Raw genomic sequence first — 61,299 nt, forward strand, 5'->3', positions numbered from 1 at the left:
GTGCAAAGAAGTGCAAACAGAACCTGACACAACTTTTAACACCCACACACCCTCAACTTACAGGACCTGTCACTCAGGGGCTTGGCCTATATATATTCTTTATGTGTGACTTTATGTTTACTTGCTATCTTATATGTGCCTATATGTACTTGTGCTGTGTATGACTGTTACTACTGTGTTTTGTACCATGGTCCTGGAGGAATGCGGTTTCGTTTGGCTGCATTCATGCATCATTGAAAGATAATTAAATATGATGATTAAATATGAATTCTCAGTCACTGAGAATTTCCGAGAGAAATCAATAGATTTTTAGAAACGGTGGGATTCAAGAATCCAAAATATTTCATAAAAGGTGTGCTTTGCACAAAAGCATATCAGTACTTGCTATTTAAAATGAGCGCCTTTAAAGATTTTGATTTTGCCGGCTTTAACAGTAGCTCCTCTAATGTGTGGGCAGAATCTTTTGCCTGTTTCATGTGATCACAGACCCCGGTTTGCTTCCAATACTAGTTGTTTTTCTTTAACTGGCTACTGTAACATACCCCTTAAGGCAATAAAGTAACAAAAACAGAATCAGAAGGATGTGAACTGATACAGTACGTAGAAAGTAACTACCAGGGGAATGTACGTAGAGGAAAATGCAACATATGCCAGTTCTCTGGTTTGAGCAGCCTTAGACCAGAATGGCATTTGTGTGGTAAGCCTGTCTGAAAGGTGACTGCCGGGGAATTTTTCATGCTCTAACAGCTTCTGCGGTTGCAGTCACAAATGTTCACTAACGCCGAAAAAGAGCCAATTGGCACTCCCTCTTAGCAACGCTTGCCTGATTTAAAAATATTACATCTAAAGTCTTGACATTCTCTATTCCAATGAACTAGTCTCATTTCCAAATTTCAAACAGAAATTCATTTGTTTTAGCCCGGGATGGGTGGATATGCGCTGTCCTCTCTCACATTGCGAAAACTCCCCGTTCGCAGTCGAGGGGATTGTCACCATTGTTAACGAGGCGTTCTTTGGACTGCGTGCTGGAGCGGGCTTTAAACCAACGTGTTTGAGTTTTACTTCGGGTCTGCTATGAGAGTTCCCGGGGGCTTTGGTAACCTGGAAATGATAACGACAATGTTATCTGTTTCGCTGCGACTCGGCTGTGAATGGATAGCTGTTCTAACCCACCTAGTTCCTTCGTTACAGAGCATTCGAAGCAAAAAGGCGGTTCAGAATACATCATTGGAAAACATAATTCTCCGATTTTCTGTAGATGCCGCATCTCAGGGAGGACAACCATTACACAATTTAAAGAAAACGTTGTTCAACCAGGCAGCATGCGAGTAAAGAAAATAACAGAAAATAATATTAAACTGCAGTAAATACATTGGCCTGAGGGAGGTTTTCTTCTTGAAATTGCAAACTTCCCGTCTGCCAACTTTGCAGAATTCCTTCCTGTTGCAATCAGCTGACTTCCTTGCTGCGTCATTGCGGTAATGGCGAGCGGGGTTGTGGCATGTGACAAGAGCCCATAAATCGCGGCAGCGGGAGGGGATTCGCTTGTCACTGGGCAGAGAGTCGACGAGGATAACCATGGCCGCTAAGGGCGTTTGTTGTGGCGGGATCAGTGAGGGGAAGCCTGTCACCCAGGAGGTTCAGCAGCTTGCCGATTCAGTGAGTGCACTTCATGTACAGCGTCATGTCTCTAATGGAGAGTTACCGTATACACGTCCTCCCCAATGCTTTGAGCATAAGGAAACTTTTGAAAGTAGGTCGCGGAGATTGTTTGAACTCGGGAAAAGGTTCCGAATAGTGGACAGTAAAGGTGGAGTTCGTGGTGGAGCTTAAGGTGACTTGGGTGTGAAGGAACAGATTCAGAACTCACTCCCTGACCACCCGGCTCAACTGTGATTTTTTTCTCTGCACGGTTAGACAGTTGTGGTTTTGGTAATGGGTTTGCCTTGATCGCACAAAGTGTGAAGTTGAACTTGGGAAACTTGTGTAATAATGCTGAAGGCGGGGAGGGGGGGGATCATGGGTGGCGAGGATAGCGGTGTTACAAGGATGAAGACCTTCTGTCATTCAGATGAGAGGTGTTGAGCTGGGAGGAGAGGTTTTTAAAAAGAGGATAGTGAACTCAAGCTTTGAGATACAAGCTTCGTTGGAATCGAGGTTGCAATCATTGCTGGCAGGTGGTAAGAGTGGGCTCCCTCACCTCTGACCCTGAACATGGGTGCCCCTCAGGCTGTGTCCTAAGCCCCCTCCTTACTCTCTACAGAGAGCAACTAAAAACCTCATTAGAAGGGAGAAGATGAAATATGAGAGCGAGCTAGCGAACAATATCAAAGTGGATAGTAAAAGTGTTTTCAAGTATGTTTAAAAATAAAAGAAATGAAAGTGGATATAGAACTGCTAGATAATAAGGCAGGAGAAATAATAACAAGGGACAAGGAGATGGCTGATGAATTAAATGAGTATTTTGCATCAGTCTTCACTGTGGACAACACGAGCAGTATGCTGATCTTGTAGTGTGTGAAGGAAGAGAAGTGGATATAGTTACTATTACAAGACAGAAGATGCTCAAAAAGCTGAAAGACCTAAAGGTACATAAGTTACTCAGACCAGAGGAACTGACCCCTAGGGTTCTGAAAGAGGTAGTGTAGAGATTATGGTGGCATTAGAAATGATTTTTCAAAAATCATTGGACTCTGGCATAGTCTGCCAGAAGACTGGAAAATAGGAAATGTCACTCCACTCTTTAAGAAAGGAGGAAGGCAGCAGAAAGGAAATTATAGACCAGTTAGCCTGACCTCAGTGGTTGGGAAGATGTTGGAGTCAATTGTTAAGGATGAGGTGATGGAGTACTTGGTGACACAGGACAAGATAGAACAAAGTCAGCATGGTTTCCTTCAGGGAAAATCCTGCCTGACAAACCTGTTGGAATTCTTTGATGAGATTACAAGTAGGATAGATAAAGGGGATGCAGTGGATGTTGTATATTTGGACTTTCAGAAGGCCTTTGACAAGGTGTCACACGAGGCTGCTTACCAAATTAAGAGCCCATGTTATTACAGGAAAGTTACTAACATGTTTAGAGCATTGGCTGATTGGTAGGAGGCAGTGAGTGAGAATAAAAGGATCCTTTTGTGGTTGGCTGCCAGTGACTAGTGGTGTTCTGCAGGGGTCGGTGCTGAGACCACTTTGTTTTATGCTGTGTATAAATGATTTAGATGATGGAATAGATGACTTTGTTGCCAAGTGAAGATTGGTGAAGGGGCAGGTAGTGTTGAGGAAGTGTAGTAGGATACAGGACTTAGATTAGGAGAATGGGCAAGAAAGTGGCAAATGAAATGTGTTGTTGGAAAGTGCATGGTCATGCACTTTGGTAGTAGAAATAAATGTGCAGATTATTTTCTAAACAGGAATCTGAGATGCAGAGGGACTTAGAGTTCCTGTGCAGAACACCCTGAAAGTTAACTTGCAGGTTGAGTGGGTGATGAGGAAGGCAAATGCATGTGAGCATTCATTTCAAGAGGTCTAGAATACAAGAGCAAGGATGTGATGCTGAGGCTTTATAAGGCACTGGTGAGGACTCACCTTGAGTACGGTGAACAGTTATGGGCCCCTTATCTTAGAAAAGATGTGCTGGCATTGGAGAGGGTCCAGAGGAGGTATACAAGGATGATTCCAGGAGTGAAAGGATTATCATATGAGGAACATTTGATGGCTCTGGGTCTGTACTCACTGGAATTCAGAAGGATGGGGGGTGGAAATCTTATTGAAGCTTTTCAAATGTTGAAAGGATGTTTCCCTTGGTGGGAGAGTCTAGGACAAGAGGGCACAGCCTTGGGATAGAGGGGTGCCCTTTCAAAACAGATGCAGAGAAATTTCTTTAGACAAAAGGGTGGTGAATTTGTTGCCACATGCAGCTGTGGAAGCCAGCTGTTGGATGTATTTAAGGCAGAGATTGATAGGTTCCTGATTGGACAAAGGTTATGGGGAGAAGGCTGGAAACTGGGGTTGAGGAGAAGAAAAAAAGAATCAGCCATGATTGAATGATGGAGCAGACGCGATGGGCCAGATGGCCTAATTCTGCTCCTATGTCTTATGGTCTGTTTCAGTTAAGGCATGATGGCTGCAACGAGATGTTCAGGGTGGTAATGTGTTTTAACATGTATACCTGAGCAAATTGTCGACCCATTTCTGGCCCACGAAGAAAATCCACGTCATTGCTGAGTTAGAAAGCAAATTAGAGAATAGATGGGCAATAGAAACATTATTTAGGTCTAGTCACTTCCAAGTTATTAATGCAGGCATATCCTAGGAGTGAACTATGGAAAAGAGGACAAGAAAGTCATGTTCCATATTAAAATAGTTTGGATGTATAGGTAGAGTACCAGTAGTGTATCAGCTTCAAAGAACAAACTGTATTCACATAATCTCCAAATACGGTGAGGGGCTGGAAATTATTTGGAGGTAGAGAAGGCATACTGTTGGAATGATTTCTATTGGCTTTAGAACTAAGTTTTGCAGAAATGTGTGGAGTGAAGAACAAAAAAGTGGCAAAGACAAAAAGCCCAGAGTTATGAAACTTTGTACTAGTACTCTGTACATGGATGGGAAGGACTGAGGGATATGGTCTGTGTGCTGGAGATTAGATTAGGCAGATCAAGTCAGCATGAGCTGGATGCTGGAAGAGCCAGTCTTTGTGCTGTAGTACTCCATGGACTTAATCTGGAAACCAGACTTAACTGATAGGAATTGGAAGAACAAGAACTATAGATACTAGAAATGGGTTGGAATGCTTATTGTTGGAGAAATGAATGTAAAGTACATTGACCTGAAACAGTTTAAGTTTCTCTTTCAACCATACTCCCTGAATTTGTCAGTATTCCCATAATTCCTAAATTATTCCTGTTTCAACTGACCTAACTTCCCCCTCACCTGGCTTCACCTATCAGCTTGTACTTATTCCTTTCCCCTCCATCATATTCTGGAATCTTTATCCTCCCATCCAGTCCTGATGAAGGGCCTTGGCCCAAAACATAGACTATTTATTCCCCTCCATAGATGCTGTTTGACCTGCTGTGTTCCTGCAGCAATTTATATGTGCTGCTCTGGATTTTCAGCACCTGCAGAATCTCCTGTTTATGATTCCAAAGGTATGTCCAGTTTTATAGCCACAAGCTTAACAATTTATCAGTAAGCTAATAGGAATTTGCCTTTTTAAAAAAAAAATTAGGTTTTAAGAACAAGAAATTTAAGTGTAAATTAAATGCCCAGATATCCTAGAATGTGGCATCTAAAATTGACAATTAAAATTGCTAATGGAGTAAAGTTACAGTGACTGGCTCATGGGGCAGAGTTCTGTAATTCTAAAGTAAAAATATGAAGTCTCATTTGAATTAAGTCCCTTCAGTTATTTCTGTGCTTCCTATAGTGCTAGCTTTCTGCTCCGTACAAAGTGCAAATGACATCCTATTTGATCATTACCCATCTATTCCTCCTTTAATCGGCAGAGTTGTAGAACACAGGCAGCTATGGTTATTCGTCCTACACTTGGAGGACTCTAACATGGACTTGTGGAATCCATGTCCTAGCCCTTGGCAGTAACATGCAAAACTGTTGGTTGTCAAGAACATTGACTGCATTTAGCTTTACCTAATCGCATTCTCTCTGGTATGACTTCTGTTATTCAGTTTCAGATCATCATTCCGATTGTTGTCTTTAATGTGCCCAATTTTGCCCTTGCTCTGGATCTAACTAGTGCACTAGGCAATGAGTATATTTAATTCAGCTCCCTCTTAAGTGATTGCATTTAAACTATTTTTCATGGTCTTAATCTCCTAATCACAATCTCCTTCAACCCAAAAAAAAGAACAGAACTTTTCCATCTCACTAAATTTACACTCATCCCTTCTCGTTTGGTAACATGGCTTTCACTGGTCAATATTTTTAACATGTGCCTTTTCCAGGATGTTTCCTAAACCCTTCTAGAACATTTAATATATAATACCGACCAGGGAAAGGCCATTCAGCCCACAAATCAAAAACACCCAAACCCTAATCCTGCCTATCTACAGCATGTCCATACCCCTCCATCCTCCTTGTATCCATGTGCCTATCCAAACATCTCTTAAAACCCTCTAATGTATTTGCCTCTCCCACCATAGCAGGCAGGGCAGTCCAAGTATGCACTAGCCTGTGGCACAGGAAGTAATCCAGAGATTCCACCTTTAATTTCCCCTTGGAAGCGTGGCATTGTTCAATAATGGTCTTGTTAAGGGTCGTAGAACATTTCCAACAGTGAAAATGCAAATAAATGTTTTGATTATAAAGGATATTTGGGGTAACTTGAGTTTGTGAACACACATGAGCTAAAACTCAATTTGCCCTTGTTTCCTGAATACCTCAGGTTGTGGGATGCTTTTCCTAATTAAAGATGTACAGATGAAAGTAATTCAGTATCAAATCCTTGTTTCTCAGGTGAAGTCTCAGGTTGAAGACAAAGCTGGAAAAACATTTGATGTATTTGTTGTCAAAGCCTACAAAACACAACTTGTATCTGGGACCAACCACTATCTTAAAGTAAGTAGGCCTTAGTTATTTCAAAAAAATTTGTCTGTTTCTAATTAATTTACATTGTACATTACTAAACTCATGCATGATAACTTAAGTAGCTGCTTAAATTTGATAATGGCATTCATATTTATTGAGAGTGCAGAATAAGCCCTTCGAGCTATGCTCCCCAGCAGTCCCGATTTAGTCCTAGCTTGATCATAGTTCACTTTACAATGACCAATTAACCTATCAACTGGTACACCCTTGGACTGTGGGAGGAAACCACAGCACCCAGAGGAAACCCACACAGTCATGAGAACGGACAAACTCCTTGCACGTACTTCTACTTACAAAGCTATTGAAATGTTACTTTGGCAGTGAGGAAAGGCAAATTTCCAAGCTGACCATTTTTACCCCGGCTCCTAGATGCATTTTGTGTGTAAGAAATAGAAGATAGAAGTGGGTCACGTGGCCCACTCTGCTACTCAAGCTCAGGCATAGTTTACATTAATACCTTTCTCCTGCCATATCCCTAGACCCTCTATAAATAGATTTTAGATCTGAATGCACTTTGCCTGCACAGTTCTTCAGGCCAGGAAGTTCCAAACATTACTAGGTGAAGAACAATCTTATTTCTGATCTGGATCACCTACCCCTTGTGTATCTGATGCCCAGTCCTAGACTCCTCAGCTTAAGTACATCTATCTACAGTTTTGACCCTCAAGTATTGCATTGTTCAGGGAGATTGCCTCTTTCTTTAAACTGCAAAGTGAGTCTCGGCCTTCTCAATATCCTGTCATACGATAGAGCTAGCCTGACTCTTTACTCCACTCTACAAGAATAGGAAAACCCGAACATAGTATTCCAGATGTAGACTCATCAAACGTCTATATAATAGGAGTGATGTATTTATATTTGTACTCAGGCCCTCTTAGTTTGACTTCTTGCCTGCTTGCTGCGGTGTATGGTGCCTTTTAGTGACTAGTGTACAAGGGTGCCCAGTCTTTTTAAACACTAGCACTTCCCAATATTTTTTTCATTGGTCAGAAACAGCAGATACTTCAGGTTTTTTTTATTACAAAGTGGATTGCCTCTTGGTTGTGAAAGATGTACAGTATGCCACTGAGTTTTGAGAAAAGTAAAAATGTCTTATAGGAACTTGGTAATCTGCACTACTAGAATACTATAATTTTTGCTTGCCATTTTGCAACTAGGCTATCCCTTTGTTGTTCACTATTATTATTAACCCCTATGTTGTCGCATGCCACTAACCTCTTTTGCAATTTAACTTTTTCTGCTTTCTACAATATCAGAGCTTCCACTTGTCATCTAACCCAATATCTCTGCATTTGTTTAGTGCTGATAAGTGTTTTAACCCATTAACTCTCCATAAATGCAGTTTTTGATTTTTTTATTGTACTAATTGTACCAGTAAGACTTATTAGTACAATAGGTTGAGATGCTAGCTTGAACAATTTTATTTTATTTTGTTAGATCCATGTTGGTGGCATTGACTACATTCACGTCAAAGTATATGAAAAGCTTCCTTGTCATGGAAGTACAAAGGAGATACTGAGCATCCAGGACAACAAGTCAAAGGATGAAGAAATAAATTTCTTTTGAATAGAAAATATCTTGCTGTCAGTGCTCTAGGCTTGTGCAAAAGTAGTTTGTTTTATATTTTTAAGCTTCTCTCTTTTGGCTTTATCAAAACTGGAGACATACTTATTTTGCATCAACTTCTAGCCATATAAACCATATTTTGTGGTTGGGAGAAGAGTGCAGAGGTTCAAGAGGTTTGATTATGTATACCATCCTTGAACTAACATTAAAGATTTTTGTAATCAAAGGTTATTGTGATGAATTTAATTTGTGTAATGAAAGGAATGGGCACAATTTTTGAACTAAATTGTTTTTGTTGAGATTAGGTATACCGGTACTTTATTGTACTCTGCAGTTTACTTTAAGAAATAAATGCACTTGCTACTGCTTGTCAAAGGATTTTATTGCTTTAATACAACATTATGGAAATAATGACTTTTCAACCTGGTGTTTAAAAGACATCTTCCTAATCAATTAGAATTATTATTTCATCTTCCAGTCAGTATATTGCCTCTTTTGTAGAACTTCTGACAATCTTAAGTACTTTCAGATATCAATTAATTTTTACCAAGTGATTGAAAATACTATCAAATAAAGATGTCATTCTTGCCACTATGTTACAGTTGGGGAACACTGAAAGTGCAGGAAGCTTGAATCTGTTAATTTTATTACATCAGTGGTCTTGAACAAGTACTGCAACCATTAAATCAATACATTAGGAGATCCTGCTTTACTTAGCAATTATCACTATTCATTTGAATAAAGACTTGTCAGACCTTCGAGAGGAAGAAACAATTCTGCACTCTGACCAATTGTTTCTGCTACTCATTAAAGAGATGGTAAGTATGTGTTGCTACAGTGTTGGACTTGAATTCACTATGAATATTTAGTAAATTTTAGCAGAAAGCTAGTAGTTCTCAAAATTAATCCTAAAATTCTGTTGTGTGAAAAAGGTAAAGTTCCCAGGTTTTACCTTTTGTGTGTAAGGTTGGGTCTTGTAGATTAGGAAAATTCTTCCAATATATGGGTAATCTTGTTCCCTGCTGCTTAGAGACCTACATAGGGTTTATGCCAAATTGGACCTTCATTCAACCCTTTGAAGGCTACATTTGATGTTATGGATAAATGTCAATGTATTACAATTAGATTTGAATAACTTTGGCAATACTAAATTTATACTGGCACATTTAGTACAGTTCATTAAGGTAAAAATACATGTACAGTCTAACTATACACAAGCTGTTCCACTGCATGCTCAAACTTTGAAATGCCAGGTACAATTAAAATGAGAAAAATTTCAAAGACAAGTGAGGAAAATGTACTGCAATAGATTACTCCTAAGAGTTCAAACTTTCACAGCAGGCTCTGACAGTATTAAAATGGAATTTTAATGAACTTAGACATTAAAATAATCAGTAAAAGCAGAATTCTTTGTTGCTTTTAATGAGGGGAGGTCCAGCTCTTTCGAAGGAGTACATTTCACACTATCTACACTTACACCAAGCATAAAAGCACCAGTGGATATTAATACATATGACATACTCTAGATATAAAGTATTGTTTCATTCATTGTGATTTCAAGAACATGAATTATATGTTATACAAAATTGAAATGTCAAGCTTTCACCATATGAAGAGACAGACCTTTTTAAATCTTAAAATGTATTTCAAGTTTCATAAAGATAATGGAACTCATGACATTTATGATTCAGTAGAATCCTCTTGTATATGAACACAAAAGCAGACAGTAGCAATATCACTTCACCCATTTCAATGATTATTTTTCATGTATCATTGCCTGTATCTGTTTATTCCACAGGGTAATACTTGTTGGAAGCAGCTTCTGGGCAACTTGGTTATGTGCAGTGGGAAAAAGGGAAGAATTACTTTATTCCCCACCTCCAGATTGTGTTTTTATTTAATGGAGAGAGTACATTATATAGCACACAAAAGGTAAAAGCCAGGAATAACTGAAAGGCCAAATAAATACTTTGGTATCTTTGCCACTTTGAGTACATCTCCCATTAAACATGCAAGAAAACTGAAAGATGGTAGAAATTGAGTCCTGTAGTAAGGGGTGTGAGGCCCTTTCATCTTGTTCCATCTTATATGGAATAGGCAAGCAAATCACATTTTAAAAAAATTTTATAAAATGGATACAGAATAAATGCACAGGACAAATGATAATTCTGTTTCAAAATGAAGATGAGCCTGAGGAAAGGGTTCTAATTTTATAAACTCTGTTGTTAATCTGCAATTTACAACTGTTACTGGCCTTAATTCCTTGCCTGAACACCACAGGTGACAATAGTCTGTCAAAATCTAATGTCTCAATTTAGTCTTCAGAATTTGTTACGATGTGCATAGCTTAATCATGATTTTATTCTGTACACTTAGCTAACGAAATGCACTATGTTGATTGGGAGATGAATCAATACTTGCATTTCAAGTTATCAAGTGAAATTGATAGGTAACACTTTAAAAATCCAATTTTTTTTCAACTTAAAGCCCTGACTATTCATTCCAAGTGAGATAATCTTGAAAAATTGCAATACTGTCCAGTAATTATGCACAGGACAAATGGGAAAATCAATGTAATAAAAACAGACATTTCCAGATATATTCCCTGGCATAAACTGAACTGTTCCATTATGAAATTTTAAAAAAATTATGAAAGATTTCTTATGATATTCAAAATGATTTTTTTGAAAAGCTTGCAGCATAAGAAATTGGTGAAAACCAATTTTACAGGCTGGCTTAGGTAATTACCAGAACTACACTTTTCTCTCAATGATAAAAGGCCTGTCCTAAAAACTCTTGGCTTATACCCATAATCGGTCCCTGTGATGGTCCACTGTGCTTTAACCTGAATAACATCAATTTAATTCATTCTTTTCAAGCCATGGGTAGGCAGAGTCTGGCCTGTCTTCAATGCTTCAGGTTCACAGGTTGTTTGAAGGCTTGTAATGAATTCTGCAGCGTTCCTTGAAGACCTTTGTAAAGTTTAAAGAAAAAAAAATCAATTCCTGATATTGTAATTTGCTTTAATCCTCAATTCCAATTGCAGGTCAAAGATTGTTTAATACATCACATAAAAGCTTTGATCAGCGTGACTTTGTCTTGAACTGAGAAACACATTTTATGTCCTGTTCTTTACCAGTTTAAAACCAGCTTGCATGATTAAAATGATGGGGGAAAATCTGCCTCCAAGCCCAAAATTTTGAGTGGAATATGTCAAAAGCATACAGCGCAGAAACAGGTCGTTTGTCCAACTGGACAGTAAAGACCCTCATCTGGACTTGTCCCATATTCCTCGAAAGATTTCCTTTCCGATTATCCTTTAAATCTTGTTAATGTTCCCTGCCTCAACAAATTCATCTAGCTATTCATTCCACATATGGATCAACCTCTGGGTGGCCCCTCAGATTCCTTTAAGCCTAAACCCCTTTTCTCCAGTTTCTGATTTGCCAACCTTGGGAAAAAAGGCTGTGCATATTCGCCCTACCTATGCCCCTCATTCTCCTACACTCCAATGAAGACCCTCGTAAATCTCCTCTGCACTCTTTCCAACTCAATCGTATTTTTTCCCTATAGCAGCGTCAACACAATATTCCAAATGTGGCCTCATCAATAACTACAACATAACATCCCGACTCCTATGCTTAGTGCCACGGCTGACGAAGCCCAGCATGCCAAAAGCTGCTTTTGTGACCCTACTTTCAGGAAAGGATGTATTTGTCCTCCTAGGTTCCTCTATCCTACCATGCACCCCAGAGTCCTGCCATTCAATGTGGAAGTCCTAAGCTCAGTTGTCCTCCCAAAATGCAACACCTTGCAATCATCCACATTTTCCTTTCCTCAGCCTTTTTCCCTATCTGATTACAATCCCTCTTTGTATCCTGACAACTGTCTTCACCATCTACAATAACTATTTTAGTATTTGCAAACTTACGAACTAGGCATTGTACACTTCATCCAAGTCATTGGTGTAATATAGATGACACATAGGAATGGGCTTAACACTGAGTCCTAGGGAAAACTGCTAGTCACAGGGCTCTAGTCCAAAAACCAAATTTCCACCCTCTACTGCTCCCTACTGTCAAGCAACTTGTATATCCTATATAAAAGCAGAGTAAAAGTGGATTCAATCTGGCTAGATCATGCACCATAATCAAGAAAGATACATCAACTCAAAGTACAAGCTCTTGAGGAATTACAAAATTGGATGAACTGTTAAATGGAAGACTAGAGTCAGTCGATAACAACAAGATGATCATTCCTTGTGAGAGGCCAAGCATGGCTCAGCTACTTCAGAATGCCCGAGCCTTTGTCATAAAGGTGAGGAGTGGATCTTGTACTGATGATTTGGAAGTATTTGTCTACACTACTCAAAAGCACAGAAGCAGCACAGGCTGAATATCCAAACGTGTGATCACAGACGATAAGGAACAAATGCCAAACCGTGGACATGCAGTTAGGGTAGCCCGGATGGACTGTGGACACATTAGGCTTCAATCACTGCTACTGCTCGAATGGACTTACCATTACCAATACTACATTACAACCAAGGGAAAGACTAAGCATTCTACAACGACAGGCTCTCCTCCCATCTGTATAAACAACTTCATCAGGCTCAAGTCAAGAGATAAAGCAATATTTAGAAAATTTAATACAACCCATGGCAAAGGTATTAATTTGATTGATATATTTATCATTAAACTCAGGATTGATTCCAACCACAACTGAAGCAGTGTAGTTAAGGTAAGATGCATCTTAACAGCTCCAGGTTTTAGAACCATTAAGGTTAAGAGCAGACACAGCATCACTTGAGTTATCCTGACTCAGAAATATGCCATCAATTCATTATTGCTGGTACACTGAATACCCCAGGTAAAACCATATGCAATTGCAAAAGTGAGTCACTTAGCTAATCATTGTTACTCTGTCATTCATCAGATTCATCCCTAATCTGGTACCTTGTCACCTGCTTCCCATGTAAACTCCCTAAGCTCTTGATCCCCTTCATATCAAAAAAAATCTGATGGTAAATATGCTAAGCCACCACAGTTTCCCTGGGTAATGGATTTCCAAGGTTTACTGCAATTCTCACCTTAGATCCTAATGTCTGACTCATTCGGAGAATGTGACCCTGGATTCTCAACACTCCATATAGTCCACACCATCCCATTTCCTGCAGTCACGTGCCAGTCTAAGAGCCTCTTCAACATCTCTATTGTACTCTCGCCCACCACCATCCGAGGCAGTGAGTTCCAGGCACTCACCACTCTATGTAAAAAAGAAACTTGCCCACACCTCTCCTTTGAACTTACCCTGTATCACCTTAAGTAGTTGCCCCCAAGCAGCTGACATTTCAACTATTTCAAAAAAGATACTAAGCTGTTTATCTATGCATCTCAAAATCTTATAAACCTCTATCTGATCTATCCTCAGGCTCGCTGCTCCAGAGAAAACAACTCCAGTTTGTCCAACCTCTCCTTACAGTAATCTAGGCAGCATCCTGGTAAACCTGCAAAGCCTTGACATTCTTCCTGTAGTGGGACAACCTGAAATGAATGCAGTACTCCAGATGCAGCCTAACTAGAGTTTTATAAAGCTGCAACATAACTTCCTGACTCTTGAACTCAGTTCCTACACTAATAAAAGCAAGCATGCCATCTGCCCTCTTTACCACCCTATCAATCCATGTAGCCAATTTCAGGGAGGTATTGGCTTGGACACCAGGACCCCTCTGCACATTCTTGCTATTAACAGTGTATTCTCCTCCTCTTACATGTAATCTTCCAAAGTATAACACTTCACATTTGACCAGGTTAAATTCCATCAGCCATTTCTCCACCCATATCTGTAATATGATTCATATTGTCTATATTACTATGATCCATATCTCACTGTAACATTTGCCATTCTTCTATGCTATTCACAGCACCAACAATCTTCATATTGTCTACAAACTTACTAACCCATGCCCCTATAATTTCATTTGATTCCAGTACAGATCCCTGCAGAACATGACAACTTACATATCTCCAGATAGAATACGTCCCGTTGACCACTGTCATGTCTTTTCTGCTTTCTACCACAGATATCTTCTTTCATAGACTGTAGACCAAAGCAGTGCACAACATTCCAACTGTAGCTTCATCAGTGCCCTGCATAGATGAAGATACCTTTACCCTGGCACACAAATCCTCAACTTTTTATTTGACTTGCTCATTGCTTGCTGCAGTTTCTGAAATTTGTGTACAAGATCGCCCATATTCCACCAAACAACAGCACCTAGAGAACCATCTGGACTGTGACATTACATACAGAAAATCCAGCACCACCTTCTGAATAACCAGAGCAAGACAAACATACAGCCCTGGCAAAGTAATTTACATGCAAAGAACATGTTTTCAAAAATATCTTGCTCAATACATAACCAAATAAAATGCCATTTCTCATGTGATGTCTAACTACAGTATTAAGGCGAAGGCATACTATACATTATTAAATAAATTGTAGAGGTACCGTTCTAACATTTAATATCCTATTCCTTCAAATAACTTTGTAAATGTTAAAATGACCACTTTGAACTCCTTTTATAGTATTTTCCCCCTAGCTGAAGTATATTTGATTACTGTTAACAATAGAGGAATCTGCTAATTTATAATCTCTGCTGAATATGTAATCTCAAAAACCAAAAGTGACTGGTTTAGACAGGCTATGGGATCTTTTGGATGTGCAATGCCCTGGTTAAGATTTTTACTGCTATGCTGTAGGAATTTAATTTTAGCAGTTCTGTAAGAATAGTCTGTTTCACTTTCAGCACGTTTGGTTTCAAGCTGAAGATAAGGGGTTGTGATGTTCACATTTAGGAATGTAGTGTCATCCAATCAGGATGGTGGAATCGGGAGAAGGTTCTAGAGAATGCTGGGCTGAGAGGTTTTTGTGATGGATACTGGTGTGGTTTGAGGTCTTATTGGAGCTGGGAGAAGACAGGAGAGAAGATGGCTGAGGATGCCATCCCTGTTGCACAAGGTGCTTTGTGCAGATGAATAGCTTCAAGGATCGATACTTTTGTGGGAGAGCCTGTTTGAGATGGATTACAAGCGACATTTGGAAGGTGGTGTGTCCTTTCATGCAGACCGTGGGTCCAGTGCATGAGTTAAAGACAGCTTCAAGATGAGCTCCAACTTGTGTGTACATTTGGTCTGGGCTAGCTGTAATGGGCCTTTTTTTGTTGTTGTTCTTTTTCTTTTCCTACTAACTATTCAATAAAGCCGAAATTTGTAAATATACTTTCTTTATCATTGTATGCAGTGTACGATCTGATGGGTAATTGCAAGAGGGCAGCATTTACACAGTATTCGCTCAGATTGTGGTTCAGGTGGGTTAGACATTCCAACCTCCCGGGTTTGAGAGAAGTAATATCGACCTGACCTTAGATGTACGGAGTCTGAGAGAAGTGGTTTTCTCACCGCTGTCCGGCGGCTGTTAGCGAGGGGCTAACGAGCCACATCACTAGAGACACCCAGTAAAAAGAGGTTTCAGATGCAAATAAGCTTCCATATTATTTGTACATATAGAAAGGCCCGGATACAGTAGACGTGGAGAGCATGTTCATATAGTCGCAGAGTCTAGGATCAAAGGCACAGCCTCAGAATAGAAGGATGTCTATTTAGATTAGAGATGAAGAGGAATTTCTTTAGCCTGAGGGCTGTGAATCTATATCATTTTTTAAAAAGGCTTTCAGGCCCATTCAGCAACGGGAGCAGGCCACAGCAACGAGGCTTCTCCCAAGTCAGCGACGCTTGTTTAAAAGTACAGAAGGGACAAGCGAGGCGGCCGTCGCTGGGAGTAGGCCAGTGGTGAGAGTAGGAGTGTCAGGCTTTAGCTCAAAGGAGGCTTCGGCTCGAAAGAGGTGTTGGCTGTGGGTAAGGTTCTGTTAAGGTTCTCTTTTTTTGCTCTTACTGTACCTAGTGTAGTAAATGGCTATTGTGTGTTCTTAAATGCCAGATCTTCCAGAGAACTACATCTGCGTGAAGTGCATCCTGCTGCAGCTTCTTGAAGATTATGTTAGGGATCTGAAACAGCAGCTGAATGACTTTCAGCTTTTACGGGAGAGTGAGGAGGTTATTGATCAGAGTTGCGGGGAGGTAGCCACCCCTAAGCTGCAGGAGGCGAGTGGCTGGGTGACTGTTACGAGGAATGGAAACGTGAATGGGCAGTTAGCGCAGAGCATCACTGTGGCCCTTCCTCTCAATAGTAAGTGCAGGTAGTCCCCGACTTACGGACAACTCGTACTTACGAACCAAGGAAGAAGAACGCCGTCTGCCATTTTAAGTCGGATCGTGATGCCATCCACCATTTTAAGTCGTTGCTGTTGACACTGTGTTGAGTGTTTAACTTTGTATTTGGCTTAAATTTTTCTTAGTAAGATTCACCCTGACGCCGCCACAACCCCCCACCCCAACCCCCCCCCCCGTTCAGGTCGGCTGGAGGCGCAGTGAGGTCAGTGTCGGGCTGGAGAACGGAGGTTCCCGAGTTCGGTCTAGTGACAGAACGCTCCCGTGCCGGGTTAATGTCGAGCTTGCAACTTGACCTCGTAAAAAAAAACACTGCCACCTTCAGTTTAAATTCCCATGCGGAATATTGTGAAGGATCAAATACCCAAACCCAGCACAGCCCCCACTCGTCCCATTTAACCTGTCTCAGTGCATACCCGGGGAATTCAGTGTGGTGGTCCTTAGGACCCAGCCGGCGGAGCTCGGAACTCGCTACCTGAAGTGTTTCTGATCCATTGACGGGAAGCAATTGCAATTGAAATTAAAGTGGAAATAATAAAGCATTTGGAAAGAGGTGAAACGCCATCGGTCATTGGAAAATCGTTGGGCTATAGTCAGTCAACGATCGGAACAATTTTAAAGGATAATGGATAAAGTGAGAATAATGGAGCATGTGAAATACCCTGCCCCGATGAAAGCTACAATTATTACTAATCAACGCAGTGGTTTAATTATTGGAATACATACGTTTCTTAAGTGTTTTATATGCACAGAAAGGTAAAATATATACTATATACTAAGACAAACGTTTGACTAACTAACGCTAAATAATACCGGATGTACTTGTTCCGACTTAAGTACAAATCTGTCTTAAAGACAGTCTCAGGAACGGAACTCGTACATGACCCAGGGGAATGCCACAGGGATCAGGTTACTGGCACTGAGCATGGGTCTGTGGAACAGAAGGGAAAGAGAGAGAAGGAAGCAGTAGAGATAGGGGACTCAACAGTGAGGGGAACAGACAGGAGATTCTACGGATGTGAATGGGACACTTGGATGGTATGTTGCCTCCCAGGTGCCCTGGTCAGGGATGTCTCAGTTTGCATCCACAGCATTTTGGAGAGGGAGGGAGAGCAGCTTGATGACTTGGTACTCATTGGTAACAATGCCATAGGAAGGAAAAGCAAGGAGATCCTGAAATGAGAATTTAGAGAGCTAGGTAGAAAGCTAAGAAGCAGGACCTCCAGGGTAGTAATTTTTGGATTGCTGTCTGTGCCACATGCCAGAGAGGATAGAAACAGGATGATTTTGCAGGTAAATGCGTGGCTGAGAAGCTGGTGCAGAGGGAAGGCTTCTGGTTCTTAGATCCTTGGAACTTCTTCTGGGGGAGGTACGACCTGTTCAAAAGTGACGGGCTGCACCTGAATCCAAGGGGGGACCAATATTCTTGCGGGCAGGTTTGTTAGAGCTGTGGGGGAGAGTTTAAACTAATTTGGAGGAAACTGGAGTGAAGAGACTCAGGATAGGACGGATGGTAAAAAAGCAAAGATAATGTGCAGTCAGATTGTCAGGAAGGGCAGGCAGGTGATAGGATGTAATTGCAACCAGCAGGGTGAGTATCAGTGCATTAGTATTGCAGAATCACAAAGGGTAGCAAATTCAGCACACAAAGTGCTCTACCTCAATGTGCAAAGTACAAGAAGTAAGATGGATGATCTTGTTGCACTTTTACAGATTGTCAGGTATGATGTTGTGGCCATCAATGAAGTGTGGCTGAAGGATGGTTGTAGTTAGGAGCTGAATGTCCCAGTTTACACATTGCATTGGAGGGATAGGGAGGTCGGCAGAGGGGGTGGCATCAAATCAGTAGAAAGATGTGACACAAGATCAGAAGATGTTGAATCCTTGTTACAAAACTGGAAGGGTAAAAATCACCCTGATGGCAGTTATATACAGGCCTCCCAACAGTAGCTGGGATGTGAACCACAGATTAAAACGGAAAAAGGGCAACGAGTCATGAGAAATTTCAACATGCAGGTCAGTTGGGAAAGTCAGGTTGGTAATGGATCTCAAGAGAGTGAGTGTGATGAATGCCAATGAGATACATTTTTAGAGCAATTTGTCACTGAGCCTACTAGGGGATCAGCTATATTGGATTCCACATTATATAATGAACCGAAGTGATTAGCAAGCTTAAGGCAAAAGAATCCTTAGGAGAGTGATCACAATATGGTTGAGTTCAACTAAAAATGTGAAAGGGAGAAAGTAAAGTCTGATGTAGCAGTATTTCAGTGGAGTAAAGGAAATTACAGTGGTCTGAGAGAGGAATTGGCCAAAGTAAATTGGATGGAGATGCTGGCAGAGATGACAGCAGAGCAGCAGCGGCCTGAGTTTCTGGAAAAATGAGGAAGGTGCAGGACAGATGTATTGCAAAAACAAAGAAATACTCAAATGGAAAATTAGTGCAAGACAAGATAAAGTCAGCATGGTTTCCTTAAGGAAAAATCTTGCCCGTCAAACCTGTTGGAATTCTTCGAGGAGATTACAAGTAGGATAGATAAAGGGGATGCAGTAGGTGTTGTCTATTCGGGCTTAAAGAAAGCCTTTGACAAGGTGCCACACCTGAGGCTGCCTTCCAAGTTAAGGGCCTATATTACAGCAAAGTTACTGGCATGGTTAGAGCATTGGCTGATAGGTAGGAGGCAGTAAGTGGAAATAAAAGGATCCTTTAGTGGTTGGCTGCCAGTGACTAGTGGTGTTCCGCAGGGGTTGGTGTTGGGACCGCTTCTTTTTATGCTGTATATCTATAATTTAGATGATGGCTTTGTTGCCAAGTTTGGGGGTGATATGAAGATTGGTGGAGGGGCAGATAGTGTTGAGGAAACAGGAAGGCTGCAGAAGGACTTGAACAGATTAGGAGAATGGGCAAGAAAGTGACAAATGAAATACAATGTTGGATGCACTTTGGTAGAAGAATTAAATGTGTAGACTATTTTCTAAATGGGAAGAAAATCCAAAAATCTGTCATGCAAACGGACTTGGGAGTCTTTGTGCAGAACAACCTAAAGCTTAACTTGAAGGTTGAGCTGGTAGTGAGGAAGGCAAATCCAATGTTAGCATTCATTTCAGGAGGTCCAGAATACAAGAGCAAGGATGTGATACTGAGGTTTTATAAGACACTGGTGAGGCCCCACCTTGAGTACTGTGAACAGCTTTGAGCTTGTCATCTAAGAAAAGTTGTGTCGGCATTGGAGAGGGTCCAGAAGAGGTTCACAAAGATGATTCGGGGAACATAAGGGTTATCATACGAGGAACATTTGATAGCTCTGAGTCTGTACTCACTGGAATTTAGAAGGATAGGAGATCTCATTGAAACCTTTTAAATGTTGAAAGGCCTGGACAGAGTAGATATGGAAAGGATGTTTCCCATTGTGGGAGAGTCTAGGTCAAGAGGGCACAACCTCAGGATAGATGGGCACCCATCTAAAACAGATGAAGAGAAATTTCCTTAGCTAGAGGATGGTGAATTTGTGGAATTTATTACCACAGACAGCTTTGGAGGCTGGGTCATTGGGTGTATTTAAGGGAGAGCTTGATAAGTTCTTGATTTGACACAGCATCCAAGGTTACGGGGAGAAGACTGGGGAGTGGGACACAGGAGGGAAAAAAGGATCAGCCATGATTGAACGGTGGAGCAGACCCAGGCTAAATGGTTTAATTCTGCTCCTATGTCTTATGGATTTCATTGACTCAGATGGCCATGGAGGCCAAGTCATTGGGTATATTTAAAATGGAAGTTGATAGGTTCTTGATAAGTCAGAGTGACAATGGTTACGGGGAGAAGGCAGGAGATTGTGGTTGAGAGGAATAGTAAATCAGACACGAGTAGACTTGATGGGTTGAATGGCCTAATTCTACTCCTATTTTTCATGGTATTTCATAAATCCTGTTCTCTAATACGTGCATAAAAAGAAACAGTTTCTACCTTCCAACTTCTGTCATTGATAACCTCTTCAACATTTAATTCAGACTGCATTAGTTTCAACTGAAACAAAGAAAAAAGAACAGAACATTTGGAATGAATATTAATATTTACAGCATATTTTAACTGTAATAAATAATACATAAGATGTCAAGTGTTCACATACTGAAAAAGCATTAATCTACAGATTTGCTGAATTTTTCATAGAACCTCTTCCCTCTACCTATTCCTTTCTAGTTAATAGTCAACAATTAAGAACAGCTTACAATATGATCACAGAAAACAACAAAGTCCCCAATCTAATCAAAACAATGGAAATAACACTAACTTTTTATTCTTTTTAAACTTTTCTCGAAAAAAACCTGAAAAGTCTTTTTTTTAATTATAATCTCAACTTGGGTTGTGTTGAAGCTACAAATGAGGAGGGAAGTAAAAATTTCTGACCCAGTCCAGTGATGTTTACCAAAAATATACACATTAATGGAGCATCTTATAACAGTTAGGATTATCAATCACATACAAACAACTTGTAAACTGGCACTATTGAACTACAGATGATCCTTTTACTGTCAACAATCTCATTTCATTGTGCTCGTTTGCTTAAAATACAGTTTCTGAAACTATGTTTGATGCTTCAATGGAACTGAAGCTTGCAAAAGAACTATTGCACCAACTGCAGCTTATAATGCTTCTTTGAAATACAAACCATCTCTACTATTTTCAATTTACAACAACTTGCTTGAGTTAATATTCTAATTTTGTACTATTTGTTATCATTTCTGAATCCCAGGTTTCCTCCTGACTTCGAGTTTATCGACTTCCTCATTTACTGTGAAAATTCACATTTATTTTACATACTACTTGACTGCCCAGTTTTTGTGTTTTAATTCTGTTTACCATATTTGATGCCAAACATTAATCTTGACAATTTGTTCCATTAAATAACATTTATATCATTAAAATTTGTAAAAACCAGTGGGCCACCGATGACTCCTGGGGAACACTACTGTCTGTTGCCCTACATGTCTGAAAGGTATCCAACACCCTGCTTTCTATCATGAGTTAACATTCCAGACCCACACTGCTATTTCATTTTACGCACTTCAATTTTGCTAACCAGTTTTCATCTACAAGTTTGTCAAACACCTTGTGAAAATCTGTATTTACAACATCCACTGCACTCCCTTCATCAATATTTACTAATATACTGGAGATTATTTCCTCTCATGGCATGCCTCAATTTCCCAGATCAGATTCCTTTGCAAATATCTGCAGGATAGCTTTGGATCCCACCAAAGGACAAGAAACAAAATTAGTACTGGCAGTACACATATTAATATTACATTGAGTTGGCGACGCAAAGTAGCCATGCAGTTTACACTCTAGTTACTAGATGCAAATTAATCATGCATCACAATTCCTAGATTTACTTTTTAAAAAAATCTATCATTATATGAATCACCAGCTTAATAAAAGGTTACTCGGCATTGGGCACTGTGCAACAGATGTAAGTACTCAACACTGTGCATAGTGATCTTTATGAGAAGTGGAAGGAGAACGAAAGGCCAGCAGAACTGCAGCAACTGCTGCTGCAGGAGAAGTGGACAGGAGAACAAAATGGCATCCTCCTCATCCACTTGGACAAGATAGTCTCTTGCTCGGAGAAGAAGTACAAGATATCCTCCTCTACTAGGTCTCCCAGGGTCAAATCCAAGTAATCAATTACTATGTGCAGGTATTATACCCTGCATCTTCAGTAGTGTTTGATCTAAAGGTAACCATGTTCACTGCTTCATAAAACAGTGTGCCAATCTGCAAATCACTGGTCTTGCACCTCCACGACAAATCAAATTAAGATAATAAACAAATGGAATAAAATTCTGAATTAAATCCTGATTGTCAAAGAAGAGGTTGTCTTACAGATAATGCACTGATATAACATCAGTTTTCACACTCGACCCAAGCTATCTGTTTTGATTTCTTAAAGGTTACAATTTAAAAATATTTTGGATTTATTTTTGGTAATTACTGAAAAATGACATGAAACTGAACACTAAACTTAGAATTTTCAACAGAAATAAGATTAAGATGTGAACTCCCTTTATCGATCTGAACCTTAAAGAGACGCTTGCTAGCAACTTATCTACAATAATGGTGGGAACATTTAGCCGAACAGTCACTCAGGCAGCTGTGCATCTATCTCAGCTTGCTTTAAAACACTGAGCAAGAGGACCTCAGTGAACCTTAGTGCAACTTCAGTCCATTCCTTTATCAGCAAAGTATCTAGAGGTTCTTTCAAATTAACATTAAAATCTAAAGTTGCCAGATTAAGAATAATTACAAACATTACCAACAGAACAATATTATTATTGAAGGAACTTCTTGTTGGAACACTTGAGCAGCAGAGCAAAGTCATTACTTACAAATTAATAGCACCATTGGAATAATGAACTCAAGCATTACTTCAGCAACAAAATAGAACTGTACCATGTCTTTTAAGTTTGTGTTGCATGTTGATATATTTTCTTAGAGGGGAGCTTACGTTAGTTTGTTCCTTTCGGAGTCGTTTTATTAGTGTTAAATTATCCTTGTCTTTATTCCTCTCTTCTCGTAATTTGTTCACCATACTGGAGGACTGGTTTATGCAGGTCTTTATGGCTTTTTCTCTACTGGCATGAGCTTCCTGTAACTAAAACAAACAAAAGAGAAACAAGAATACACAAAATTTGCAATTATTATATGGTTGCATCAATAAATTCAACAAAGATGACAGAAAATGGTTTGGTTTACAGCTTAGTTTCATCACCCAGAGTAAAGTTAAAAGAAACAAATAAGCATATAAAAACTAAAATAGAGAATAAGTACTTTAGAGTATTTTAAAAATTAAAATCTGGCTTTGAAGTGAGTCTTGCACGTTATATATATTCCTTAATGTACTCTTTTTCAATTCTGTTTGGATTACTTTTTGGGTGAATCTTACGGTAAGTCAATAGGTTTGCAGGGGAAATGGCACTCAATATTTCCACACTAGATGTGATAATTACTCCTAGTTTCATAACTGTCCCTCCTCATTCATGTGAGAGATTGTGTTCGGATTTCCCAAAATCCATGAAGAAATGTTGGATTGATTGTGGGATTTTACAAAAGTTGGCTGCCAATAAACAAGCATTTATTTGACCTGAAATGGTTTGTTACTGATTGTACCCACAGAAAGTGTCATTGAATGACTATGTATGGCCTGGACCATCTTGATGGCCTGGCCTTTCAGAACCTGATTGCTGTTAAAGTACAGACAATGCAAACTTCCTCCTATAGTAACTGCAAAATAAAAGTACATTCACAGAAGAAGTGCACCTCCTCTAGCACAGACATTAACTTTCCAATTTTTACAGGAGTTATCTCTATGCTGAGCAACTCTGCCACGTTGTGAACCATGAACTTGTCATGGTAAAATATTATTTTAATTAATCTAAACTTCTTTCACCCAAAGTCTGCAAACATATAGAGTTGTTTCTTAATTGCCTGATTTATATCTTTCTGGAATGAAGTTGAATGCAATTACAATGAGGTCAAATGATTCGCAGATTTACCACTATTAAAATATAACAAACAAGGGCCATGTCTTCCAGCTTTCACGGCATCATTCAGATAACAATGTAAAACTTAGCTTATATATCTAAATTTTAATTCAATTATGCTTCTTTGATCCAGTTCATATATAGCATTTGCTAAGCAGAAAAATGTCAATTAATACCAACCATAAAGATCAACTGACATTTATCAACTAATAAAAGAAACTCAAGTGAACCATCCTGGAGGATCCCCAAAAATAGACACTCAAAAATAAAATCAAACACTTAGTTTGAATTTCAGACAAACATCCAAACCACACATCTCAGCTGAAGTCACATGTGCCATGAATCAACTATTAATGATTCTAAATCATTAACTACAGCTGGTTAGTACAGCCTGATAGTCAATCAGAGCTTTGATCTTCCATCTGAAAAGGGAAAAAATTGGGGGTGAGACAAAATGTACTAAAATGGAGGCTAGCAGACATTAAGGGTTCCTGCAGTAGTTGAGTAGTAGGCATGTTGGTTCCATTGCCGTATTTGAATTAAAAGCACTTCTGAAGTAATTGCATTACTTCTCCCTTCATTTATAAACAGCAGGATGACCTCGAATTCCTCAGAATTTGTCAACAGTGCAGGTGGATCTCACTCAGTCAAATTCAACAATGGCCACTGATATCCTTATCTTCAAGCAAAAGAATAACAGAAACCCAGAATGACAGGAGTGAACACAAGGGTGCGTGAGAGAATTGATAGTCTCTCACAAGTAGTAAAATTATAACAGGAAAATCTCTGTAAAAAGCAACATTACTTACTGAATGGTAAAGCTCTTCGCATCTTGCACTTGCATCAATCTTCCCAGCAAAGGATGCTGTAGGGAGACTAGTATTTAATTCATGGATTATCCTATCATCAATTTGTCGCATCACCCGTAATATTTCCTATTATTGAGATAGAAAACAAAATGGTTAAATGGAGTTCAAGCACCAATAATTGCAAGAAAAAGTTTGTGAACCCTTTGCAATTACCTGGTTTTCTGCATTACTTACCCATAAAATGTGGCCTGATCATCATCTAAGTGAGAGGAATTGATCACGTGGATAGTCAGAGGCTTCCCCCAGGGCTGAAATGACTAACATGAACAGGCACAGTTTTAAGGTGCTTGGAAGTACGTACAGAGGAGATGTCGGGTTAAATTTATTTATTTTTTACACAGAGAGTGGTGAGTGTGTGGAATGGGCTGCCAGCAACAGTGGTGGAGGCAATTATGATAGGGTCTTTAAGGAGACTCCTGGATAGGTACGTGGAGCTTAGAAAAATAGAAGGCTATGGGTATCCCTAGATAATTTCTATAGTAGGACACATTCGGCACAGCTTTGTGGGCCAAAGGGCCTGTATTGTGCTGTAGGTTTTCTATGTTTCCAAAATCACAATAATAGACAAACACAATCTGCCTAAACTAATAACACAAAAAGAACTGTACTTTGCACATCTTTATTGAACACATTGTTCAATCATTTACAGTCCAAGTTGGAAAAAGTATGTGAACCTTTGCATTTAATAAGTTGTATTGAATAACTTTTGTATTTAAGAACCTCCTTTAGCAGCAATAACCTTACCAAATGTTTCCTGTAGCTGCTGATCAGACTTGCACAACAGCGAAGAGGAATTTTAGATCATTCTTCCATGCAAAACTGTTTCAGTTCATCAATATTTCTGGGATACCTTGTGTGAACAGACCTCTTCAGGTCATGCCACAGCATTTCAATTGGGTTAAGGTCTGGACTCTGACTTGACCATTCCAAATCATAAATTTTCTTCTTTTTAAACCATTTTTGCTCTTGTGTTTTGGAGCATTGCCTTGTTGCATCATGCAACTTCTATTAAGCTTCAGGTGACAGACCACCACCCTGACATTCTCCTGTAAAATGTCTTGATTTAATTTTGAATTCATTGTTCCTTCAACGATTGTAAGCTGTCCAGGCCCTGGGGCAACAAAGCCTCAAACCATGATGCTCTTTCCACCATGCTTTACATTTGGGATGAGGTTTTGGTGCTGGTGTGCAGTGCCCTTTTCCCTCCAAACACAGCAATGTGCATTTCTGCCTAAAAGTTCAACTTTTGTCTCATCTGTCCATAGAACAATGTCCCTGAAGCACTGTGGAACAATTAGGTGGTCTTTTGCAACCTGAGATGTGCATCAATGATTTTTTAGGAGAGAAGATCATCGGGGTCTCTCTTCCCACCATCACTGACATTTACATTGCACGCTGCATCCGCAAAGGAAACAGCATTATGAAGGACCCCATGCACCCCTCATACAATCTCTTTTCCCTCCTGCCGTCTGGGAAAAGGCTCCGAAGCATTCGGGCTTTCACGACCAGACTACGTAACAGTTTCTTCCCCCAAGCTAGCAGACTCCTCAATACCCAAAACCTGGACCGACACCTTGCCCTATCGTCCTGTTTATTATTTATTGTAATGCCTGCACTGTTTTTGTGCACTTTATGCAGTCCTGCGTAGGTCTGTAGTCTAGTGTAGCTTTCTCTGTGTTTTTTTTTTACGTAGTTCAGTCTAGTTTTTGTACTGTGTCATGTAACACCATGGTCCTGAAAAACGTCTCATTTTTACCATGTACTGTACCAGCAGTTATGGTCGAAATGACAATAAAAGTGACTTGGCTTGACCTGAAGTGGTTTCCTCAGTGGTATCTTTCTATGAACACCATTCTTGTTCAGTGTTTTTCTTATAGCGGACACACGAAAAGAGACTTTAGCAAGTTCTGGAGATTTCTGCAGGTCTTTTGCTGTTCCTTGGGTTCTTTTTCACCTCCTTCAGCATTGTATGTTGTGCTCTTTGGTGTGATCTTTACAGGACATCCACTCCTAGGGAGAGTAGCAACAGTACTGAATTTCCTCCATTTGTAAACAATTTCTCTTCCCATGGACTAATGAAAACTCAGATCTTTAAAAATGCTTTGTAGCCTTTTCCAGCTTCATGTGTCTCTACGATTCTTCTAAGGTTCTCTGAAAGTTGTTTTGATCGAGGAATGATCCACATAGACAGATATTTTTTGAAAAGAGCAGACTCAGTCAGTAACCTGACTTTGTGTGTCTTGTTTATAGGGCAGGGCACCTCTACAACCCACATTTCCAACCTCATCTCATTGATTGGGACATCTGACACCAAACAGCTTTTGTAGAATGCATTACCCCAGAGGCTCACATACTTTTTAGACCTTAGACTGTGATTGCTTAAATGGTGCACTCTGTATTGATGAGAAGTATAATTGTTTGTGTTTTATTAGTTAACGCAGATTGTGTTTGTCTATTATTGTGTCTTAGATGAAGATCAGACAACATTTTGAGTACGGTAATTAATGCAGGAAACCAGATAACTGCGAAGAGTTAACTTGCAACTGTATGTAACAACCTGTCATGATCCACCAGTCACAAAATGCATCAGTATCTAACAGAGAAATGATGACCTCATTGGAGTATCTGCAACACTGGGCATCTTAACTGAGGAAAGATGTCAAGGTCTTGGGGAAGGTGCATGGTATAGAATGGTACCAAAGATGAGAGATTAGAATTACATAGACTAAAAATGTTAGGATTGTTCTTCGAACATTTAGAAAATGGAGGGAGAGAGAGTCAAAATAAGCTTGATTAAATAAAAAATGATAAATAATTTCCAGTGGCCTGCTTAGAGTAACCAAAGAATACACATTTAAAACAGAATGGGACACTTGTGAAGATAAATTCTGTGCTGTTCTGGTGATACAGCATGTAGAGCCCTAATTGGATAACGCAGGTGGAACCAGTGTAAGCATCTGGAGCTAGAAAGAATGGTTTTGCAAGGAACATAGTTTAAGGAAAAAAAATCATATCTAAGTTGTGACTAGCTTGACAGTTATTCCAGGCAGAGGCCTACCAATTAAAGTAACACCAAACCTCATCACTAACGTGCACCATCTTCATTTTCCTCCACCTTACATAAATGATGGTAGGATGTGGAACTAGATAGTGACCTTTAGGTAACATGAGCGTCTTTTTGTAGTGCAGATGGTCATCATCAAATAGCCAGTGAAGTGTTGTCTTTGACCATTGATGGTTAATAATATGAAATGGTCCAATGAAGGAAAAGCAGGGCCAGATCTGGGCCCCCGGACGCTGTTTGCAAACATATTCCATTGCACTCTCGCAAGCCCACGCGTATGACAATTTACAATCAATTCTTCCCTAACTACTTCCTGTTCACTGCCCACCAGATCTGTAAACTTTACCCATCCTATTCAGACCACTGTCATTGGATTGAACTATTCTACCAAAATGGTGTTGCACCACACCAGGCTACTCAATTTAGGCTCGCTTTTCTAAATTTGAGATTCCTTTCAAGTAAGAGTTTTATCTTAAATTATTTTATTACCTCTTCAGACCTCAATTTTATGTTCTTAACTGAGACCTGCTTAAAGCCAAATGAATACAGCCAGTTATCTGAATGGTGTCTCCCCAACTATGACAATTTCAGTGTACCAAGGCCCATTGGCTGAGGTGGCAAGATTGCCACCACGTTCAAAGAGCATTTTAGTTGCAATCTACCGTCTGTCAGTGATTTTTCAAGTTTTAAGGTACATATGTTTAAAATTTGTAGTATGGATACTGTCATCTGCATTATCATTTATCGCTGTCCTAAATTCAACACTAGTTGACTACAACAGGATTCTCATCTCTGGTGATTTCAATACATATTAATTATCTCTCAAATGTGAACACTATGGTAATTGAGGAACTCACTAGATAACTCAGATCCTTCCCAGCAGGTCACTGAGCGCAGCCATTGATTTGGAAATACACTTGACTCGGTAATGACAAAGGGATTAAATATTATCAGTGTCTGATACCAGTATCTCATCATTTTTGTGTGCTTTTTGATGCCTCCTGTCTGTAACCAATGAAAGAATTGCAGTTTAAAAAATGGTTTCTTGATGCTGCGATGCAATTTAAATTTTCTGAGCTGGCTAGTTTATCTGACCCATGCGACCCCAACTGCTCAGTAAATAAAATGGTTGATTCTTTTAACAGTAACTTTGCAAATATATTAAACATGCTGACCCCACATAGGGTTAAAAAGAAATCACTGAATGAAACGTTGTCATGGTTAAACAATTCTGTCCGCAAGTTCAGGAGGTCATGCAGACAAGCCAAGAGAAAAGGGAGGAAAACTGGGCTAGAAGTCCACTGTAATATTTTCAAGGAAGAACTAGCCTCCTATAATGCTGCTATACACTCTGCAAGAAGAGCCCATTTTTCCAAGATATGTACTCAGAAGCATCTGCCACAAAATGTGAGGAATTCACAATATTTTGTATTTTTTTCACAATATGGCTACAGATACTGGTAACCTCTATAGTCAACCGTGTAAAAAGATGTCAACTAGGTCAAAATTTACATCTACTTCCAATTCAGAATATTGTATTATAATGAAGAGTAAACTTGCTGGCTCGACCCTGTCCCTCCCACAGACAGCCAGACAGACATACTTTGTTGATGCCAAGGGAAATTGGGTTTCATTACAACACTTAAAAAAAATTATTAACATTCTCGGCATCCATTGTTAAGGACCCCCATCACCCAGGACATGCCCTCTTCTCATTGTTACTGTCAGGAAGGAGATACAGAAGACACACACTCTGCAACTCAGGAACAGCTCCTTACACTCTGCCATTCGATTCCTAAATGAACAATGAATACCCTCACTTTTTAAAAATTATTTCTGTTTTGCACTATTTTTAATCTAACTACTTAATATACATATATACACTTGTGGTAATTGATTTACTTAGCTATATTTTCTATATTGTCATGTATCGTATTGTACTGCTGCTGCTAAGTTAACTATTTTCATGACATACGCAGGTAATATTAAACCTGATTCTGAAACTGGAGTTTTTCCAGATGCCTTCAAAAATTGTGACTGTAAAACTCCAGCTTATAAAGCCAAACCTTGATATTGAGGTGCTAGCTAACTACAGGCCTATATCAAATCTTCCCTTCCTAGGCAAGATTCTTGAGAAAGTTATTTTCAACCAACTCAACAATTTTCTTTTTTTTTTAATTTTTATTTTTTTAAATTTTATTTATTTATTAAATTTTAGAAATTACAAAGAATAATGTGATAATAAAATAGTAGGAAAAATAATGTTAACCCTCCCCCTCCCCTTAACCCTCCCCCCCTTAACTCTTATCTAAAGAAAGGAAAAAAAAAGAAAGAAAGAAGAAAACGATTGCCTGGAAATCGGAGGACCCCCACATGCTCCATGGAGTTCAAAATAATTTTAATATTTATTTTTACTTTCCCTAATTACTATGATTTTATCTTCAAAGGACCTGTGTATTTAATCCTATCTTTTGTAAGTATGGGAGCCAAATTTTCAAAAATATATCATATTCATTTCTTAGATTATACGTAATTTTTTCAAATGGAATACAACTATGTATTTCATTATTCCAATGATCCATAGTTAAATATAAATCAGATTTCCAACTAACTGCGATAACTTTTTTGGCTACTGCCAATGCAATTTTTATAATTTTTTTCTGATACTTGTTCAATTTAAGTTGGGTTATATATCAGGTTATAAAGTAAATTGGGATAAAAGTGAAATTTTGCCCCTCACCAAAGGAAATTATAATCAATGTCCATTAGCAACTCAATTTTGATGGTCAATGAACGGGATAAAATATTTAGGTATTAGAGTTGATAACGATGTTAAAAATTTATATAAACAAAATTATTTGCCATTATTAAAAAAAATAAAAGAGGATCTTGATAAATGGATGATGTTACCAATAACATTAATAGGTAGAGTTAATGCTGTAAAAATGAATATATTTCCTAGATTGCAATATTTATTTCAAAATTTACCAATACAATTACCTCAGAAGTTTTTTCAAGAACTGAATAAATATGTAAGGAAATTTCTTTGGAAAGGTAAGATGTCAAGAATATCATTGGAAAAATTGACATGTAAATTTGATTTAGGGGGGTTACAACTTCCAAATTTTAAGAATTATTATAAAGCAAATCAACTTACATTTATTGCGTCTTTTTTTGATGAAGAAAAATCGGCATGAATTAAAATAGAATTAGATAAGATAGGAGAAAATATACCAGAGGATTTTATATATAAATGGGAATCCAAATGGATATGGGAAAAAAAAGAATCTCCTATATTAAGACACTTGATTGATTTATGGAATAAGGTAAATATGGACGATGAGATAAAGAAATCTTTATTAGCAAAAAGAACTTTAATTCAAAATAGGCTTATTCCTTTTACAATGGATAATAAACTTTTACATAATTGGTTCCAAAAGGGGATTAAATATATAGGTGATTGTTTTGAAGGAGGTATATTGATGTCGTTTGATTAATTAAAAAATAAATATAAAATATCAAATAATACTCTTTTTTGTTATTTTCAATTAAAAGCCTATTTACGAGAAAAGCTGGGACAAACAATGTTGATGCCAAAACCTAGTGAAGTAGAAATATTAATTCAGAAAGGAAAAATTAAAAAATTTATATCTTGTATGTATAACTTGATTCAAAAGCAAACAATTAAGTTAGGAATTCATAAATCAAGACAAAAATGGGAATCTGATCTGAATGTTAAAATTGATGGAAAAAATTGGTCAAGACTATGTTTTGATAGTATGAGAAATACAATAAATGTTCGACTTAGATTAATACAATATAATTTTTTACATCAATTATATATAACACCACAGAAAATAAATAGATTTAATTTAAATATGTCTGACCAATGTTTTCGATGTGGTCAAGAAATTGGTACTTTTTTACATTCTACCTGGTCCTGTTTTAAAATTCAACCATTTTGGATAAATTTAAGACTTTTATTGGAACAAATTATTGGAGTACAACTCCCACATAGTCCATTATTATTTTTATTAGGAGACATTGAGGGGACAATACCGAAACTTAAATTGAACTCAACAATTTTCTAAATGAGAACAATATTCTAATAAAGTTTCAGTCAGGTTTTAGAGCAAACCTGTACCAAATTTGTCACCAACCTTAGGCTCAACACTGATAACAACAGGGCCTCAGTTCTAATTCTTCTAAATCACCTTGAGACTGGGTTGGACTCTCTTGTACTGCCCTTAATTGGTTTCACTCATATATCTTAGAGAGAAGTTTATTTGTCTGTCTCGGAGACCGATTTTCTAAGAAATATGATGTACCTTTTGGTGTTGCTCAGCGAAGCTGGCTTGATCTCCAGTTACACATCATTAAAGAGCATAAGTTTGATTTGCACACTGATGCAGATGACACACAATTGTATATCCTGATTCAGCCTGATAATAATACCCTATCTTCTCTGACTTCTAGTGTGGCTGCAAACAACAAATGGCTGAGCAATAATTTCCTAAAGCTAAATGAAGAAACAATTTAAATATTTTTGTTGGTCCCAAAGCTAAAAGAGATAAACTTCTTGACTAGCTTGGGAACTTGGCTCCTCTTGTAAAGTCAGAGAAGTAAGAAACCTGGGTGTTGGCCTCCATTCAAATTTGAATTTTAAATCCCACATAAAGAAAGTGACCAGAGCAGCATTTCCACACTTAATATTACAGAGTAATGATGCTGAAAAACTACTTCACACCTTTATATTGAGTAGACTAGATCACTGCTTTGCACTTTTTACCAGCCTTCTAAAGCAATCTATTGACAACCTTCACTGGGACCAGAAGAGAGGTACCCCAGGTTACTGTGGAAGGTGAAGGAGATTGCTGAGCCTCTGGCGATGATCTTTGCATCATCAGCGGAGATGGGAGAGGTTCCAAAGGATTGGAGGGTTGCAGATGTTGTTCCTTTATTCAATAAAGAGAGTAGAGATAGCCCAGGAAATTACAGACCAGTGAGTCTTACCTCAGTGGTTGGTAAGTTGATGGAGAAGATCCTGAGAGGCAGGATTTATGAACATTTGGAGAGGCATAATATGATTAGGAATAGTCAGCATGGCTTTGTAAAGGGCAGGTCGTGTCTTACGAGCCTGATTGAATTTTTTGAGGATGTGACTAAACACATTGATGAAGGTAGAGCAGTAGATGTGGTGTATATGGATTTCAGCAAGGCATTGGATAAGGTACCCCATGCAAAGCTTATTGAGAAAGTAAGGAGGCATGGGATCCAAGGGGACCTTGCTTTGTGGATCCAGAACTGGCTTTCCCACAGAAGGCAAAGAGTGGTTGTAGATGGGTCATATTCTGCATGAGGTCAGTCACCAGTGGTGTGCCTCAGGGATCTGTTCTGGGACCCTTACTCTTCGTGATATTTATAAATAACCTGGATGAGGAAGTGGAGGGATGGGTTAGAAAGTTTGCTGATGACACAAAGGTTGGAGGTGTTGTGGATAGTGTGGAGGGCTGTCAGAGGTTACAGCCGGACATCGACAGGATGCAAAACTGGCCTGAGAAGTGGCAGATGGAGTTCAACCCAGATAAGTGTGAAGTGGTTCATTTTGGTAGGTCAAACACGATGGCAGAATATAACATTAATGGTAAAACTCTTGGCAGTGTGGAGGATCAGAGGGATTTGGGGTCCGACTCCATAAGACAGTCAAAGCAGCTGCGCAGGTTGACTCTGTGATTAAGAAGGTTTATGGTGTATTGGCCTTCATCAATCATGGAATTGAATTTAAGAACCAAGAGGTAATGTTGCAGCTCTATAGGACCCTGGTCAGACCCCACTTGGAGTACTGTGCTCAGTTCTAGTCGCCTCACTACAGGAAGCCATAGAAAAGGTGCAGAGGAGATTTACAAGGATGTTGCCTGGATTGGGGAGCATGCCTTATGAGAATAAGTTGAGTGAACTCAGCCTTTTCTCCTTGGAGTGATGGAGGATGAGAGGTGACCTGATAGAGGTGTATAAGATGATGAGAGGCATCAATCGTGTGTATTGTCAGAGGCTTTTTCCCAGAGCTGAAATGGTTGCCACAAGAGGACACAGGTTTAAGGTGCTGGGGAGTAGGTACAGAGGAGATACCAGGGGTAAGTTTTTTTAAAAAAACACAGAGAGTGGTGAGTGCATGGAATGGGCTGCTGGCAATGGTGGTGGAGGCTGATACGATAGGGTCTTTTAAGAGACTTTTGGATAGGTACATGGAGCTTAGAAAAATAGAGGGCTATAGGTTAGCATAGTAATTTCTAAGGTGAGGACATGTTCAGCACAACTTTGTGGGCCAAAGGGCCTGTATTGTGCTGTAGAGTTTCTATGTTTCTAACCTTCAACTCATTCAAAATACTGCTGCTAGAAATTTTAATTAAAATCTAAATGAGAGAGCATATCACTTCCATCCTAACTACTTTGTTGTGACTTCCTGTATCTATTAGAATTGATTTTACACTTTTCTTACTTGTTTTTAAAACTCTCAATGGTCTAAGACCAGAACACATCACAGTCATTTTCATTTTATAATCTTGCTCCGGCTCTCGGGTCTTTTTCTGTTATATTTCTTAAATTTAAACAATCTCCCTCAAAAGATAATTGGCAGGTTCTTTTTTGAACTATGCTCCTAAAATGTGGAACTCAATACTTAAAATCATAAGGGATGCAGACTCAACTTAACTTTGCATTTAACTAACTTTTTTTCGTCTTTTATTTTCATGTTTGCACTCTATTCCAAAGTAAAGCACTTTGAACTCCATTTTCTGTATGAAAAGTGACTCATGATCACATCTGACCTGATGTAGTAAGATTTGTGTTCACAGCCAATATTAAAAACTCTTATGCTTTCTTTCTAATTGTTTTGCAATCTCTCTAGAGACACAATACATCCAAAGAAACTACAGATCAATGCAATGTTACTTGATTTGTGTCAGTAATTTCAATTACATTACTGTTAAGTAATGAAACAAACAGTTATGCAGAACTGGGAGGCACGAGGTCTTGTATGGGTATACTGAGTTCTTGACACAGTAAAAAATGGATTTAAAAAATTAAACTGAAAATGCAACTCAACAGAACTAGCATATAATATGCAAACACGAGGAAATCTGCAGATGCTGGAAATTCAAACAACAACACACACAAAATGCTGGTAGAACACAGCAGGCTAGGCAGCATCTATAGGGAGAAGCGCTGTTGACGTTTCGGGCCGAGACCCATTGTCAGGACTAACCGAAAGGAAAGATAGTAAGAGATTTGAAAGTAGTGGGGGGAGGGGGAAATGCGAAATGATAGGAGAAGACCAGAGGGGGTGGGATGAAGCTAAGTGCTGGAAAGGTGATTGGCGAAAGTGATACGGAGCTGGAGAAGGGAAAGGATCATGGGACAGGAGGCCTCAGGAGAAAGAAAGGAGGTGGGGGGAGCACCAGAGGGAGATGAAGAACAGGCAAACAACTAAATATGTCTGGGATGGGGTAAGAAGGGGAGGAGGGGCATTAACGGAAGTTAGAGAAGTCAATGTTCATGCCATCAGGTTGGAGGCTACCCAGCCGGTATATAAGATGTTGTTTCTCCAATCTGAGTTTGGATTCATTTTGACAATAGAGGAGGCCATGGTTAGACATATCAGAATGGGAATGGGATGTGGAATTAAAATGTGTGGCCACTGGGAGATCCTGCTTTTTCTGGCGGACCGAGCGTAGGTGTTCCGCGAAACTGTCTCCCAGTCTGCGTCGGGTCTCACCAATATATAAAAGGCCACACCGGGAGCACCGGACGCAGTATACCACACCAGCCGACTCACAGGTGAAGTGTCGCCTCACCTGGAAGGACTGTCTGGGGCCCTGAATGGTGGTGAGGGAGGAAGTGTAAGGGCAGGTGTAGCACTTGTTCTGTTTACAAGGATAAGTGCCAGGAGGGAGATCGGTGGGAAGGGATGGGGGGGACGAGTGGACAAGGGAGTCGCGTAGGGAGCGATCCCTGCGAAAAGCAGAAGGGGGGGGGGGGAGGGAAAAATGTGTTTGGTAGTGGGATCCCGTTGGAGGTGGCGGAAGTTACGGAGAATTATATGTTGGACCTGGAGGCTGTTGGGGTGGTAGGTAAGGACAAGGGGAACCCTATCCCGAGTGGGGTGGCGGGTGGATGGGGTGAGGGCAGATGTGCGGGAAATGGGAGAGATGCGTTTGAGAGCAGAGTTGATGGTGGACGAAGGGAAGTCCCTTTGTTTAAAAAAGGAAGACATCTCCTTTGTCCTGGAAAGAAAAGCCTCATCCTGACAGCAGATGCGGCGGTGACGGAGGAATTGTGAGAAGGGGATAGCCGTTTTGCAAGAGACAGGGTGGAAAGAGGAATAGTCCAGGTAGCTGTGAGAGTCTGTAGGCTTATAGTAGATATCAGTAGATAGGCCGTCTCCAGAGATGGAGACAGAAAGATCAAGAAAGGGGAGGGAGGTGTCAGAAATGGACCAGGTAAATTTGAGGGCAGGGTGAAAGTTGGAGGCAAAGTTAATGAAGTCGACGAGCTCAGCACGCGTGCAAGAGGCAGCGCCAATGCAGTCATCGATGTAGCGAAGGAAAAGAGGGGGATGGATACCGGTATAGCCTTGGAACATGGACTGTTCCACAAAGCCAACAAAAAGGCAGGCATAACTGGGACCCATACGGGTGCCCATGGCTACACCCTTGGTTTGGAGGAAGTGGGAGGAGCCAAAGGAGAAATTATTGAGAGTAAGAACTAATTCCGCTAGACGGAGGAGAGTGGTGGTAGAGGGGATTTGGTTAGGTCTGGAATCCAAAAAAAACCGAAGAGCTTCGAGACCATCTCGGTGGGGGATGGGGGTATATAGGGACTGGACGTCCATGGTGAAAATAAGACGGTGGGAGCCAGGGAACTTAAAGTCATTGAAAAAATTCAAAGCATGATAAGTGTCACGAACATAGGTGGGAAGAGATTGAACAAGGGGGGATAAGACAGTGTCAAGGTATGCAGAAATGAGTTCAGTGGGGCAGGAGCAAGCTGAGACAATAGGTCTACCTGGACAGGCAGGTCTGTGGATCTTGGGTAGGAGGTAGAAACGGGAAGTGCGGGGTGTGGGAACTATGAGGTTGGTGGCAGTGGATGGGAGATCCCCAGAGCTAATAAGGTTGGTGATGGTATTGGAGACAATGGCCTGGTGCTTCTTAGTGGGATCATGATCAAGGGGTAAATAAGAGGAGGTACCATCTCCCTCTGGTGCTCCCCTCCCACCTCCTTTCTTTCTCCTGAGGCCTCCCGTCCCATGATCCTTTCCCTTCTCCAGCTCCGTATCACTTTCGCCAATCACCTTTCCAGCTCTCAGCTTCATCCCACCCCCTCCGGTCTTCTCCTATCATTTCGCATTTCCCCCTCCCCCCACTACTTTCAAATCTCTTACTATCTTTCCTTTCGGTTAGTCCTGACGAAGGGTCTCGGCCCGAAATGTCGACAGCGCTTCTCCCTATAGATGCTGCCTAGCCTGCTGTGTTCTATCAGCATTTTGTGTGTGTTGTTGTTAGCATATAATATGAATAGCTTGATGTTAATTTTTTTTTACAATGATACAAACATAGAAACTAATGACCTTTTATTACATATAGGCATTATTTTATAATCTCAGCATCCCAACTTTGGCATGTCAGGATTATTTCTCAATGCTTTACTCATTTTCTCTAAGTTGCCTTGCTGATCAGAACAAGTGTCAGAATAACGGTTGCCAACAGTATGTGGTTTTGCTGCAAACTTCAAATCAGCTAACATCTAGCAAGTGGTAGCCAGTGGAATGTGTATCAACAGTTGGTTTAAAAAAGGCAAGAACTCTAGAGAGAAAAATGAGGTTTCAGGCTTTCCGGGCCACACCACCTCACTAAAGAGTCTAAAGTTTCATCATTGTTGCTATCAATTTCCACCATGCTCTCACCTTTATTGGGTTGTCTTCCAACTCTTCCCTTCATTAACTTTACTCCGTTTCAGAGGACAGGTTAACATCTCGTAGCCATTACTAACACATGGAGTCCCACTGCTATCCTGGCTACAGTTCCTCCCACTCTGCTCCTTGCAAGCACAATGTTCTGTTCTCCTCCCAGTTTGTCTACTACAACTGTTCTTGTGGTGTTTCCATCCACATAATGCCTCCGATTAATCCTTTTTTTGCTCATCCAGTGTGATTAGTAGAGCTCTCATTGCCTACACGTCTGCTCTCACTGTCAATCACACCAGAACACTGATAGGGTCCTCCTTATTATCACCTTCCATGTTTGCAGCCTCCACATTCAATAGGTCACCTTATAACTTCTGGTACCTAGTGCCAAAATGTTCCCCTACACTCCCCTGCTCTCCAGAACAGGCAGACTCACTTTTCCATCACCAGCTACACCAACCACTACTATTGAAATTGCAGAGATTCAACACCTGTCCTTTAATGTCCCATTTTTTTGTCAGCCAAGGCTCCAAACACTCATTGCAGGTGAAACAGCTCACCTTTTTTTCTTTCTATTTGACACACTACAATCGATACTTAAAACATGGCCCCCACACTGGGGAAACCAAATGCACAGTCCAAAACTGCTATCAGAACTTTGTAAGTTTCAACTTGATCCTTTCTCAATCTTCTAAACTGAAATGAATACAAAATTATTGGACTTAATCACAGCTCATACAGAATTACTGCCATCCCAAGAATCAAAGTTCAAAGTAGAGTGGATTCCTGCTAATTGGGCCATCGGTTATTATTTGGGACACTATGCTGCTTAATTGGGGGAGGAGACTGTTGCCAAACAATTTCTAACTAATGGCAACCGCATGCATTTGCGTGGCCATTTAGACTCTACACTGTACTTTGAGTGAACGGTTTTAAAGTGTCAGTTGTGCATGACTGTGTTCAAAAAGCAGTAATTTTTGTCACTGATAGTTGGCAAGAAATAAGCAGTAAGACAATTTAGAACTGTTTTGCTCACTGTGGTTTCAAGCATTCAGGCTTGGAGATGCCAGAAACGGCAGGAGTTAAAATGAAACAATTTTACTTCAACAAGTTAAGAACTACAAAGAATTTGAAGGTATCAACAATCATCTTTAAAGTTACAATTAAAACAAAGTTTTGGAAGATTGCTTTGACAGCACTGTGCGAAGGCAGTCTATTATCTGCACTTGGTATCTGTGCTGATTTTAAGTCAAAAGAACACAATGCACATAAGTTCCTCCATTGATAAGTATTAGGAACTAATACATAGTTTTATCGTAATGTGGTATTAATAGTAATCTAATTTGTTCTGATTTCATTTAAATACATAATTTGTTACTCAGTTTGTCTTTTACAAATCTTTTTAACTATTTCCATGAAATTTCAGCTAATTGGGACAGCCACGTAACTGGACCAAAATGTACTGGTCCTCCTGTGTCCCAAATAACCAGAGTCAACTATACTGCACTTCAAAGTAACTTTATTACCAAAGTACATATATGTCACAGTATACTACACAAAGATTCATTTATTGCAGGTATTCACAGCAGAACAAAGAAATACAATTAAAGACAAATTACACACAAAGACTGACAAACAACCAATGTGCAAAAGACAACCTGTGCAAAATAAATAAACAAATAATGACAACTTGAGTTATAGGGTCCTTGAAAGTGAGTCCATTGGTTAATGAATCAGTTCACAGCTGAGGTACTTGAAGTTAACCACGCTGGTTCAGGAGCCCGGTGTTGCTGAGTACAACTTTTCCTGAACCTGGTAATGAGGCATCTAAGGCTCCTGCACCTCCTTCCCAATGGGAGCAACGAGAACAGAGCATGGCCTGAATAGTGGTGGTCACTGAAGATGGACACTGCTTTCTTGTGGCAGCGCTCCTTTAAGTGTGCTCAACTGTGAGGAGGCCTTTACCTGTGATGGACTGGGCTGTATCCACCACTTTGTAGGCTTATCCGTTCTTGGGCATTGGTGTTTCCATACCAGGCCGTGATACAATCAGTCAGTACCTGAAGGTTATCTTCAGTCCGGGCTGCTGAGTATCGCCAACATTTTGTGGTTTCATTTCAGATTTCCCTTTTTGTGCTTTTTGCAGCTTTCATTTTTGTTTGCATACTTACACACATCTCTAACTATTCCTGAATCGGACGAAAGGTCATTGACCTGAAACATATGAATAACTTCTTTCTCTACAGACCCCCACACCCCACCTTCGGCCTTTGCCAGCGACCCGTCCGAAGGTCGAATGCACGGGGTGAGCGCTCAGCAACTGCCGCCGCCGCCGCCGCCACCGCCACACGGTGCTCAGCCCGCGGGAGCCGCCGCCGTCCCGTGAAGGGCGCACGCCGCTACCGCGGCGGCCATCAACCCCAGTGTCACTGGTATATGCTGCTCTCGGTCCCGGGGTAGGCCACTTCCCTCATTACCTCCTCTCTCATTCACACCCTCCCCTCTTCCCTCCTCACCTGAAATTCCGAGAAATCCTGGCAACTCGGCTCCTCTCTGGGGGCCGCCATCTTCCCGCCGCTGCTTCAAGACCCGAGCCGAGCCAAACTGTCCTGTTCACCGCCTGTGCCCCATGCAGCCATCGACAGGATTTTAACCCCAGGGAAAACATTGCAAACCCCACCAACAAACGTATTTCAGATTTTATTAAATGTTATAAATGCCGGCTGAGTGACAGGTTATATTTACTTAAAAATGAACACGGTATTACTCGTGCAAGCCTATATCTCTCATGGCCGTCCTCCAGCACGGCAGCGATTTCACAGAAAATATGTAGATAATGCTTTTGTGGATAACAAATCATATTCGCGTTCGTATGTCGCCGTTGTATAGGTTACGGCGGTAGGCAGGCAGGCGGACTCGGTGGTCGGGCAGGGGCCTTCCCATGACGCGGCCGGGCCGGGCCAGGCCAGGCCGGGATGTGGAGTGCGGCTGTGGTTGGGCGTGTGGTGGCGGTGGTGGCGGCCCCCTTCCGCAGGAGGCTCCCGGAGTTCGTGACGAAACAGCAGCCAGTCCTCCGGCAGAGTGGGCGACGGTGTTCCAGTAACCCGAAGGAGAGCGGAAAGCCCGAGCGGAATGGAGCGGTGGCAGTGCGCAAAGGTGAAGGTCAGTCCGGCGGCGATTGGATCGGGGCAAGGAGGGGTGCGACATGTCGGGGAAGACTGAGGGGTCTCGGTGTGCAAATAGGGTGTAATCGAAATGGGTGGCCATCGGCAGAGCATGGCTGTTGTAGCAGACGGAGCGAAGGTGTTCCAGAAAGAAGTCGCGTCGGGAGTCGGTGATGTAGAGGAGTACCTGGCGACAGCATCAGAACTAATCATTGATTCTCAACGTGGGGTCACAGGAGTTTTTGAATGGCCTGTGAGAAATTTATTGCCTAATACAAAAATATATAAATTAACACTCTGAATGAGATGAATGGGAAAATATGCTAGACTATGTAAATGAGGTAGCAAAACAGTTGTGTGTGGGTAGGGGTTAGGGGGTGGCATATCAATCGTTATCTCAGGAGCAATACACACAAAGTGCTGCAGGAGCTCAGTGGACCAGGCAGCATCCATGATGGGAATAAACAATCGATGGTTTGGGCTGAGACCCTTCATCGGGACTGGAGTGGAACGGGGAAAATGTTAGAACGAGAAGCTGGGGGAAGGGGAGGAAGTAGTAAACACAAAAGTGCACTGCAGATGCTGTGGTCAAATCAAGACGTACAAAAAAGCAGGATGAACTCAGCAGGTCGGGCAGCATCCGTTGAAAGGAGTACCGTAGATTCCGGATTATAAGCCGCTACTTTTTTCCCACATTTTGAACAGCTTTGAACTCTGCGGCCTTTAATCCAGAGCGGCTAATACATGGTTTTTTTTTTCATGCCGCCTCGTAAACATTTTGCCTCGTAACAGTAGACCAATAAAATTGATGAGTAGTTCACAGAGGTCCAATGAAATTGTACGATAAATCAAGCGCACTTTCACAATTAAATTATTGTAAATCAGTCATTTGTACTCACCCTCATCAACATGGAAAATACTCGAAGAAAAGCAAGACCCGAGCGCGTCAGACCCGATTAGACCCGATTGCGTTACGCAAGCGCGTCAGACCCGATTAGACCCGATCGCGTTACGCAAGCGCGTCAGACCCGAGCGAAAACGCTGCTTTTAAGTTAAAGTCGATCAATAACTTTTCCTGGTAGGCTGCAGTATATATATTTTTACCAGTCGCTAGGAGATATTGGAATGTTGTTCGTGCTGTTCAGTAAAAAAGTATATGCAACGTAATTTGTGTTACCGATACGTATGTATATTTAAAAGTAGCGGTGCGGCCTAAAATCTGGTGCGGCCTTTACAATTAAAAAACTGATTTTATTTCTAAAATTAGAGCCAGCGGCTTTTAATCAGGTGTGCTCTGTAGTCCGGAATCTACGGTAGTTAACGTCTCGGGTCAGGAGGAAGTAGTACAAGCTGGCAGGGGATTGGTGAAACCGGGAGAGGGGGAGGGGTGAAGTAAAGAGCTGAGAAGTTGATTGGTGAAGGAGATACAGGGCTGCGAAAGGGGGAATTTGATAGGAGAGGACAGGAGACTATGGGAGAAAGGGAAGGGGACAGATCACCTGAGGGATGTGATGGGCAGGTAAGAAGGAAAAAAAAGTTAGAGAGAAACAAGAATGGGGAATGGTGAAGGTGAGAAGTTTGAGAAATGCCATCAGATTAGAGACAACACAGACGGAATACAAGGTGTTGCTCCTCCAACCTCAGTGTGGTCTCATTGCATCCGGGGATCATGGACTGACACGCTGGAATGGGAAGTGGAATTGGAATGGGTGGCCACCAGGAAATCCTGCTATTTGTGATGGATGGAGTGAAAGTGTTCAATAAATTGGTCTCCCAATCTGCTTTGGGTCTCACCAATGTACAGGTGGCCACATCAGGAGCCCTGAATACAGTGGATGACCCCACAGGGTCACCTTATCTGGAAGAACTGTTTGGGACCTTGAATGGTCGTGAGCAAGGCGGTGTAGAGGCAGGTGTGGCACTTGTTTCGCTTGCAAGGATAAGTGTCAGGAGCAGAGGTGTGCTAAATGGAAGAGATGTAGGTGAAGGTGGTGTTGATGGTAGAGGAAGGGAAGTCCCTTTCTTTGAAGGAGGACATGTGAGTTGTTCTGGGATGAAAAGTGTCGTACTGAGAACAGATCTGGCGGAGACAGAGGAACGAAGAAAAAGGATTGTCATTTTTACAACTGACAGGGTGGGAAGCGGAATAATCAAAGTTGCTGTGAGAACCAGTGGGTTAAAAAAAATCAGTAGATAGACTGTCTCCAGAGATAGAGGCAGATTGAGAAAGGGGAGAGAGTTGTCAGAAATAGATAAAGTAAATTTGAGGGCAATGTGGAAATTGGAGGTAATGTTGATGACATTAATGAGCTTAGTATGGGTGTAGGAAGCAGCACCAATGCAGTCATCAATATAGCGTAGGAAGAGCTGGGGAGTGATGCTGGTGTGCCACTTAGCCGAAAAATCTGCAGTACTCCATGCGAGTACCCTCTTCCCATCCTACACTTGTAAAAATGCCATTCCCTTTTCCCAGTAGTTCCTCCATTTCTGCCGCATCTGTTCTCAATATGAGGTTTTTAATTCTAGAACAACTGAGATGCCCTCCTTATTCAAAGAAAGGGGCTTCCCTTCCTCTACCATCAAGTCAGCCCTTACCTTATCGTCCCACTGCCACACCAGGGATAGGATTCCTCTTATCTTCACCTACCACCCCACAAGCCTGTGCACTCACCACACAATTCTCTAACTTCCAACAGGATCCTACCACCAAGCTTATCTTTCCCTTCCCCCTCCCCCATTTTCTGCTTTCTGTAGGGATTTCTCTCTACTTGGCTTCCTGGTCCCTCCCCACTAATCTCCCTCCTGGCACTTACCCTTGCAAGCAGTACGTTCCACACCTGCACTTACACCTCTTCTCTCACTACCATTCAGGCCCCAGTCACTCCATTGCCTCTGTCCTCTCCTATTAAATTCTCCCTTCTCCAGCCCTGTGACTTTTCACCAATCAACTTCCCAGTTCTTTACTTCACCCCTCACTCCTCCCAGTTTCACCTATCACCTTGTGTTTCTTCCTCTCCTCTGCCCACCTTCTTTTCCTCCTTCAGTCCTGCTGAGATTCTCAGCATTGTCTGTGTTGCTTAATTACCATATTTTGAAAACAAATTCAATTTGCGTTTCTTGATATATTGTAGCATTTCAAAGTGATAAGCAACTTGAAGAAATTGTCTCTGCTTTCTGACACATTTTACCTGCCAAATGTTTTTAAAAACTATTAATTAAAGTGAGAAGGGGGGAAAAAAAACTTTTCAGATCATGCAAAGAGGCCCGTACTGCTTTCCTTGGAAATATCAAACTTTTCAGCAGCAATATTGGACATTGTGCGTTTATGCAATTTCCTTCACAATTGCAAGATAATGATCTGATTGTATATCTCAATCATTTGAAACAACAGCACACTGACATGGAATTTTGGTTCAGAGACTTACTGAAGGTGCATTTTCTAGATTGGGTGGTAGATTCATTTGGGCAGAATGTGAACGATGTTGACACCACATTGTAAGAATGAACATCCTCTACATAGCACCATCCAGAGACAGAGAAGCAGTTTCAGCGACAGGTTACTATCGATGCAATGCTCCTCAGACAGGTGAAGAGGTCAATACTCCCCAATGCCATTAGGCTTTACAATTCAACCGCCAGGACTTAAGAACTTTTTAAAAGCTATTATTAATGCTTTTTGAGATAGTGATTTAGATGCATATCATATTTTTTACTGAGTTAAGTATTGTATGTAATTAGTTTTGCTACAACAAGTGTATGGGACATTGGAAAAAAAAGTTGAATTTCCCCATGGGGATGAATAAAGTATCTATCTATCTATCTATTGAGCTGCAGGGTGATATAACAGCTCAGACAAAATTTAAATGTAGCAAACAAAATTTCTGGATAACTACTGACATTCAAAATAAATTTCCACAGCTCTGGCAGAAAGCAAGGTTGTTTTTAATTGGAGTTCCCATCTCTTATCTAGTCAAGCTCTTCACTTGCTATCAAGAGCTTGTAACTATCTTAATGTTGTGAAAAGAGGTGCTCTTCGATCATCTTTCACCAAGTTGCAACCAGATATTCAAAAACTTGCTAGTTTGCATCAGTCACAAGGATCTCACTAAATACTCAAAGTGACAATATTAGTGATTTTTTTGTTGCACACTGGAAGAATATTATATATAAATATCCTATTCAGAACTTTTAAATAGTTTAGTATTTTGTATACACCTGTACACACATTTAACATGCCTGTAATCAGTTAAAACATAAATATTGACTATATTAGAATTATTAGTACAGTTGACCAGAAAAAAATGTTAACAACTAACAGAGACTATGGAGGACGGGGTCCACAGAGGTAAATAGAAGTTGCAAGTGGGGAACAAACAGAGAACCTCTGTAATAAATGACATCAACAGACTCATGGGTGAAGTGCCGCCTCAGCCTGGAAGGAATATTTAGGACACTGAGTAGTGATGGGGGTAGGAACAGCATCTAGCATAGCCAGAGGGAGATCGATAGGATGGGACAAGTGGAGAAGGAAGCCACAGAGAGCAACCTGAGCGGCAAGTTGGTGTTGGTGGGGGGTGGGATCCTGTTGAAGATAGCAGAGGTTGTGGAGAATGATATGTTGGATGTGTAGGCTCGAGGGGTGATAACAGGGATAGGGTTTCCCTTATCCTCATATATGTAACCCAATCCCTGCTATGTAGGTGGGGAGGAATGGGTGAGGGTAGCATTGTTAGTGGCAAAAGGGAAACCCTGTTTTCTTAAAGAAAAAAAGACACATTTTCTGGAATAGAAGGAGTCGCCCTAAGAACAAAATCTCCATGGTGGGAGATTTTAATTTCCCAAATATTGATTGGCATCTCCCTAGTGCGAGGGCTTTAAATGGGGTGGAGTTTGTTAGGTGTGTTCAACAGGGTTTCTTGACACAATATGTAGATAAAGCCTACGAGAGGAGAGGCTGTACTTGATCTGGTAGAGGAAAATGAACCTGGTCAGGTGTCAGGTCTCTCAGTGGGAGAGCATTTTGGTGATAGTGATCACAATTTTCTCTCCTTTACCATAGCATTAGAGAGGGATAGGAACAGACAAGTTAGGAAAGTGTTTAATTGGAGTAAAGTGAAATATCAGGCAGGAACTTGAAAGCATAAATTGGGAACAGATGTTCTCAGGGAAAAGTACAGAAGAAATGTGGCAAATGTTATGGGGATATTTGCATGGAGTTCTGCATAGGTATCTTCCAATGAGACAGGGAAAGGATGGTAGGTACAGAAACCATGGTGTACAAAGACTGTTGTAAATCTAGTAAAGAAGAAGTGCTTACGAAAGGTTCTAAAAACTATAATGATAGAGATCTAGAAATTTTAAGGCTACCAGGAAGGAGCTTAAGAAAGAAATTAAGAGAGCCAGAAGGGGCCATGAGAAAGTTCTGGCGGACAGGATTAAGGAAAACCCCAAGGGATTCTACAGGTATGTGAAGAGCAAGAGGGTAAGACATGAGAGAATAGGACCAATCAAGTGTGACAGTGGAAAAGTGTGTATGGAAGCAGAGGAGATAGCAGATGTACTTTGCTTCTGTATTCACTACAGAAAAGGATCTTGGCGATTGTAGGGATGACTTACAGCAGATTGAAAAGCTTGAGCATGTAGATATTAAAGAGGATGTGCTGGAGCTTTTGGAAAGCATCGTTGGATAATTTACCGGGACCGGATGTGATATACCCCAAGCTACTGTGGGAGGCGAGAGAGGAAATTGCTGAGCATCTGACAATGATCTTTGCATCATCAATGGGGACAGGAGAGGTTCTGGAGGATTGGAGGGTTGCAGATGTTGTTCCCTTATTCAAGAAAGGGAGTAGAGATAGCCCAGGAAATTATAGACCGGTGAGTCTATAGACCAGTGGAGAAGATCCTGAGAGGCAGGATTTATGAACATTTGGAGAGGCATAATATGATTAGGAATAGTCAGCATGGCTTTGTCAAAGGCAGGTTGTGCCATACGAGCCTGATTGAATTTTTTTGAGGATGTGATTAAACACATTGATGAAGGTAGAGCAGTAAATGTTGTGTATATGGATTTCAGCAAGGCATTTGACAAGGTACCCCATGCAAGGCTTATTGAGAAAGTAAAGATGCATGGGATCCAAGGGGACATTGCTTTGTGGATCCAGAACTGGCTTGCCCACAGAAGGCAAAGAGTGAGTGGTTGTAGATGGGTCATATTCTGCATGGAGGTCGTGACCAGTGGTGTGCCTCAGGGATCTGTTCTGGGACCCCTACTCCTCGTGATTTTTATAAATGACCTGGATGAGGAAGTGGAGGGATGGGTTAGTAAATTTGCTGATGGCACAAAGGTTGGGGGTGTTGTGGATAGTGTGGAGGGCTGTCAGAGGTAACAGCAGGACATCGATAGGATGGAAAACTGGGCTGAGAAGTGGCAGATGGAGTTCAATCCAGATAAGTGTGGGGTGGTTCACTTTGGTAGGTCAGATATGGCAGAATATAGTATTAATGGTAAGACTCTTGGCGGTGTGGAGGATCAGACGGATCTTGGGGTCCGAGTACATAAGATAGTCAAAGCTGCCACGCAGGTTGACTCTGTGGTTAAGAAGACATGCGGTGCATTAGCCTTATCATGAGATTGAGTTTAGAAGCCGAGAGGTAATGTTGCAGCTATATAGGACCCTGGTCAGACCCCACTTGGAGTACTGTGCTCAGTTCTGATTGCTTCACTGCTGGAAGGATGTGGAAACCATGGAAAGGGTCCAGAGGAGATTTACAAGGATGTTGCCTGGATTGGGAAGCATGCCTTGAGAATAGGTTGAGTGAACTCAGCCTTTTTTCCTTGGAGCGACAGAGTATGAGAGGTGACCTGATAGAGGTGAGAGGCGTTGATCGTGTGGATAGTCAGAGGCTTTTTCCCAGGGCTGAAATGGCTAGCATGAGAGGGCACCATTTTAAGGTGCTTGGAAGCAGGTACAGAGGAGATGTCAGGGGTAAGTTTTTTTACGCAGAGAGTGGTGAGTGCGTGGAATGGGCTGCCGGTGACGGCGGTGGAGGCAGATACGATAGGGTCTTTTAAGAAACTCCTGGATTGGTACACGGAGTTTAAAAAAATAGAGGGCTGTGGGTAAGCCTAGGTAATTTCTAAGGTAGGGACATGTTCGGCACTGCTCTGTGGGCCAAAGGGCCTGTTTTGTGCTGTAGGTTTTTCATGTTTCTAAATAAGATAGAGGAACTAAGAAGGGAATATTTTATTCTTACAATTAGTGAAGATTATAATTTCCCACAGTTGCTGATGTGTTTCCAATAATGTTTATTTTTCTTAATCCCAGCATTTACATTTAATTTCAGCATTTAATTTTTAAAAATAATCTGCTATATATTTTTCAGGACGCCCAGCTTTCAAATTACCAGGGCACAAGCCTTCAAATTTTGATAAAAAATTTTTGATATGGACTGGTCGTTTCAGACGAGAGGAGGATATTCCAGCATTGGTTTCGTAAGTGATAAAATGGATATGGGATTTTACTGATTGATGGTTTTGTTTTTCCATGGGGGTTACTGGTGCTCTTTCCTTTAGTTCTTACTCACCTGTCACTTAACTGCTTCTAGCATTGGTCAGTACAGTTGCTGAAATTGTTGCAACAGGCTAACACATGCATATTATAACAAACAGCTAATTTCAGCAACCATTACATGTATTTTTTTTTGCTACCAAAACACTTTTATAGCAGCTTGTACAATGTATAGTACTGTGCAAATATCTTAAGACATGTAAAAAAAATTCTGTAGAACAGATGCTTTCAAAAATAATGAAATGAAAAGTTTCTAAATATCAGAAAATTTACTATAAAGATTAGTAAACAGTAAAAAATAATCAAATCAATATTTTTTGTCTGCTTTTAAAACTGCATCAGTTCTCTTAGGTACACTGTCGTGCAGTTTTATAAGAAAATTGGCTGGTAGGTTGTTCCAAGCATCTTGGAGAACTTGCCACAGGTCTTATACTAACTTCGGTTGTTTCACTTGCTTCTGTCTCTCCTGGTAATCCTAAATAACATTATATTTAAAAAATCTAGGGTACCTAAGACTTTTGCACAATACTGTATTTACAAAGGCTTTTGTCTGCCACTACAGCAAATAAGGAATTAGTGCCCACAAAATAATTGCATGTAAATAGGCCAATTGGTTTCTATGCATTACTCTGAAAATGTTACCAGTGTGTACCCTTTCTGACTACCATGCTGCATAGCAGCACACTATTTTGTTTTCCTTTGACAGCATATTCTCTCTAGACATTCTTTCCATCATTGACTACAGAAAATCATCAAATTTACAAGCTCTGGCTGGACCATTGGTGTTACTCTGCTGTACATAGTTTGTAATACAAAATTAATGTTACATAAATGCACTCTCAGGCAAGGATTTTAAGTTACAATTTGGTACTCATTGGGAGATGTCTTAATTTCAACATCAGTGCTAGACCAAATGTTTAGTTAACTTCCAAGTTATTTGGAAAGTATGCAACTTATCCTATTGCTGGTGAAAACCAGCCAAACTCTTGCCATTTTTCATTCATTCTCAAATGCTCCATTTGGATAAAAACATTACGAGAAACTCTAATGGTCAACCAATTTGTTTCAGAATTGAGATGATCCATGCTGCAAGGAACAAAATGCGAGTGAAAGCCTGTTACTTAATGATAGTCATGACCATTGTTGCTTGCATTGGGATGGTCATATCGGGAAAGAATGTAAGTAATCTTATTGACTGCTTGTCATAAATCAAGTTCTGCTTCTGTAACCAAATTTCTTTTGCCTGGTGAAATAAATGTCGTACAATCAATAGTCTTTATCTGGGTCATAACATATTATGTGTAATTTAATTCCCATGGCAATGTTCTGATTAGGAAAATAAGCCTAGAAATATTAGTGCCTTTTATGTGCAAATCAAAAGTGGTTTAACCTGAGGTAGATCACATTGGTGATAATTTCTGGAAATGAATTTCTGGCAGTAAGTACTTATCAGTAATAAAGTGCATTTCACTTTAATGTGATGCTTTCCCAATATCGCTAACATCCTGCAAACATTCCACCTTGCCTGTGTAATTTGGACTTTTTGAGTATGACCTTCATGAAACACTTGTTATACAATGTCGTACTTTGTTGTATTTGTGTATTTAAAGAGCAGTTTTCTGTTGGGGATAATGGACAGAGCAGCCTCAGAATTTGCTTTCAAATCTTGAAAGTGGGCTCAAACTAAGTTTCTTTTCCTCCCCTGAAGTACAAACCGAGGAGATTCTGCAGGTGTTAGAAATCCAGAGTTACACACAAAATGCTGGAGCCACTCAGCAGGTCAGGCAGAGGAATAAGCAGATGTGGCATTTTAGGCTGAGACCTTCCTTAAACATTTAATTGCCCAGTTATTTATTAAGTGTCTTATTGGTGACAGTTCTTCATTTCCTAGATGAGGCATGACAGGATTTGCTACATGTCTGTTACTTATTTGTGTACAATGAAACGTGTTATTGAAACAAAACAACTAGAGAAAAAATGGTATGTTCAGAAACATTTAAAGCAGAAACAATTTTAAAATCTAATTCTCATTTAAATTACACATCATGCATTCACGTTGCTCCCCCATGTGTGTTTTGTAGACTTAGTCCTATAGCACAGCTTACCACACAACATGTTGTAGGCTTCCTTGAGCCTGGCTGCGAGGTCCAGACATTTGTGCTGTATGAAAAAGTGATAATGAGACTCACACTAATGCCCTGAACCAGCAGATCAGCATACCTATGGGGGGGAAGGGTTACAGGGCTGGGATTCTGCTTTAGTTCTTTGACCACTTCAACTTAATTTCAACCTTCATGCTGTACTGACTGACTACTAAATCATTACAAAGTCCTACTGAAGGGTTTTGGCCCAAAATGTTGACAATACTCTTTTCCATAGATGCTACCTGGCCTGTTGGGTTCCTCCAGTATTGTGTGTGTGTTACTAAATCAATAAGCTGATTCCTGATGCTTGCAGTAAGTTTGCTATGTTATTACAGCAACTAGAACCCCACCCAGAACCAATGGGAGGTTAGGTGATGGGAGCAAACAGAGTAGGGGTAGGTGTTGTGCATATTCATTCTCCTCTAGAGAGAGGACAGTTCTGGGATTCCTGAAGAACATGCTGGTCACATAGGAAGCAGCATCACCTCTAGAGAACAGCCAGCTGCTTGTGCAACATCACTTTGCTGCTGTAGAACCTAGAGCAGGTTCCTGTCTCCAGAGACAACACCAGCTTAATGAGGATATCATGCTTTTTCCTGGTGGCATAGTCCAGACTTACCCCAGGATCATGAACTACACAGAAGCTGTGCTTGTGACTTCACAAGATTTCACCGGAGCTATTATGAGATAGTTAGCAATACCCAGCAAAATAATGGGACAAGTGGGTGTTAGTTTTCTAACTGAGCACAGCCTCCATTTAGGGCTTATAGGGGGTGGGGTCCTGAATGCCTCACACCTTCTATAGGTTGTATTTGGCTCGATGGCTCACTTACCACCTTCTAATCATGGTCCACAGGTGCACTCTCTGGGACAATAATAAAGTGAGAGACCTCACACGAGATGCCTGAAGATTTATAGACAATAGGTGCAGAAGTAGACCATTCGGCCCTTTGAGCCTGCACCGCCATTTTGAGATCATGGCTGATCAACTACTATCATTACCCGGTTCCTGCCTTGTCCCCATATCCCTTGATTCCCCTATCCATAAGATACCTATCTAGCTCCTTGAAAGCATCCAGAGAATTGGCCTCCACTACCTTCCGAGGCAGTGCATTCCAGACCCCCACAACTCTCTGGGAGAAGAAGTTTTTCCTTAACTCTGTCCTAAATGACCTACCCCTTATTCTCAAACCATGCCCTCTGGTACTGGACTCTCCCAGCATCTGGCACATATTTCCTGCCTCTATCTTGTCCAATCCCTTAATAATCTTATATGTTTCAATCAGATCCCCTCTCAATCTCCTTAATTCCAGCGTGTACAAGCCCAGTCTCTCTAACCTCTCTGCGTAAGACAGTCCAGACATCCCAGGAATTAACCTCGTGAATCTACGCTGCACTTCCTCTACAGCCAGGATGTCCTTCCTTAACCCTGGAGACCAAAACTGTACACAATACTCCAGGTGTGGTCTCACCAGGGCTCTGTACAAATGCAAGAGGATTTCCTTGCTCTTGTACTCAATTCCCTTTGTAATAAAGGCCAACATTCCATTAGCCTTCTTCACTGCCTGCTGCACTTGCTCATTCACCTTCAGTGACTGATGAACAAGGACTCCTAGATCTCTTTGTATTTCTCCCTTACCTAACTACACCGTTCAGATAATAATCTGCCTTCCTGTTCTTACTCCCAAAGTGGATAACCTCACACTTATTCACATTAAACGTCATCTGCCAAGTATCTGCCCACTCACTCAGCCTATCCAAGTCACTCTGAATTCTCCTAACATCCTCATCACGTCACACTGCCACCCAGCTTAGTATCATCAGCAAATTTGCTGATGTTATTTTCAATGCCTTCATCCAAATCGTTGACGTAAATTGTAAACAGCTGTGGTCCCAATACCGAGCCCTGTGGCACCTGCCATTCCGAGAAACACCCATTCACCGCTACCCTTTGCTTTCTATCTGCCAACCAGTTTTCTATCCATGTCAATGTCTTCCCCCCGATGCCCTGAGCTTTGATTTTACCCACCAATCTCCTATGTGGGACCTTATCAAATGCCTTCTGAAAATCGAGGTACACTACATCCACTGGATCTCCCCCATCTAACTTCCTGGTTACATCCTCGAAAAACTCCAATAGATTAGTCAAGCATGATTTACCCTTGGTAAATCCATGCTGGCTCGGCCCAATCCTATCACTGCTATCTAGATATGCCACTATTTCATCCTTAATAATGGACTCTAGCATCTTCCCCACCACCGATGTCAGGCTGACAGGTCGATAGTTCTCTGTTTTCTCCCTCCCTCCTTTCTTAAAAAGTGGGATAACATTAGCCATTCTCCAATCCTCAGGAACTGATCCTGAATCCAAGGAACATTGGAAAATGATTACCAATGCATCCGCAATTTCCAGGGCCACCTCCTTTAGTACCCTAGGATGCAGACCATCTGGACCTGGGGATTTGTCAGCCTTCAGTCCCATCAGTCTTCTCATCACCGTTTCCTTCCTAATGTCATTCTCTTTTATTTCCTCTGTTACCCTATGTCCTTGGCCCATCCATACATCTGGGAGATTGCTTGTGTCTTCCTTAGTGAAAACAGATCTAAAGTACTCATTAAATTCTTCTGCCTTTTCTGTTTCCCATAACAATTTCACCCAATTCATTCTTCAAGGGCCCAACATTGTTCTTAACTATCTTCTTTCTCTTCACGTACCTAAAAAAGCTTTTGCTATCTTCCTTTATATTCCCGGCTAGCTTGCGTTCGTACCTCATTTTTTCTCCCCGTATTGTCTTTTTAGTTAAGTTCTGTTGTTCCTTAAAAACTTCCCAATCATCTGTCCTCCCACTCACCTTAGCTCTGTCATACTTTATTTAATGCTATGCAATCTCTGACTTCCTTTGTCAACCACTGTGGCCCCTTTCCCCCCTTTGAATTCTTCCTTCTCTGGGGGATGAACTGATTTTGCACCTTGTGCATTATTCCCAAGAATACCTGCCATTGCTGTTCCACTGTCTTTTCTGCTAGGCTATCCGTCCAGTCAACTTTGGCCAGCTCCTCCCTCATGGCTCCATAGTTTCCCCTGTTCAACTGCAACACTGACACCTCCGATCTGCCCTTATCCTTCTCAAATTGCAGATAAAAACTTATCATATTATGGTCACTACCTCCTAATGGCTCCCTTACTGCAAGATCGCTTATCAAATCCTGTTCATTACATAACACTAAATCCAGAATAGTCTTGTCCCTGTTCGGCTCTCGTACAAGCTGTTGCAAGAATGCATCCCGTAGGCACTCTACAAGCTCCCTATCCTGGGGTCCAGCACCAACCTGATTCTCCCAGTTCACCTGCATGTTGAAATCCCCCATAACTACTGTGACATTACCTTTGCCACATGCCAATGTTAACTCCCTATTCAACTTATTTATGTTGGACTTCAATCTTTTGGTGCCTGGAACATCTCTGTAATATGTATTCCTCTATCCTAATCTACTTCTGATTTAATTATATAGTGGAGCTGGAGGTGACATACTTTGGTTTCATCACTGTCCTCTTCCAGACTCCTTCCCCAACAGCACTGCCGCATTTCTTTCATATCGGGGAGAGGGAAAGTATGGTGTCACCTTGCAAAAGCAAGTTGTTATGTTGCAGCATAAATACCTTTATGCAGAATCACTGATTGTAATGAGCTTACAGTTGATCAAATCAAAGGGAATGAATGATCACAAAACACTTTGTGAATGCCTCTATAGATACATTATAGGTACTTTGTCCATGCTAATTCATTGTTGGCACTTCAGTTCACTCCAGATTGAAAGCAAGAAGCAGATTAAGTAATGAACACGAGAAAGTCTGCAGATGCTGGAAATCCACAGCATGCTTGACCCAAATTCCTCTAGCGGTTTGTTTTCTTGTTCCACACTGCAGCATCTGCACAAAACCATAATACGTAGGAGAAGAATTAGGCCATTCAGCCCATCAAGTCTGATCATCATAGCTGATTGCAGATCCCACTCAACCCCAGATACCTGCCTTCTCATTTTATCCTTTGATGCCCTGACCAATCAGGAAACTATTAACTTCTGCCTTAAATATACCCACATACTTGGCCTCCACTGCAGTCTGTGGCAGAACAGTCCACAAATTCACTACCCTCTGGTTGAAAAACATCCTCCTTACTTCTGTTCTAAAGGGTTGCCCTTCAACTTTGAGTCTGTGCCCTCTGGTTCTGGATACCCCACCAAAGGAAACATCCTCTCCACATCCACCCTATCTAGTCCTTTCAACATTCCGTAGGTTTCAATGAGATCTCCCCGCATTCTTCTAAATTCTAGTGAGTACAGGCCCAAGCTGCCAAACATACCTCATAAATTAACTCCTTCATCCACATGCTTTCTGAGATTATTGGGTTCAAAACTGTTGACTATTCCCTCGGTGCAGCCTGACTAGTGTCTTATAAAGGCTCAGCATTATCTCCTTGCTTTTATATATTCTGTTCTCCTTGAAATAAATGCCAACATTGCATTTGTTTTCTTTACCACAGACTCAACCTGTAAATTAACTATCTGGGGATCTTGCACGAGTACTCCTAAGTCCCTCTGCACCTCTGATGTTTGAACCTTCTCATTTAGATAATAGTCCACACTATTGCTCATTTTACCAAAATGCATCATCGTACATTTCCCACTGTATTCTGTCTGCAACTTTTTTGCCCATTCGACTAATTTGTCCAAGTCATGCTGCAATCACATTGCTTCCTCAGCACTACCCATCCACCCATCTTCGTATCATCCACAAACTTTGCCACAAAGCCATCAATTCCATCATCTAAATCATTGACAATGTGAAAAGCAGCGGTCCCAATACTGACCAAAGAAACACCACTAGTCAACAGCAGTGAGCCACAAAAGGCCCCTTTTATTCCCACTTGCTACCTCCTGTCAGCCATTCTGCTATCCATGCCAGTATCTTTCCTGTAACGCCGCAGGATTTTATCAAATGCCTTCTGAAAATCCAAGTAAATGACATCCACTGCTTCTCCTTTGTCCACCCTGCTTGTTACTTCCTCAAAGAACTCGTAACAGATTTGTCAGCCAAGATTTCCCTTTAGCATGCTGACTTTGACTTATTTTACCTTTGGCCTCCAAGTACCTTGAAACCTCATCCTTAATAATAGACTCCAAACACTTTTCCCACCACTGAGGTTAGGCTAACTGGCCTACAATTTCCTTTCTTTTGCCTTCCTCCCTTTTGCAAGAGTGGAGTGACGTTTGCAATCTTCCAGTCCTCTAGGACCATGCCAGAATCAAGTGATTCTTGAAAGATCAATCTTTTTGCTCACAAAAATTGAAAGTCACCATTAACCAGTAACTTAATTGGACCAGCCAGAAATTCCATGGTACAAAAGAAAGTTAAAGCAGGAGCATTTTGTGGTGAGTGTCTCAACACTTGACACCATCAGAGCTTTCCACCAACCATTACGTATAATTGCAATAAAAAGATAGTGAACCCTTTGCAATTATCTGATTTTCTGCATTATTCATAAAATGTGGTCTGATCTTCATCCAAGTCACAATAATAGACAAACACAATCTGTCTAAACTAATAACACACAAACAATTGTACTTTCCATGTTTTTAAGTCAAACACATTGTTTAACCACAGTCCAGGCTGGAAAATGTGGACCCCTTATATTTAATAACACGTAGAACCTCCTTTAACAGCTATATTCCACCAAACGTTTCATGTAGCTACTGATAAGCCTTGCACAATGGCAAAGAGGAATTTTAGATCATTCCTCCATTCAAAACTGTTCACCAGTTCATCAATATTTCTGGGATACCTTGCATGAACAGCCCTCTTCAGGTCATGCCACAGAATCTCAATTGGGTTAAGGTCTGGTCTCTGACTTGGCCATTCCAAAATCACTAAGTTTCTTATTTTAAACCAATCTGTTGTTGATTTACTTTGTGTGTTTCGGATCATTGAACTTCAGGTGATGGGCAGCTGCCCTGATATTCTCCTGTAAAATGTCTTGATACAATTTTGAATTAATTGTTCCTTCAATGATTGCAAGCTGTCCAGGTTCTGAGATGGCAAAACAGTCCCAAACCATGATGCTCCTTCCATCATGCTTCACAGTTGGGATGAGGTTTTACTGTTGGTGTGCAGTGCCCTTTTTCCTCCAAACTTATCAGTATGCTTTTCTGCCAGAAGGTTCAGCTTCTATCTCATCTGTCCACAGAACATTGTCCCTGAAGTGCTGTGAAACATCTAAGTGTCTTTTGCAAACTTGAAGCGTGCAGCAATGGTTTTTTTTTTTTTGGAGACCAGTGGTTTCCTCCATGGTGCCATTCCATGAACACCATTCTTGTTCAGTGCTTTTCTTATAGTGGACACAGTTCTAGAGATTTCTGCAGGTCTTTGGCTGTTACCCTTGGGTTCTTTATCACCTTACCTCCTTCAGCAATGCACGTTGTGCTGGTGTGATCTTTGCAGTTTAACCACTTCTAGGTAGAGTAGCAACAGTACCGAATTTCCTCCATTTGTACACAATTTCTCTTACCATGGACTGATGAATATTGGGGTTTTCAGAAATGCTTTTGTAGCCTTTTCCAGATTCATGCATCTCTGCAGTTCTTCTAAGGTTCTCTGAAAGTTGTTTTGACCGAGGCATGGTGTGCATACACAGATCTTTTTTGGGAAGAGTAGTCTCTGCCAATAACCTGTGTCTTTTTATAGGGTAGGGCACCTCTACAACCCACACCTCCAATCTCATCTCATGGATTGGAACACTAGACTCCAAATAGCTTTGTGGAGGGCAGTACCCCAGACTGTGATTGTTTAGATGGTGTACTCAGTATTGACGAGAAGTACAATTATTTGTGTGTTATTACTTTAAGCAGATTGTGTTTTTCTACCATTGTGACTTAGATGAAGTTCAGACCACATTTTATGAGTAATTAATGCAGAAAACCAGGTAGGTTACAAAGGGTTCACAAACTTTTTCTTGCAACTGAAGAAATCAGATGCATCATATTAGTACTTTCTGTTTTTCCTGCAGAGTTCGGCTCTGACAAAACAATGTTAAAACCATCCAGGACAAAGCAACCTGCAGGACAGACAACCTATTAAGCATAAGAGAATATTATTTCCCTTCACAAAGAGCACAGTGGCTGCAATCTATTGCATTTACTCAGGCCACTTTGATACTACTGTACAAACTATTGACATAGTTACACTGAAGGCACATGTATTGGAACACAACCACCTGACTTGGAAATATCCAGTCCTTTGGGGCTCTATAACATAGAATGTGTGAGTACTAAGTGCTGACTGCCAGAATCTCAACAGAAGCTAGTGACGGGCAACAAATACAAGCTTCGCTGACCCAGATCCCAAAAGTGGTTAGAAGCTCAGTGCAGGATCTCCAGCTGGTTTAGGTGCTCCACACAATTTCTCCCTTCCTCAACTTCTGTTTTTATTATTGTCCTTTTGGTGGAGTGACTAACAATTGTCTGCATTTCTTAATCAGGAATGAGACAATATTCATCCTTTGCCTAAATAAACAAAAACCCAACCACACTCTCCATTACTGATTAATCTGCTTCAAGCTTTCTGCTTGAGTGTCTCGCAGTTCCATAACTTCTATTAGCAGGACAAAGAGTGCAAAATCAATTGAAGTAACAGAGATGCTTAATGAAAATTGAAAGAATCAATCATGACAATGGTTACATTAAAGTCAGCTGATCATCACCACCTTCTCAGAACGGCACCACTTATTTGTTGCTTTCCAGTATAGTGTACTTATGCTGGAGTTGGACAGGGTGTAAAGGGTGCTCATGTCTCAAAGTCTTTACAAATTCCCAATAGAATGATAATGGAATTATAACATATCCTAAAAGAATCAATGTGCTTAACAGGTAATGCTGAGCTTTCTAACTGCTGTTCCATATTTACACAAAGAAAGTCTATCAAATTTTTAATCTGGAGACAGGAATTATCTACTCTCAGGCAGACTATAAATTGAGCGTCTTTAAACAAATTAAATTTAGTTTATATTATTGAGAATGAAAGGTTAGGTGTTCTCACATCCTTTATACTATGCCATTTTGAATCTTTATCCCACATTTTAGGGGATAGGCCAATGTAGACTGTTGTCACAGCAGAGAAGTTAATTTTAAGCAAAACTTAACTGTTAAAACTTCAAAACATTCTAAATTTTAGAAGTTTCAAAACAAATTTTCTGTTGCTTGCAGGCTGCAAGGAGACATGAATCACTTACAGCCATAAATATGGCAAAGAAAGCCAAGTGGAGAGAGAATATGCAAGAAAAGGTGGTTACAAAAAGCCAGTGATTGGAGTGTGGACTGAAACCCAAATATGTCCCAATCAACTTCATATTTGTGTATGGATACATTGTATATTACTGGTACAGAATATTTTGCTGTTTAAATGTAAGACTTCCGAGTACAGTAATCAGTTTATAAAATATTAATATTGCCAAAATGGTTAGGTGTAAGAAATGTTCATGAAATCTGAGTTATTTGTGTACAGAAACTTTGTACAAAACTATTGCTACCTTCCCTTCACTAACCTGTATTTTCAGCTATCTTTTTGTTAAAGATTTAGAACCATTTAAGAGTAATAACTGCTTTGCTGAAGTTCTGTATGAGAAACACTTATAAAATGAAAGTTTCATAGCTTGTACTTTCCAAAGTATTTCTCCAATGTTTCATCTTTAACAGTTATCTAATTAAACTACATATTGTATAAACTGTACACAATCCTAAAAAAAAAAGTATTTTTCTTGTAACTAAATTCTTGTTTTACTCAAACTTAAGAGTTGATGGGAACTAATCTTAAGTTTAGTGACCTTCATTTATTTAACACCAACTTATTAGATCTGCATTATACATTGTTCTTACAGTCAGAGAAAAGTAAACATACTTGCAAAAGCTATGGATCTTTTGCATCAGAACTACTGAATATCACTATACACTATTTTGTTAATTTGCTTCACTAATCCCTTTGCCAATGTACTGTAGCTATCTTCTATTTCACAATATTCGTAAAAACTATCAGTGCTACACAGCCCCAAATGCAAAACAAATTCTTTAATGAAACCTTTGCTGATGTTCTTAAAACTGTGTAAAGATTCTGCTCTTTGGACTGAACAGGAAAGGTTTCCAATGACTGATGGCCTCTGATTCTGTAGGTTTGATAGTCCTTGTATGTATTGTATAAATGTAAAGATCAGCACATGATGAGCTATCTCTAAGCATATTAAAAAGTGTAGAGCTGGTTGTGTTTGCTGGTTTCATAATTCTGAAGTTAAGTTAATTGGATTGTATCCTCTGGTCTGTATCTATATACTACTAAGACTCTCATGCTCTGTCTGTGACCTCCAATTAGCGCAAACGGTGCTTTACAGCGGCACTTTTTTTTGGCTAAATCGACTGAAAATGCGCTAACTTACAGAATGCAGGCAAAGTTCAGGGTTATATATTCATATAAAATTGCTCATTCACTAAAATCAACAGCCCCGCTTTCACCTGAGAGTTGATCCACCATTGTGGAAATCGGGACCACGACGCATGCGCACGGCCAGCCTCAGCAGCGACACCAAGCGGAGCAGAAGGGCAGGGCAGCTCTAGATTTCGATTCTCTCACAGTGTGCCCCAACAGGTTACCCCGTTGTCTAGTAATCACTAAATCTAATCATGGAATCGTAAACTGTTTGGTGTGACTGAATTGTTCTACCACCTTAACTTCTGCACAAAAATGCACATTCGCCAGCTATTTTCCCCATGCATCAGTCACAAAGCACTTGAACTACCTCATTCAAAAGACCCCAGCTAACGTTCATAAATAGGTTTGGAAGTTGCCAACATGTAATTGGAAATTAAGCAGTAAAAGGGTTTATTGAACTTTTTGATCTTGACATTTTTGACACTCATGCTACATATCATGCTAATGTCTTGTCAACCAAATCAATAGGTTGTGTTTTTTTTCTCTTAGCTCCCTACCCACACTTTGTTATGCACCCTTGGTACACCTAGACTGGACATAAATTCCAAAGAATATGCACATCATATTGATAAAGAATTAGGAACAGGGAATACAACAGACAAAAAAAAAATAGGAAAATAATATAGTTTTCAATGCTGTATAGTGCTCTCAAGTAAGAGTTAAGAAAAAATAAACACTTCAAAACCCTGAAAGTGGTGGTAAAACAACTTTAAAACCCATCTTGAAATGGCACTGCTAACACTAAAATGTATACATCTGCCACAGCTACACTAAGAATGGCATCTTTGAAACTATTTTAAGGTTATTTCTGATACAGAACTTGTCAAAATGGAACAAAGATGCAAAAAGTTATATCTCAAAATGTGTCTCCAATTATTTGTGAAAGGAAAGTTATGAAACAATTTGCTATTGTATCAAAACTGTACAGCAGTTTTGACCAGATAACTTAGATATTAAATTTTTAAAAAGCTATGTGCTCAAAGGGGAAGATGGGT

General features: G+C 40.5%; 3 protein-coding genes across 5 annotated transcripts; 2 read left to right on the plus strand and 1 right to left on the minus strand.

Annotated features, from left to right (window-relative positions):
- Positions 1-1,459: 1,459 nt before the first annotated feature.
- LOC140727712 (cystatin-B-like) lies at positions 1,460-8,544 on the plus strand. Its single transcript, XM_073045395.1, has 3 exons — positions 1,460-1,659; positions 6,472-6,573; positions 8,041-8,544. Exons 1-3 carry the CDS (start codon positions 1,579-1,581, stop codon positions 8,167-8,169), a joined length of 312 nt encoding a protein of 103 aa, XP_072901496.1. The 5' UTR covers positions 1,460-1,578; the 3' UTR covers positions 8,170-8,544.
- On the minus strand, positions 8,534-40,565 carry mix23 (mitochondrial matrix import factor 23). 2 transcript variants are annotated; one of them, XM_073045393.1, is made up of 5 exons: positions 40,410-40,565; positions 24,806-24,931; positions 22,961-23,107; positions 20,422-20,481; positions 8,534-11,141 (listed from the first exon to the last, which is right to left on the minus strand). In XM_073045393.1, the coding sequence occupies exons 1-5, from the start codon at positions 40,458-40,460 to the stop codon at positions 11,091-11,093; spliced, it is 435 nt and encodes a 144-aa protein (XP_072901494.1). In that variant the 5' UTR covers positions 40,461-40,565; the 3' UTR covers positions 8,534-11,090. The 2 variants fall into 2 exon arrangements, with proteins under 2 accessions (XP_072901494.1, XP_072901495.1); XM_073045394.1 differs by lacking the exon at positions 20,422-20,481.
- Positions 40,566-40,819: 254 nt separating this feature from the next.
- On the plus strand, positions 40,820-60,076 carry fam162a (family with sequence similarity 162 member A). 2 transcript variants are annotated; one of them, XM_073045392.1, is made up of 4 exons: positions 40,820-41,049; positions 48,444-48,552; positions 49,698-49,806; positions 59,032-60,076. In XM_073045392.1, the coding sequence occupies exons 1-4, from the start codon at positions 40,869-40,871 to the stop codon at positions 59,128-59,130; spliced, it is 498 nt and encodes a 165-aa protein (XP_072901493.1). In that variant the 5' UTR covers positions 40,820-40,868; the 3' UTR covers positions 59,131-60,076. The 2 variants fall into 2 exon arrangements, with proteins under 2 accessions (XP_072901493.1, XP_072901492.1); XM_073045391.1 differs by having other exon boundaries at positions 40,826-41,055.
- Positions 60,077-61,299: the final 1,223 nt, after the last annotated feature.

Source organism: Hemitrygon akajei, chromosome 5, assembly GCF_048418815.1.
Source record: "Hemitrygon akajei chromosome 5, sHemAka1.3, whole genome shotgun sequence".
In the NCBI taxonomy this organism is placed as follows: Eukaryota; Metazoa; Chordata; class Chondrichthyes; order Myliobatiformes; family Dasyatidae; genus Hemitrygon; species Hemitrygon akajei.

Bases quoted from the DNA above. Each gene is read 5' to 3' on its own strand.
- mix23 (XM_073045393.1), bottom strand. From the start codon at position 40,460: ATGGCGGCCCCCAGAGAGGAGCCGAGTTGCCAGGATTTCTCGGAATTT. The intron at 24,932-40,409 runs GTGAGGAGGGAA...TCTCAATAATAG, and splicing joins AGGATTTCTCGGAATTTCAG to GAAATATTACGGGTGATGCG. The intron at 20,482-22,960 runs GTAAGCTCCCCT...TCTTTGTTTCAG, and splicing joins TCCGAAAGGAACAAACTAAC to TTGAAACTAATGCAGTCTGA.
- LOC140727712 (XM_073045395.1), top strand. From the start codon at position 1,579: ATGGCCGCTAAGGGCGTTTGTTGTGGCGGGATCAGTGAGGGGAAGCCT. The intron at 1,660-6,471 runs GTGAGTGCACTT...CTTGTTTCTCAG, and splicing joins TTCAGCAGCTTGCCGATTCA to GTGAAGTCTCAGGTTGAAGA. The intron at 6,574-8,040 runs GTAAGTAGGCCT...TTATTTTGTTAG, and splicing joins GGACCAACCACTATCTTAAA to ATCCATGTTGGTGGCATTGA.
- fam162a (XM_073045391.1), top strand. From the start codon at position 40,869: ATGTGGAGTGCGGCTGTGGTTGGGCGTGTGGTGGCGGTGGTGGCGGCC. The intron at 48,553-49,697 runs GTAAGTGATAAA...AATTTGTTTCAG, and splicing joins GATATTCCAGCATTGGTTTC to AATTGAGATGATCCATGCTG. The intron at 49,807-59,031 runs GTAAGTAATCTT...TGTTGCTTGCAG, and splicing joins TGGTCATATCGGGAAAGAAT to GCTGCAAGGAGACATGAATC.